Below are 72,089 nucleotides of genomic sequence, written 5' to 3'. Positions count from 1 at the left end.
TGTAATATGTAATATTTCTGAAAACTTAGGCTAGTTGACCCTAAGATAGGATTGGATATGGTAGATGTATGAATAATTATATGTGATTTGATGCTAATTGTGGATGGTTGTTGGTGTTGAGAAATTTTGATGATGAATACTATGTTGTTGGTAACTGGAGATGAGTGTTTAAGGAGTTGATAAATTGAGATATTAAATGTTGATATTTGTTATGGTAGTTGAGAGTTGTTGATATTGTTGATGATTATTGATGATGTTGATGTAGGATGTGGGGATTGGGTAATGATGATTTTTGAGGATTATTAATGATTGATGGGGTTTATTGATGTTGATAGAGTATGGTGGGAGGATAGTTTGTGATGTAAATTGTTGAGATTTGAGTTTACAAGTAGAATTTGGTATATAGAATTGATGGTGTTATGTGTTGCTAAATTATGGATTGGTAGTAATATATGGTATAATAGTTGAGTAATTTTAGGTGGGGAATATATAGATTAAGATGAAATGATATTGGTTATGATGATTGATATTGATAGATTTATGATTGATGAAAGTGTTGGTGAAAGGTTGAATTTAGTGTTATATAATTGATGTTGAGATTGAGAATGAGGAAGTGTGATGGAGTAGGTGGTACGAATGGTGTAATGTGATATAAAGGTTAGATGTTGATGAAAAATGGAGTTTGGAATGGTTTTATTTGGTTTTGGGTGGTTTGAGTTGTGAAAATGGGAAAAGTTAGAATTTGTGAACTTTTGGTTAAAAATATATTTTTGGTGAACTTTTTCTGATCATAACTTTTGCCTGGATTTTCAAAATTTGTTGAATTTTGGTTTAGAAATAAAGATTATTGAAAACCCTTCGATTTGATATAAGGTTTGTAAAGTTTATATTTTTGTAGAGGAAGTTATGATCATTCAAAGATTGGTGTTGAAATCTGGTATGTGCGTACGCACAGTGCTGTGCGTACGCACATGTTGAGAATGTCAGTCTGTTGGGGGCGCTAGCACAGGTTGTGCGAGTGAATAGACTTTGGTACCTGTGCGCACGCACACCCCTGTGCGTATGCATATACCCTGTTTCTCAAACTTAAACTTTGTTTTCAACTATTTCACCTTCTCAACAAGCTTGTAAGCTTCCGTGACACCATTTTAAGACTTTTGAGCTTAATTTCAGGTATTAGAATATGGGAAAGGCCTTAGGTAATTTACTTGGTAATATTTTGAAAAGTTAGAGAACGGAGGTTTATGTTTCTGGTGTGTTGAGGATAGGCTTGGTGGAATGCGAGGGAAGAATGGTATGTGAATTGAGAAAGTGACGAACTAGTGAGTTCGGAATAGAAAGTTGTGGATTGATGATGGTTGTGACGAGTATGAGTGGAAGTGTGCTATGAGCAGTGGTCTCTGAGATTAAATATGTGATTATGATAGATATTATTCTCCGTCGTAGGGGCTGTGACAGTCTCCTGCCTACGTTCGGATGTGAGAGTAGAAGCTGGGCTTCTCACTCATATTTCTCACAACCAGAGGAAGGTGGTAGGGCACTTATCCCTCGAAATTATTCCTCCTGAAAATGCGACTTCTCTCTGATTGCAAGGTGGTAGGGCACTAACCCACGAAATTATGCAACAGCCAGAGGAAGGTGGTAGGGCACTTATTCCTCGGAATTATTCCTCCTTATGCGCAATAGAGAGACTAATCCGGGAGTTGTCGACCGGATTTTCTGTCGGGTTTGGCACAACAACCGACATGTGATATCACAGCCAATAGGACAGACATTCATCATGTGCATCTTCTATATGCTTGCTTGCTTTGTTTACTTGAGCTTGCCTAATTATATGACATGCCTACTTGCTTCCTGAACTACGTGATATATATGAATATTATCTGTGTTTTACTTGTTTGCATTAATTGTGTTTGTCTGGTGCCAAGGAGGTTAGGTAGGCGGTGGCGATGGGATCGCACGGAGGTTAGGTTGACGAGGACTGTGGGATACAGCGGTGTGATTAGTATTAGTTAGAATTCCCCTAAGTTAGATAACCCTATTTATGGCTTATGGTTTAAGTTATTTATTTCATTTTATTTTGTTAAGGCTTGAATATTCCGTATGCGATGTGAAGTTCTAGGATTGCCTTCGGCGTCCCGGGGCCTTACATCTTACATATTGGGCACTGTTACCATACTGAGAACCTCCGGTTCTCGTTCCATACGTTGTTGTTGTTTTTCAGATGCAGGTCGCAACCCACCTTGGTGAGTTACCGGGATAGTGACAGAAGCGGAGGATCCGGATACCTTTTGAGTCTCTTGATTTATTTTGCTATACATCTCTCATTTTTGTATTTTGTTCAGCCTAGAGGCATTGAGAGAACAAAACTTGTATAAGCTATTTTACTGTCTAGGTTCATGTATGGTCTGTATATTTACCGACGGATTAGCGGTAGGTATAAACTTTTAATTGGCGCAATTCTAAAATTTGTTATCGTCGGATTTATTCCCCAGTTAATCCGGTGGTAATATATTATTTATTAAGAATTAAATTAATAACTACTAATGAATTTAATCAACAATAAATCCGACGGTAAACTCAAAATTTTAATTTTCTTAAAAAATTTGTTAAAAATTTCAATATATAACTTTAAATATTTAAATTTATTAATTTATAAACTAACAAAATTTTATAAATTTTCATAATAATTTGTCTATAACTTTGACTAAAGAAAAAAAAAATAATCACCCGTGTAAGAAAAAAGATAACAAAACTTAATAATTAACAATTCTTATGTTACATTGATACATGAAATAAAATTTCACATATAACCAATTCAGATAATTCTAAAACAAGTATAGTAACAAACATTTGCTAGAGTAATTGAAGTTGTTAATCCCATTGCAGAAATCTATCAAAAAGCAACAGGATGAATAAACACTTAGCCACATTAAATTTATATCATAAATCAAAACATATTATTTATTACATAAGTGATAAATACTCAACTGAAACTTCTTAAAAATTTCATTAGTAGATTCAACTATTCAAAATCTGAACTCTAAAAATAATTTTTCGTCAGTGCCGTAAAAAAATTCACAAAGGTTCCTATGAAAGAAGGTTTCTTTTTAGTGCAAAGCAACTACTACTATGATATATCATTGAAGAATTTGATTAGTAGAATCAAACAAATAAATCAAAGTTATATTCAAATGAGTAAATGCAACCATGAATAAGAAGAAGTGGTTAATAAACACGAAACTAAGAATTAACAATCAACATTAATTAACTCGAAAAATAATTAATTTAGACAACAATAAATAATAAGCCAATAATTAATTTAAAAAATTAACAACTAAGATTAACTTAAAAAATTAATAACAATAAACACTAATTAACTTAGAAAAATAACTCAAAAAATAATTAACTCAAATTCCAATAAACTCAAAAAATTAACAATAATCAATAATAAATCAATAATTAACTCAGAAAATTAATAATAATAAACCGTAATTAACTCAAAAAATAATTAACTTAGACAACGATAAACTTAGAAAATTAACAATCAACTAAAATACCATCATCAACTAATTAAGAACAAACCCTAACTTATATCCCACCTGAGCTAATATTATTTAATTTCTAATTACACTAAATTAATGTAACAAACCCTAATCATACACTTTATAAAAAACATTAATCAAGAATTTAATAAAATACTTAAAATCCTAAACAAACAAACAAAATGTGAAAAAAATACAAAAATTATAGGAAAATTATCTTTAATGGTGGCTGCAGAATGGTGGAAGCGTAGTGGTGTGGGAGGCGACAGTGAAACCTATGGTGGTGGAGTTAGATTTTAGTAATATAACAAATAACCAAAGAGAAAAATAGACAACAACCTTACCTTTGGCGCAGTGGACCTCAGCCTCAATGACGACGATGTGGTATCGACCTCCGACGACAAGGGACACCAACAGTAGTGGCAGAGAATTTCGACGGAGACTTCAGCAGCAGTGATGACGACGTGCTAATCTGCAATGACAATGGGGCTAAGCAGTAGTAACAGTAGCTCTGGATGGTGGCGCATCAACCTTCTTCAACGGAGAGGGAGAGAGACGAGAGAGAAAAAGAGAAGAGAAAGAATTTTCAGAAGTGAGGGGAACGATTTTGCATTTTAATTTTACCCCAAATTTATCGGCAGAAAAATCCAATAGTAAAGTGTTTGTCGTTGCTTAAACGCTGTGTTTCACTAAGTCTTATTACAGTCGGAAAATTTTGACGGAAATCCGACGTTAAATTTGGCGCTAATAAAATTAGTTTTCACGCCTCTATTCACCGTCGGATTTAGTTATAAAATTTTAAATTTGACAGTAATTTATTCGAGAGACGAATTTTTACTCGTAATTGTCAAAAAAACCACCACTAAATTATACAGTAACGTCCGTTACTAAATCTGATTGTATTAAGCGCATGTCTTGTAGCGAATGAAAAAAATATGAAAAAATCGTCATAGTTTAGTTCTCTTTTTAAGATAATTAGGCTTATAATTTAATCATACCTATGAGACCCAAACCTTTGAATGAAATATTGAGAGTTTTCACTTGGTTTTAATTGATATGAGTTGTTGTGTGTTGCATTGAGAATTTAGTTGCTATTCTTATTTTTTTATTGACATGAAATTTTTGCATGTGTGTGAGTTTTTTAGCTGGAAGCGTTGCATCTACATACCATTTGAATGTTTTTCTTCTTGTGTGCTATATATAATCTTTCATTGCTTTTGTAATTCTGAACTTGCCTCATCGTATGATATTTAACTATCATTATATGCATGTATTTAAATAATTGAAGTCTTTTTTATTTTTGAAGCCACAAACTATACCGTTTATCCATTACATACATTATACCCTAGTTAGCTATTTTTAGGTATCTGCATTCTTTTTTTCTCAAATAACCAAGGTTCTGAAAATCGGACCGGACCGACCGGTTCACCGGATTAACCGAAAACCGGTCATTTGGCCAGTCCGATTCACTTACAAAATTGTTCTGCAAAAAAAAAAAAAAAAAATCAGTTGAACCGATGGTTAACCAGAAAATCGGACGAACCGGCATGATTTTACCAAGCTCCGGTTTTTTCACCCAGCCACCGAAACGGTGTCGTTTTGACGCCCATAAAAAAAAAGTAAAAGGGGCTGAAATGAAATTGAACCACCTTCTCTTCGAAGACTGAGTGTCCCAAGTCACAAACTCACAATCCTAATTTCCTCTTCGAAGCCAATCCCCACATCCAAGGCTGGAATGCCACCGTCACCTCCAACAAACGCCTGATCGAAGCTTCACCGTTGCGGACGAGGGGTCGTCTGGTCATTGCCGGGCGTCTGGTCGTTGTCGGCTTGTCATCCTAGTCATCGGCATCGTCTGGTCGTCGTCTGGCCGAGCTCTTCCGCGGTGAGTACTCTAAGTCTCTAACATCTTTGTTTTTCAATGAATTTTATTTATTTGGTTTGGGTTGCTGACTTGCTGACTTGCTAAATTTTGTTTATCTGTATGAACTGGGTTACTGACTTGTTGATGTTATTGAGTTCATGGGTTTTTTGGTTTATATTTTCAATCGATTTTTTATTCAGTGAGGAATTTAGGGCAGATTTCAGTTTAGAGCTTCAGATGGCAGATGCAGAGTTTTTCAGTTTTTCTTCTGAGTTCTTGTTCTACTTTTCAAATTCTTTTTTATTTTGTTAATTATATGGATTAAAGGTTCTGTAATTTTGAATAAATTTGATGTAAATTCAATTTTAGAATTTTGAACTTTGCTATATAAGTTCAATTCTGCTGTATTGAATTCTGCTATATTGAGTTTTGGTGAATTAACTGATGAATTGATGAATTTAATTATGTTGAATGCTGTATGAATTGTATGAATTGATATATTTGTCTGCACCAGGAGATTTTCTACACCAGCCCTTTTAGTTCTTCCTCCAAGAGCGTAGGGACCTTGCTTTCACCTTTGTGGAACGCGCTCGAGCAATCGAGCTTCTTCCCTTTGTTCTCCAGGTTCTCTCTTTCTCTGCTAAGTTTCTTGATGAGGCTGTGGGCATCTTCAAGGCTAGAAATTATAGAATTAACCCTCTCTAGTTGCTTGTTGAGAACCATTGTATTTTGATTGACTTCATTTAGTGATTTTGTTCAGGTTCACTCTTCTTTTCAATTTGAATTAATTCTTTTAAAATAATTTTGTTAATTTTTGTGGTACTTATTAATTTTGTTGATTGTTAATTGTTGATTTAATTGTCTAATTGTTTGGATTCTGACTTCTGAATTTATTTTCTGAACTTTTGATGCCGAATGTAATTGATAATTTTCTGTTTTAAACTTTTGGTGCTGCATGTATTGTTTGCTTCTTGATGTGATTAGAAATTCTGTAAATCTGTTCAACAATCAATATTTAGTCATTGGCTGTAACTGTATTTAATTTGTGTAAATTTGTTTGTAAATTGTAGTTGTTACTAATTAGAAATTTTTATTTTTGAAGATAGAACAACTAGATAATGATCAAGCATTACATATATTAATTTTTAATAATTTTATTTAATATTTAATTAAACCGGTTGAACTTCGGTCGGACCATTAAATTAATAAACCAGTTGTCTTATCGGTTCATTGACCGGTCCAATTCTTACAACCTTACAAATAACACAATAATACAAACCTAAGTGAAAAATAATAAAATACCTATACCCTAACTCTCTAAGTAACTCAAAATGTTATATGTATTTAAGTATAAAATGTGTTTTAACATGATGACATGCAATTATTTAAATAACTAATGATAATATTTGGATATGAGTCGAATATGAGTGGTGATTGACTCGTCCTTTACTCATCTCATATCCGTTCCAAATATACACAAATAAATATTTGAGATAAAATTTCGGATTTGATGAATTTAAACAATTCTAATATTATTTAGAATTTGTAATATAATAATTTTAATTATATTTAAATTTTATATGATATTTTTAGTACATTGTATTTATGTTCATAAATCATAAATTATATTTTAAAGAAAAAAAATGCCATAAAAACCAAAAGATATTACATTCAGGAAAAAACAAGAGTCTATGAGTCGTTTATATGATAGATATAGGTTTGCGCAATAAATAAAATTTTTGTAGGTAATCAATGGCATGAATAATAAAATAATTAATTAATATTTGAGACAAATATAAATATTAAAATATTTATCTCATTTTATTTCATTGTTATCTAAATAATAATTCAACATTTTTGGGGTTCATTTTTTTTTATATGGAACAAAGCTTGGTGTTGTTCAATGTAATGGATGCATGGACAAATTTTTTCCTGCTATGGTGTCAGGTGTAAAACGTTACCTGCGTTTTACTTTTGGCCTGTATTTTTTTTTTTTTTTGTTCAGGAAAGAGAACAAACGTGGGCTGCATTTTGCTTTCTGCAAATTTTTCAAATTTTTTTTTAAACCAAACGCGGCCTGCGTTTTGTGATGGGTTAAATTTTGTTTTTTTTCGTAATAACAAAACGCAGATTGCGTTTTGTACTGAGTGTCAGCTTTTTTTTTTTTGGTAAACGCAAAACGCAGGTTGCGTTTTTTGCGTTGTCAGATCATTTTTTTGAAAAATGAAAAACGCAGGTTACGTTTGTTGAGAAAAAAATATTTTAACGAAGGAACTTGCCTATAAATACGAAGCACTCCTCGCCCAAGCGGCCTCACTCCCATTCTACTCATCATACTCTTCTTTCATATACATAAGTTGCAGTTCTTAGTTTTTTTTTGGTAGTTAGGTGTGTCAAAATAATCGGAGTAGGCGAGGTTGAAGTTATGGAAAATATTACAAATTTGCGAGTATATTATAACGGTGAAGTTATACCAAACACACATGAAGGAGTGACTTTTGTTTGTGAATGTCCGTTGTCATTTGCTATTCCATGTATCATGAGCTTTGTCGAGTTGCAAAATGGGCTTTGTAATAACATTCAAAGCCACATTTTGAAAAGGGTGAGCAAGCAGATGATAGAGTTGTACGTTGAGTTTGAACAGCAGTCAGGATCGGGTGCGGTCGGTGAGGAGGTCAATGTTGATGAGCTCGGGGATATAGATTGGGAAGAAGATAATAATGACAGTGAAGAGGAGTTCGAAACTAACTATGAAGTCGATAATGAAAACGATGACGGAGACTTGGCAGGCAATCCAGAGGTGCAAAATGAAGCGAATGCGATTGCAAGACAGCACCCGTTTGGTGTTCCGTCTTTTATGTGGACTCTAGATCTCGAAGCCATGCATGCCCCGGAATTTCCTGAGTATGCGAATATGGGTATGTTATGATTATTAACTCAAGTTTCCTACAGTGTTTATTTTATTTGCCTTGTCTGATTGATGGTGGTGCGCATGTCGTAGGTGAAGGAAACGTTGTGGCGGAAGATGGCGAGTTTAGTGTTGGAATGGAATTTGGTTCGAGAGAGTCTGTGATATCTGCAATCAAAAGGTACACTATCTCTAGAGGAGTTGATTACACTGTGTATGAGTCTGAGCCGCAGACATTCTATACGAAATGCAAGGGGGATGGTGCAGGGTGCGATTGGCTTATCCGGGCTAGTTTGATTCGAAAGAAAGCTTGTTGGGAGATCAGGAGATATAATGGCAAGCACACGTGCACTGTGGGAACGATATCACAAGATCATGCCAAGTTGGACTCGGACACAATTGCAGATGCCATTAGGCCGTTGGTCGAATCAGACCCCTCGATAAAGGTGAAGTCTGTAATTGCAGAAGTTCAATTCAGGTTCAACTACACTGTCAGTTACTGCAAGGCTTGGTTGGCAAAGCAAAAAGCTGTTGCCAAGGTTTTCGGTGATTGGGAAGTTTCTTAACAGACTCTGCCAGTATGGTTGAAAGCAATGACGGTTAAAATGCTAAAGTCTCGTGTTTAAATCAAAACACTCCCCGTTTACCGTGAGACTGAGGAGGTTTAAGGTGTAAGAGTTCTGCACCGCATTTTTTGGAGCTTCTATCCGTGTATTGTAGCATTTAGACACTGCAAGCCACTGGTGCAAGTTGATGGGATGCACCTATACGGAAAATATAAAGGTGCACTTCTGGTAGCGGTTGCACAAGATGGGAATCAAAACATTGTGCCTATTGCATTTGCCATTGTCGAGACGGCAGACGCGTGGGAGTTTTTCCTAACGAATTTGCGGAGATATGTTGTTACCATTGATGGTGTGGGTATTATTTCTGACCGCCATACCTCCATCAATGCTGCAAAAGCTCGCAGTAACGGTGCATGGTCACCACCAAGGGCGTGGCACATGTACTGCATCAGGCACATCGGCTCCAACTTCTTAAGGAGGTTCAAGGCTCTATATTTGCATAAACTCGTGGTGAACACAGGTATTTCAACTCGCTATTATGGTTCTATTAATAGTAAATCTGTGGCATCTGCTGATGACTAAATGGTTTGTTCAACAGGCTATTCTAGGACGGAGTAGGAGTACAACAAAAACTACCAAAGGCTTAAAGAGCGGGGTGAGGCATATACTCAATGGTGCGATGAGATCGGTGTTGAGAGATGGATGTTGGCATTCGATGGTGGTCATCGTTGGGGACATATGACGACAAACTTAGTAGAGTGCATAAATTCTGTCCTGAAGGGTGCACGCAACCTTCCTGTGACTGCCCTTGTCCGATCAAATTTCTATCGGCTGAATGAGTTGTTCACTCGGAAGAGTACTGAGGCTCATGAGCGTCTCCGCAACGGATTCACGTATTCAGAGTTCACAACGAAGAGAGTTGAAGAAAGCTTCCGATATGCAGAAAATGTTGTGGTCAACCGGTTCGACAGGCGCAACGAGATGTTTGAGGTTCGTGAAATGCAAGATGGTACCATTTACACTGTCAAGCTTGCGCAACGACACTGCGACTGTGGCCATTTCTAGGTCGAACGACTTCCATGTCGCCACGTGCTTGCATGTTGCGCCAACCAGCGTCTCGATTGGCAAGTGTACGTGCACGATGTGTACAAGATGTCTGAAATTTGCAAGGTGTATAGAGGTGAGTTTGTTCTGATGGGTGACCCATCTACATGGGATAGATACGAAGGAGCGAAGGTGATTGCCAACTGGACATTGAGGCGCACGACAAAAAGAAGATCGAAGTCCACCCGCTACTTGAATGAGATGGATTCGCGTGAGATGCGTGGTCCTCGCCGGTGCACTATATGTGGACGCGAGGGACATAGCCGCAACCGATGTCCTCAGCGCACAGGTCCAGGCTCTGCTGGAGGTCATTAGTGGTTAAGCTTTTCAATGTAACATCTGTTATGACCTACTTCACAATTATATGTTACTTTTTTTGTAACATCGTCATTTACTTTAACCTAGTTAACAATTTATGATAAATAAAGTTTTTATCCTCGTTATTTAATTTTTTAGAGAATAAACATTTTCGATCCAGAATAAACATTTTTTAGAGATACACGGGAACAAAGCTAAATATATCATAATAATAATTACTGAACAGAATCATCTAAATATGTCATAATAATAAATACTGAACAGAATCATCTAAATATGTCATAATAATAATATTGAATACAAATGTGAGTACAACATTGAATCTAACATCAACTGCAATAGACTACTTCCTCGGCGCCTTCTTCGAATACAAAGATGGGGTGTATTTGTCCGGAAGAGCAGTCTGTGTCCGTAAGTTATACAGATGACCTTGAGACACACCGGCGTCCAATCCGCTGCCCATGTCAGGACCAATGCCAAAATCTGTCATGCTCGCACCACCAGTGTCATACAAACCGCTGCCACTCATCTCCGGAGCACTCGCTCCACCAAGATCATACCAGTGCTGCAAGTCATATCCCAAGTTTCCCTCTTTCTGCTGCGGGCACTCATTCAAATCAAACAACTGGCCACGTGGTGGTGCGGACGGACCGGCGAATCTACATGACCCGTCGACTGATGAAAGTCGAAGTCACTAGCATGACCTGAAGTGGCGCGACGACCACAGAATGATGGGATATAGTAGGCCCTTCATGCGGTGGCATCGGGGAGAGAAAATCTGTATCTCTCAGGACCTGAGAAAAGATGATGGTGTCAGATAACCCCAATGGACTAAAGTGACCCTTGGCTGGAATTACCAAATGTGGTATGTAAGGCTCAGGTGCCTGATGTGGCTGTGGTTTTGGTATATATGCTGCCTGCTGCTGATATGCCGGCCACTGCTGAGCATATGCCGGGTCCTGAAACTGCTGGGCATATGCCGGATCTGGAAACTGGTGGGCACATGCCGGGTCTTGAAACTGATGGGCATATGCCGGGTCCTGAAACTGCGGGCATATGCCGGCATGTGAACCTGGTGCTCGTACGCCGAGACCTGATAGTGGTGCTCATATGCCGGCATCTAATTAAAAATTAAATACAATTAATAGTAATTACTTAATACAATTTATAAAGAGTAAACTACCATTTCTACCCACGAAAGTTGAAAACGCTGACACATCTATCCATAAAAAAACGAAATTACCATATAAAACATGAGTTTCATATAATAAAATTATCCAAACACTAAAAAAATACACAAAAACCCCAAATTACCCTTATCATCATCTACATCATCTTTTCCCCTCCACCACCACCACCACTAACCCCATCCTCTCTCTCTCTCTCTCTCCTTCCATTTTCTGAGCTCGTCGTCGCCGCCAGAGTCCGTCAATTCTACCAACTCCTTCCTCTCTCTCTTTTCTTCTGTATTTTAATTCTCTCTCTTCTACTTCTTTGAATGGTTGCGTGATGTATATTCAGTGGTCTCTAGATTTGTAGACTGGGGAAGAGCGGGTGGAACCGCGGACTGGACAGGGGCTGGAGCTCTGTGTCAGTGAGAGATGGAGGGCTAGCTGGAACGTGTTGGGGCAGCGGTAGCGATCAGGCAACGACAGTGGCTCTAGGGTTGTAAAAGGTCGTGAAAACAGAAGGCGACGGTGGTCCTGGGCTCGCGGAGGTAAGGCGAGGGGAAGAAGAAGAAAGAGAGAGGGAAAGGGTGGAGGAGGAAAGAAAGCGGGAAAGGACGCGGCGGCGGCGAGTGGAGGTTGGGTGGGACTTGATGGCGCCAGCGACTATTGAGTACCGCGGTGGTGGTTACGCAGAGGAGCTAAGAAGGGGCGAGACAGAGGAAGAAGAGTGGAAATCGGGTGAGGGGGGACAACTTGGTGTTCGTCGGTGGTGGTGCGGTGGTCTCAGACAATTTGATTTTTTTATTGTTGTTGTTGTTGCTTTATGTAAAGAAGATGATAATGGAGGTATAATAGTGGTGGTGGTGATGGTAGTGATGAAGGAAATAAGGTGGTGGTGCCTTTGAATTGAGTGATGATGGTAATTAGGGTTTAGGGTGGTGGTGAGGAAGAATTTCGGTGGTGGGTTTGGGATTGGAAAAGTGGTGGTGTGGAGTAAGTGGTGGTGGTGGGGTAATTTGGGAATTTCAAATAATTTTTTTTGATTTGGATAGTTTTGTTAGCAAAAGTTTATATTTCATGGGTACAAATGGTAATTTCCTTCTTCTATGGGTGGATATATCAACGTTTTCAACTTTCGTGGGTACAAATAGTAGTTTACTCATTTATAAACCTAATAATCATAATACTAAGAATTAATAGCGATACCTGTTCCTGTTGCTCATGAGGCGGGACTTCCTGGTGAGGGCCAACTGGTTCTTCCTGTTGCTGCTGTGGTTCATCGGCGCCAACCTGTTCGCCTGGAACTCTATCTGACAGTCGGAGGTGAATCCCATACTGCTGCGTGTACCAGTCGTAGTACACTGGGAGAGGATGGAAGTCAATAATCTCCTCGCCTACCTGCAATGTGTTATAGCGGTCTACTATCCATCTGTTAACCCATTGAATGTAAATCTGTCCCCAGTCATGGTTTTGTACTCCTGTCAACTGCTTGCAGTGATCATGACCAAGGTCGAACGCAGGGCCTGGTGGTAGCTGCTGGATCCCGAACTGTCGTCTAACCCGGTCTGTCGGGTGTCATTCTATGCACTCGAATGACACTAGAGGCGACTGGGTAGAGCACAGAACCAAATGGGGAGCGAGGACATCTGGAATCCCCACTCCCATATATGGTCGTCATATAAACTGCACAATAGTTACCAAGAGGCCGATTAGAAAAACTATTCTTCTGAATAAAAACTTTGGACATTAATGATACAACTTAAGTCGTCAACTCCCATGTCGTCGAGTCATTGCCTAAAATACGCAGTAGACCGCCGTATATATCTCGTATGTCGGCGCCAATTACTCCACCTAACGAAAACAGAATAACAATATTAATAAGAAGAACAAAATAATAATAATAATAGCAATAACAATAACGATAAAAGCCAATACCATCGCGCTAGTGGAATACCAACATCGCCGATTTGATCGCAGGGTATAGGTGCCAGGAACGGCATACGCTCCCACACCCAAACAAAAAAGTAGTATCAGTGGGCCATCCATTTCCTTGCAGTTGTATCGTGATGCACAACACAACGATCTGTATAGGTGTGCCAGACTTGCTGCCCCCCAACTATACCCTGAAATCCGGTGGAAATCCCGAAGTAGCGGTAGAAACTTCGAGTTCAGTGAAACGGTCGACTTATCCGGAAACACAATTGTTCCGAGCACGCAGAAAATGTGCGCCCGGACGTACCGCTCGAGGGACTCCTGAGTATCACAAGGCTCGCTGTCTCTGCACCGCCGGACCCAAGCAATATATACCTTCCCGAACACGTCATCGTCTGGACCGGGCTCCCGACCAAAACACGCAATGCAGTTCTCCACCAAAAACTCGTGGCTGCTATCTGATCTACCCGTAACGACCCCCCATTAATCGGGAGACCAATAATATAGCTCACATCTTCCAGCGTCACCGTCACTTCACCGACCGGAAGATGAAATGTGAGTCTCCGGCCTCCAGCGTTCCACCAAAGCACTCAGTAGTGCAGAATGACCTCTCATTTTGCCTACTCGCGAAACGTGTTGAAACCCAGTCAATGCCAATGTCGCTGCAACTACCTCGTTAAAGGTATCTGGCGGATCCAGTTTTCTGGGCAACAAATTTCTGATAACCTGCAAAAAGAAAAATGATAATTATTAAATTCTAAATAATATCGGTTAATAATTTGTTCAAAATAAATAATTAGCAACAACAACTAAATAGTATTATTATTATTATTATCTTAAAACATAATAATAAATTATTAAAAAATCATAAATATTAATCTATTATTTATTAAACACTATTATTAATTATTAAAAATTTGAAGCAAACTTATTCTCACTACCATAACTAGTATTATAAAATAATCATAATAACACTCTAATTATAATAATAATTACTCAAATATAACAATAATAACAATAATAACAATAATAATAACCATTTATTATATTATCTATAACATACACAGTTTGTTATTAACATACAGTATTAATTATTATTACAAACCTTAATATAGTATTAAACATAATAAAATTTTTTAATTAAACATTATTAAACAAAATTATTATTATTATCATAAAAATAATAATAAATCACTAAATAATAATAATAATAATAATAATAATAATAACAACAACAACAACAACAACGTCACTAATAACACTGCCTATTAATAACAATAATAATATAATAACAGTATTATAAAAAATTAAACCGTAATGAGAAATAAATAACAACATAATATTAGTTATAATAATATTAATAACCCCAATACTACTAATTACAACACAAATAAATAAATAAAATTTGAATAAATCTATATATTTATTGTTAAATATTAAAAAAATTTATTTGCAAATTGATGATGATCCAAATACTCAATAATATGTTCTTCTGGTTTGGTATAGTCATGCACTATTTTTTTTTTTCTATACCGTGCCCTTCTTTTTCAACAAGCTCCTTCCTAGTTAACTCTTGCTTCCTCACTCTCCCTCAACTATTTTTCACTTTGCTTCAGTAACTAAGTTTTTACTTTGCTTCCCATCCATCTGCGTTTTCTGCTTATAAGCACAAAGCTGAGACACCCTTCGAGAACACGTGGCGCGCATGCAGGGCACGTTTCGCTTGCTGGTTCTCTTCCCTCACCAATCGCAGCCTGCGTTTTACAGGGCCTGCAATTTTTTTTATTCTAACGCCTACAAAACGTTACCTGCGTTTTGCAGGTTTCTGATCAACACAAGTCCATAATTGTGAACAACACACCATGCATTCATATATACATTGATCACCAATCTTTTCTGCATAACCAAATATAATTGTAAACTTTCATTATAAAAACTAAATATAATTGTGATAAAATAAATAAATAAATACGTACTGCTGTCATCACATGTTGTACACCACATTTGTGCAGATCTTTCACACCCTGTGCAAATTACAGCTTTTTATCGTTTATGTACCAGTAATTTTAAGAATACATCAGTTTCATTTATACTTCCTTTCTAATTTTTCCGTACCTCTAAATAAAATTTTGGATAAAGTATATTTTTTGTTTTTGAAGTTTGTAAAAATTTTAAAATATTTTTAAATTTTATTTTGTTTTAATTTTATCCCAAAAATTTTTTATTTGCATCAAATATATCTTCGACAGCTAAATTTTTAAAAAATTTAAAACCAATCTAACAATAATGCATGAAAATTATGCTTGATTTGCTTGTGTTGAGGGTTGTTCTTATGAAATCGTTATTGAATTGATCTTAAATTTTTTGAAAAGGAAAAGTCTAGAGGCCAGCAACTTTGTTAAATTCTGACCAGCATGTAACCAGCAAAGAAAAGTGAGCCATTGGATGAAATCTTATACCAATCTCACACCATTAAAACCATCTTGATGGCTATTTGATAGCTACAAATCACAAAAATTACTGGCCCCCTAGTATTCCTCTTTTGAAAAATTAGCCATCAAGAGTATATTTGATATAAATAAAAAATTTTTGGAACAAAATTAAAACAAAATAAAACTTAAAAATATTTTTAAAACTTTATCAAACTTAAAGAAACAAAAAATATTCTTTACTCTAAAATTTTTACATTGATTTGAGGTTGTATGCATGACTAGCTACCTTACCACTTAATCACACAAGAACTGAAAAAGACTTGCTGACACTTGTATACATGACACATTTGGGACCGTATGTAGTTAGAGGCTTGCTACACATACAAGTCTTTTTGACTTACAAGTTTTACAAGTTGCTATACATTAGGGTCTTTTAATGCTTTATTCAGTTTCCAAAGCACTACACTCACCGTGGATTATGAACGACTCCTCTTCCTCTTCCTCTTCTTCTTCTTCACTCACCGTGGATTATGAACGACTCCTCTTCCTCTTCCTCTTCCTCTTCCTCTTCCTCTTCTTCTTCTTCTTCCTCTTCCTCTTCCTCCATGTATTTCTTCGTTATTCTCTTTGCCTTTTCATTAATTGTTTTACTTGCGTTTATTACTGGTATTCTTGCTTCCTTTTTTTTTCGATTTTCATGGTTTCTGAAATCAAGCTTTGAAATTGTTTTGAAGATAATGGAACTTCAGAAATACACCCAAACGATTACAGAAATACACCCAAACAATTATAGAAATACACCCAAACGATATTTCATCGTTATTCTCTTTGCCTTTTCATCAGTTGTTTTACTTGCGTTTATTACAGGTATTCTTGCTTCTTTTTTTTCGATTTTCATGGTTTCTGAAATCAAGCTTTGAAAGCGTTTTGAAAATAATGGAATTTCAGAAATACACCCAAACGATTACAGAAATACACCCAAACGATTACAAAAATACACCCAAACGATATTTCTTTGTTATTCTCTTTGCCTTTTCATTAGTTGTTTTACTTGCGTTTATTACTGGTATTCTTGCTTCTTTTTTTTCGATTTTCATGGTTTCTAAAATCAAGTTTTGAAATCGTTTTGAAAATAATGGAACTTCAGAAATACACCCAAACGATTACAGAAATACACCCAAAGGACACCTTATGCATAATTCAGAACTCTTTCTCTTTCTCCTCCTCATCTTCTGCTGCTTCTTCTTCTTCAAAAACGATTTCAGAACTTGATATCAAAAAATAATGGAAATCAAGAATAACGAAAAAAGAAAACAAAGAGAAAAGCACGTAAATGAAGAAGGAGAAAGAGAAGGCAAAAAACGAAAGAAAAGAAGAAGAAGAAGAGGAGGAAGAGGAAGAAGAATGTGCAGCAAGAAGAAGAAGACGGTGCAGTGAAATTGTGCAGTAACGGTTGAAGAAGGAGAAAGAGAAAGCAAGAAACGAAAGAAAAGAAGAAGAAGAGGAAGAGGAAGAAGAACGTACAGTAACGTTCAAGCGCGTTAATATAATAACTTGTAAAGACTTGTATGTGGAGAATTTCTCATGTAGTTATGTACTCCTCATTTTATATCACTTTTTAATTTTCATATTGATTTTTAAAGAATGTTTTCCAAAGTTGTTGAAAGTTGGTGTATTTTTTTATCATATAGAAATCATAAATTTGACTTTTAATTTTTTTATTTTTTATTTTAAATATTTTTAAACATACAAATTTGATCTTTAAATAATTTATCATTTTAGTATTTAAATTTTTGTTTTAAATATACTAATTAGACCCTTTAATTTATTTTACGATAAAATAAAAAAAAATTACTTCAAAAAAATTAAATTCTCCAACGATATGTATACTATAAAATTTAGCCCGTCAGATTTTTTTATAAATTTTATTACCCTTCACATTTGAAAGTCTGATTTGTTAATTAAAAGTTAATAAAATAATATTCATATTAAAAAAAATATACTAACTAATCATTACATTGGATTACAAATAATCTTCTTCCCTTTCTAAAAAAAGTTAGCCATTTTATATAAGTGAAATTTTGATTATCGTATACTAAATTTTAAATTCTTGATTTGGATAGTCTTAAATGTAATTAGTGGAAAATTATACATGTTAAATTATATTGAGTAGTTAAAGATAAAATAATATCACTAAGCAAATTTAATTACAAGAGATATGATGACATCAAAATTTTTATTAAACGATAAACATATTACATGTATAACATGAATAACATGAGAGTTAACACAATGGAAATTATAATATAAAAAATAATAAAATGATGCAAAAAATCTAGAATTTAATCTTGATGTACTATCAGTGTAAATTAGTTTTACACGTGAATTTAATTACGTAACGCTACATCAGTAAAAACATAACTATCTTTTATATTGATTGCATAAATAGTTATCTAAAAGAATGGATGTGATTGCACGATTATGTAGTGCATCAAAATTAAACTCAAAAACCTAATGATAAAGAAAAGAGTGAAAGCGTTAATAAACATGTCTTAACTTGAAAAAAAAGTCATGAAATAAAAAAAATAAAACAATTAAACTTGAGAAGGGAGGAAATTCATAGAAAAAATGAGAAAAAAAAAAACAAAGAAAGGAAAAATGAAATAAAGGCTAGAAAATGTCACATACTGTTTCGTTGTTGAAAACTCTCAGAAATGCAAGTCTCACTATTACGTCTTATCTCAAATGCCATAAAATTAAATAATTAATGCAATTATTAACACTTGAGAAAGACAAAAATTCAAATGAAGAAGAGAAATGTAAAGAGAGAGGGGGGGGGGGGAATGAAGGAAGAAATGAATTAAAATGCTATATTACGTCTTATCTCAAATGCCATAAAATTAAATAATTAATGCAATTATTAACACTTAAGAAAGACAAAAATTCAATTGAAGAAGAGAAATGTAAAGAGAGAGGGGGGAGGGGGGAATGAAGGAAGAAATGAATTAAAATGCTAATGAATGTAAAATGTCTCTTAATGTATTATTTTGTTTTGGTTCACGAATAAAGAAGGTATAAATGTTTTTCTCTTTTTGACAATTACGGGGCCAAAGCCCAAAGGCCCAATAAAAAGAAAAACTAACCAGACACGTGAACAAACTTCAGTTCTCTTCAAGGCGCAGGTAGAATCAGTCTCAGCTAACAACTTGTTGATTCCTAGCTCTGTAGCTACTTTTGTTCCATTGTAGATTGCCCATAGCTCTGCTGACATGATCGAAGTTCTTCTGGTGTTCATCATATAACATTTGAATTGCGAAGAAGAACTCGTAGGCTCTCGCTAGCCGGAAAAAAGGATGGATCCATCCACATTAAGCTTGATCACATCTTCATGAGGGGATCCCATCCAACTAGGTGTGATTTGGTATTGGAACAAGAAATGATGGTGATGTTGACACTACCTACATCATATGCCCTGTCCTTTTTTTTTCTTCCATCGAATGTCTGTTTCCATATCCCATTCTTTGAAATAGGAGGGGGGTTTGATGCCCGCAAAAAGTTGGGTGGCCCGGTCTTCCTCAGTTTTTGCTAGGCCTCCTCATAACATTTTTTTTATGGAAAAGTATGAATAATGCATATATTGGATATTCAATTCAATAGGTATGCAGATTATTATGTTTATTATTTTTAATTAGATGGTTATTTTTTTTTATTCGATTTATTCATGCATAATTAACAATGACTGGATGTTCAATTCACTAGATGGACAGATGGTTATCTTAATGTTAAGGTTTAGGAAGTAATTTAGATGTGGAGTGTCTTTTTATTTTATTGGGTCAATTATAGAGCCCATTGTTCACATTGTTTACAAAAGTTATTGTCTACCTAGCAAAATCCGTTTTTTACACATAAATTAGTTAAATTTAATATAAAATTAGAGTAAAGTATCGTTTTTGTCTCCAACGTTTGGGGTAAGTCCCAAAGTTGTCCCTAACGTTTCAATCGTCCTATTTAAGTCCCTAACGTTTCAAAACTGACTCAATGTTGTCCTGCCGTTAGGGATCCATTAACAGAATTGACGGCGGGACAAAATTGAGACGATTTTGAAACGTTAGGGATTTAAATAGGACGAAAACGTTAGGAACAAAAATGATACATAAAAATAAATTTTAATTTAATTTTATCTTTTAATAATATTAATTTTTTACTGTACATAATATTCAATTATTTTTTAATTACATCTAAATAAATTACACTTAATCACATTACTTTCATTTTAAATAAATTTATTTTTTTATAATTTTAAAGAATTTTGATACATTAGAGACAAAATGTATAATTTATATTTTATTGTATATATTTTTTTTCTGCAAGTTTATATACTAGTCATTCTACAAACATTTCATGATAACTAAAAATTTTTAAGAGTAAAATTATAAAAAAAATAATTTATTTAAAATAAAAGTAATATGATTAAGTATAATTTACTTAGATGTGATTAAAAAATAACTGAATACTATGTATAGTAAAAAATTGATATTATTGAAAGATAAAATTAAAATTTATTTCTATGTATCATTTTTGTCCCCAACGTTTTCATCTTATTTAAGTCCTTAGCATTTCAAAATCGTCTCAATTTTGTCCCGCCGTCAATTTTGTTAACGGATCCCTAACAACAGGACAACATTGAGTCAGTTTTGAAATTTTAGGGACTTAAATAGGACGATTAAAACGTTAGGGCCAACTTTGGAACTTATCCCAAACGTTGGGGACAAAAACGATACTTTACTCTATAAAATTAAAATGTGAAAATTGAAAAATATATAAAAATTGAGAATGTAACTAGTTAAAGTCATGATGGTCTCTATGGAACAAAGATCGACTCACTTCTTGGAATCATCCTTCTTCGTGTAGATTTGCTCGAAGAGCTCGCTTCTGAAAGATAAGTAACCCAACTCACTCTTCTAGAGTGTATTTAAGATTGCATTTGAAATAGAAAGATTATAAATAAGAAATTAAAGGCAAGAATCATAAAGATTAGGAATAATATGTATGAAATGATGCGAGTAATGATTAGAAGTCCTAATTATCCTCCTAATATTTAAAAGAGTAAAAAATTTATATATATGTTATTTTTTCAAAACATCAAAAAAATAAACAAATCAAAATTTTCTTTATTTAGAAATTAGAAAGATAAGTTAGGACTCCTAATCATTCTTCAAATGATACATACTATCTTCTTAGCAGTAGTTGTATAAGTAATGGAGCCGCTAGTGTACAGCGACCTACCTGTGGGCGGTAGCAAATACCCTATTAGCCTTATTGGCCTTATTGTCCTGTCATTAGGGATCCGTTAACAGAATTGACGGCGGGACAAAATTGAGACGATTTTAAAACGTTAGAGACTTAAATAAGATGAAAATATTGGGGACGAAAATGATACATAGAAATAAATTTTAATTTTATCTTTCAATAATATTAATTTTTTACTATACATTGTATTCAATTATTTTTTAATCACATCTAAGTAAATTACACTTAATCATATTACTTTCATTTTAAATAAATTAATTTTTTTATAATTTTACTCTTAAAAATTTGTAGTTATCATAAAATGTTTGTAGAATAACTAGTATATAAACTTGCAGAAAAAATAATAATATATATATAATAAAATATAAATTATACCTTTTGTCTCTAATGTATCCAAATTCTTTAAAATTATAAAAAAATAATTTTATTTAAAATAAAAGTAATGTGATTAAGTGTAATTTATTTAGATGTAATTAAAAAATAATTGAATACTATGTATAGTAAAAAAATTAATATTATTAAAAGATAAAATAAAATAAAATTTTATTTTTATGTATCGTTTTTGTCCCTAACGTTTTCGTCCTATTTAAGTCCCTAACGTTTTAAAATGGTCTCAATTTTGTCCCGCTGTCAATTCTGTTAACGGATCCCTAACGGCAGGACAACATTGAGTAGGACGATTGAAACGTTAGGGACAACTTTGGGACTTACCCCAAACGTTGGAGACAAAAACGATACTTTACTCTTTACAAAAATATATCTTTTCAAGTGATTTTCTTAAAATGATCCTTTATAAAAGTAAATTAGATATCTGATGTAAAAATATCTTTTTATCTAGCAATTATATTTGGGTACAATGATATAAAAGTATTTTTTGTTTATTTATTATGTTAAAAATATTTTTTAAGTAAAAAAATCTTTTAAGAAAATAAAAATTATAGCTTCTAAAAAACAAATTTTTTTATTTTTTAAAGTTTTTACTTTTACTACTAAAATGTCAAATATATTAAAAATAAAAAAATTCTAATAACTTAATAACACCCAAACAAATTCTAAATATAATTTTTGTAAATTTTATACAACAAATTAATAAAATATGACTTTTAAAAGTTAAATTTAATAAATATTATATATATTATATATAAAAATAAATCATTTTAAAGGTAAAATTATTTTATAACATAAAAATGTTAACTAAAATATAAAAAATATAAGATTTTATTATTACTAATTTCATTATAATCTATGTATTTTAGTTATATACTATGACTTTGGGTCGGGTTTGGCCGATCGAAGCATAATCCAACCCAATTCCAAAATTACGCTTGGTGAAAATAGTAAATCCGAATCAAACAAAATATACTTAGAATTCGGCTCGTTGAATTTTGGATCAAACCAAATCTTGCACACTCCTAAAATAAATTATAACTATATATATTAAAAAAAACTAACAACAAATACATATTGTATGTCTATCAATTATATTTGTGTCTTCTATCAAAATTAAATTATAAAATTTTACAGCAAAATATTAATATATAATTATACTTAACTGTGACGTTCAAATTCATCAACCATTCAATCTATAATACAATAAATGTAAATATTACAATTTATATATGATAAAAAAAAATCAATGCGTTCTCATATATTCAACAAACATAAATATAATTATTTTATTGTATTGAAAGTTGAAAAAATCAAATAGAAATCATAAAATATACTATATTAAATATATATATATTTTAATTTATAATAAAAAATATATAATTTCACACACACACATTTAATATAAAATCAAGTCCGTTCATAAGTTAATAAGTTGAGTTTATTTAAATTCAAATTCGACTCATTTAATATGTATCTTAAATTTACTGTCACTACAAGAAAAAACGTATTTTTCGATGCAAAAAATTGACGGCTATCTCTCCCATCAATATTTTTCGACGATTTGCTATCGATATTTTAAAAAAGAGATAATTAAAAATAAAATAAAATTTGTCTTAACTATTGTCATATTGTCGATGAATCAGGGGTTGAAAGTACTTTTATTTCAAAATCGATGGATATGGCGTCTATTTTTATATTTAAAATATCGACAATGTTTCCGTCGATAAATTTGAACGGTCTAGATTGCTTTCTAAAATCAAATGAATGGGATGGATTCAATGTATAAAATAGACGGTAAAAAGGTTCCTTTTTCTTCAAATTAAAATCGACAAATATACCCTCGATTTTTATTGCTAAAAATACAATCCCACACTTCCTGCCTCCAAGTTTAAAAATACAATTTTATCCTAAATTCTCTATTTCCTCACCAACCCTCATTTTATTCCAAATTTACCAACCCTCATTCTCTGCCGACGGTTGCGCTACCGTCAGTCCGTTTGCTCGCAGGGTAAAGTGCCACTGATATCTGCTTCAGGGTTGCCCCAGTTGCATATATTTGTATGCGTCCTCACTGTTTCTCACATTTTCTACAGCGTCATGACTATGGTCCTATCTCAAGCAAAAGTAAGTTTAGAAAATAAACTTACATACATCATCAAATTTTGTTATCTAATCGCTCTATATAGTTATCAATTATGAATTGATGTTTGTGGTTCTTGGTTGGCTTATTATATTAACTTTCTTGACAGATGAAGAAATGGAAGTCTTGGGAAGCAGAGACATCATCCTCGGAGTATCAATTTTCAAATGGTAATTTTATCAGATGATAGTGGTATATATGCTTATTAATCTTATTATTATTATATACTAATAATATTGATCTCTTTGTCTTAGATCCATAATATAAACCCATGTTTAAATTATCGTGGATGTCATCCATCCGTAAGTTTGGTGTCATGGTGTATGGTGTGTGAATATTTTCTAATTGTAAAATTTTATTAAATTTAGTCTGTTGTACAATTTTCATTTTTAGTTTTTTAGTATTTAGTATGAATTTTATGTTTATATATAGAAGTTTATTTATCTAATATTTTGTATAAATTTTATTTTTATATTTAAAAGTTTATTTGTATTAATTGTCTACTATTTTTGAAATAAAAAATAATTAAAAATATAGCTATTAAAATCGACGGCAGCGTTGTCGCTTTTTAAATTTAAAATCGTCAATAAACAATAAAATACAGACAAAGAATATGTCGATATCTAAATAAGGAAATCGACGACTCATTTGTTGATTTTATTAAGCATTTGTCGGTATCTAAATAATTAAATTGACGGCGAAGTTACGTTGTCGATTTTATTAAGGAGACAAAATTCTCAAACTTATATTATAGACAGAAATACTGCCGATTTTTTTAGATTATTATCGACGGCTTAGCAAGCCGTCGATTTTATTAGAATTTTGAAAAATCGACAAGTTTAACAACAACTACTCCTACCGTCAATTTTAACGATGTTTCTTGTAATGGACGGTTAATCTTGACTCACAAGTTCATAAATTTAGTTTATTAAATTTCTAATGAGTTAGACTTTAAATTGACTTACAAACTGACTTGATTCACTTTCTCTCTTAATTTGTTGAGAAAACTTGTGTTTATTTTTTGTTAACCTTCAAGCAGATCTAACTACAAAATGTATAGAATTTTAAATTTTTATCAATAACATTTTTTCTTCTTTATATCTCTTGATGAGTTCTAGATTTGGAGATATTGTTTTTCTCACCATTATTCATAACAAGATCCAGTTTTTCCTCTCTTGATTATCTAAATCTTCTGATCTTAGGCTCACTATTTCACAAATTACAACAATGTTAGGACAATATTAAAATTCGTAAATATTTAATAACAAAAAAAATTAATTAAAAATAGTCAAAATTTATCTTATATAGTATTTATTAATTATTATAATAATTAATAAATATTAAATAAAATAATTTTAATATTTTTTTTGTTTTTCTAACATTATTAATTAAAATCAATTATTAAAATTAATTATTAATATAAAATATACATTTAAATCTAAAATATACAATAAAAATTAATTAAACTACATATTTATTTATATACATATATAATAACTAATTTAGTAATTAATTTTTTGATATATACATTATTTTTTGTGCAAATTAAACCTTTTAAGATGTTTTTTTAATTCTTTCCTTTTGGAGAGAAACTAGAAGGGGAAAAAAAGAGAGACGAATTCTTTTCCAGACGAGATAACGTGTAACACTCCATTATCCTAAGCCTTATCTCTAGTCGTAAAGCAAATGATAACAAAGTGCCACGACAGTTCTAAACCTTAAAATATATAATATATATATCCAAGAATTTATATAACTAGAAGCCCGATGAAGAAGTAAAACTCAAAGTCGCATAAAATTGAATTACGAAACGCGAAGCGTTCACACACGATAACTAAACGCGTAAGTACGAACAGAACAAAACATAATATATATAACCTTGTAGATAGCTCCAGGATACACAAGGTAATAATTAAATTAAGGGATAAGTACGATTTTGGTCCCTAACGTAGAGGTCGAAAATTTATTTCGTCCCCGGCTTTTTTTTCGCTACAAAATGGTCCCCAAGGTTTCAGTTTGTTTTAAAATCGTCCTTTTTACCAATTTTATTTTTTTATTACCAATTTACCCCTCATTAAAAAAATTATAAAATAAAATAAAAGAGGAAAGAAAGGGTACAGAGAAGTGGGGGTGGGGAGAGAAAGAAAGGGGGGTGGGGCGCGAGAAGGGGGGGAGGGAGGAGGGGGAGAGAAGGGGGACGCCATACCGCCGCACCGCCACTGCCCGCCCGCCGCCGACGCCTCTTCTTCTTCTTCTTCTTCTTCTTCTTCTTCTTCTTCTTCTTCTTCTCCCCAGAGCAACTGCGACCCTCTCCCCTCCTTCTCTCTTTCCCTGTCTCAGACTCCTCGAACCAGAGCTCACCGCCGGTGAGCCTCCCCTGCTTCACCATCGCGCAGCAACATGGAGCCTCCCCTGCTTCACCACCACCAGCGAGCCTCCCTGCTTCCCCTCCCTCAATCCCTGTCACAGAAGGAATCAGAGCTCACCGCCGCCCATTACCCTCCCTCCAGCCCCTTCCTGTCATGTCCAGACCACCGGCGCTCCACCACTGCCTTCCCTATCCCCTCTTTTCTATTTTCTATTTTCATAATCCAGTTATCATTTTGCTTTCAATTTCTGTTTTTGGTTAGTGTTAGATGATTGATTTGATTCTGGATTAGTTTAGCTGGATTTTAATTTTCTGTTAGTTGATTTTAGGGTATTGAATTGCTGAGAATTGCTGCTAAATTGTTGTTGTTGTTGTTCTTGAGCTTCTGTTATTGAATTGCTGAAAATTGCTTCTGCTGTTCTTCCGCTTCTGCTTGATGTTCTGTTTTTTGGTTGATGGTTCTTTTGATTTTCAATTTTGTTGATGGTTCTGATGATGATGATGATGATGACCATGATGATAATGGTGGTGGTGGTAGTGGGTTCTGGTTTCTGGTTGATTTTGTTGTTTTGATGATGTTGATGATGATGACCATGATGATAATGGTGGTGGTGGTGGTGCTTAGGCTTCTCTGCTGAGGTTGGTTGATTTTGGGGGTGAAGGGAGAAGGGTATTTTCGTCCGAAGGACGATTTTAAAACAAACTGAAACCTTGGGGACCATTTTATAGCGAAAAAAAAGTCGGGAACGAAATAAATTTTTGGCCTCTACATTAGGGACCAAAATCGTACTTATCCCTTAAATTAACAAGATATATATAAGTATGATATACCAAAAAGAGAACTAGTCACAGCCTGCAGAGTTTAGGCTGACTAGTCAAACTGAAATACAAAAGAGTGTTAGAAGTTTAAAACTGCTTATACAACTTATCTCTCAAATCAAGCCTCTAAGGTCATAAAGTCTAAAATAAAAAGGTGAGAGAAAATACTACAAAAAAAGTTAAGTAAAATAAAACATAAGGAAGATCATCCTCCGCTCTGTCACCATATCCACAAACTCACCGAAGTGGGTTACGACCTGCATCTAAAATCAACAACATACGGTATGAGAACCGGAGGTTCTCAGTATGGTAACAGTGCCCAATATGTAAGATATAAGGTTCCAGGACGCCAAAGGCAATCCTAAAACTTCACATCAAAAACAGATATTCAAGCTTAACGAAAATAAATAACTTAAACCATAAATCATAAAAAGGGTTATCTAAACTTAAGGGATTTCTAACTAAAACTAGTCACACCGCTGTATCCCATATCCTTCACCAACCTAACCTCCACGCGATCCCATCGCCGCCGCCTACCTGACCTCCTCAGCACCAAACAATCACAGATAATGCAAGCAAATAAAACCCAAGTAATATACATATATAACAGGTAATTCAACTAGCATTTAGGCATGTTATTCAAATAGGCATAACTCAAGTAATCAAAGCAAGCAAGCATATAAAAGATGCATATGATGAATGTCCATCTTTATCCTATTTGACTCGTGATATCACTTATCGGTTCAAAATTCCAATCCGACACATCTCCGAGGATGTTGCCTTTCTGCCACGACCAGGGATATAGTACCCTGCTGACTCTTACTTTATCTTGCACCCCGCGAGTTATAGTGCCCGTCACACTCTTTCGGGTTATGGTGCCTGAGTTCATTCTGGCAGCAAAAAGGTTATGTGAGCGGGAGACTACTACAGCCCTCACATCTCAACATAGGCGGGAGATTGCCACAGCCCTTGCCCGAGGCGCATAGCGACTTACCAAACAATGCATGTCACATGAGCGGGAGACTGCCACAGACCTCACATCCGGACATAGGCAGGAGACTGTCACAGTCCCTACGATGGAGAACAATGCATGTCACAATCACATAATCCATAATCAGAGGCTACTGCTCATAGCGCACTTCCGTTCATACTCATTCCATTAACCATAATCATTCATTTTCAAGTTCCAATCTCATAATCCATTATCAATATCTCAAGTTCCTCAAATACAACCTAATCATTCCAAATCTCAAATTCTCATCAAAGAAAATACCTCACCATACCATATTTACTAATCTCTTTCACAAATCTTCCAAAGCCTAAGTTACTGGCTCTAAACTCATATCAAAGAAAATCACCAATTCAATTAACTATCCTATCTTCACTAGTCTTAGAGTTTAATTACTAGCCACGAATCTTAAGGAAAGTTATGGAAGTTGGAAAGCTAGGGAACCTTAAAAGCATAGAAAAACACATTTTCAGCAAAACAGGGGTTGTGCATACGCACACGTTGAAAAAGGTACATCCACGTACGCATACACGAAAATTGGCCATTTCGCGTACGCATACCTGGGCCACGTATGCATGTATATCAGAATTCCAGAAAAGTTAAGTTGCAGAAATTTCAGTTTTAGACCCCAAACTTTAAACGTTCATAACTTCATCTGCAAAAATCCATTTTTCTCAAATTTTATATTAATTTAAAGCTCTTTAACTCATCTTTAATTTAAAATAATTTCCAACCAATTTCAAAAATTAAGGCTCAAGTTATGATCCGTCAAAATTCACCAAAAGTAGATTTTTTACCAAAAGTGACAATTCTCTAGTTTTCCAAAACTTCCAAAATCAAAACAACTCAAAACATACCCAAACATCATAAAAGACTGCCTCCTACTCCAGTTTACCATTTCATAGCATTTTTTTCAATTGAACACCTATTTCACTCATTCTCTTCCACCTCTTTCCATTAGAATTCAACAAAATCCACAATTTACAATCAATAGCTCAACCTCAACAATTATCACACAATATAACTCTTCATATACATTATTCACCACCATTCAATATCAACATCAACTACACTATTCAAAACCCAATGTCATCATCAATATTTATCACCACTCATCATAATCACATTCAACATCAATATTCATCATATATTCATATATCACACATTCTAACACTCCATATCATCCTTTTCATCATCAGACATAAATTCACATATAAATTAATCATACGCGACATCATTCAATCCTATTTTAAGGTCAACTATCCTACGTATCCAAAAATATTATATATTACATAAAGAAAACCAAAACCATATCTTGGCTGATTCCCGAAATACACCAGACACCAAAATGAAGCCACCAAACTCGATCCAAAAGCCTCAAACTAACTCTAACAAACACCAAAACTCAATCTAACATTATACAACATACCAACATCAAACCTAGGATTCACAAAAATAACTAAACACAAAGGTTTAGTAAGACCTTACCTTATCCAACGAAATTAGAGATAAAACCCAACAATATTCCAATGCTAGATCACTCCTAAACAAACAAAATCATAAAACTTACTCAAAAACCAAACGTAAAAACATGAAATTGTTAGGGCTGGAAACTGGAGCTTGAGTTTCGAAATCTTATGAACAAAACTTTGTTCGAAATGACGGACTCGGCGAGAGTTTCGCGTGCCAAAAATGGCTCGTCAATCGGAACTCCGTAGCTCAAGTTATGGCCAAAAGAAGGATAGGAGATGAATAGTAGCAACTCTCTTCTTCCTCTCTTCTCTCTCGAGCGCCCCTTTCTTGTTTTAGGGCTAGAAATGAGTTGAAATGCTCATTAGTTGTGTTTATATATGTTGGGTTTGGACTCAATTTGGGCCCGGTCTAAACCGTTAAAGTTTTTAGTTCGTTTGGCCCACTTTGGGCCAAAACCTTTAAGATTAGCGTCCGATTTTTGATTCTAAATTATTTGTCATTTCAAAACAATAAATTCAATTTCCAAAATCTTATTTTCTAAAAATACACAGTAACGGAAAGACTAGAGCCGATACTGCCGGCTCAAGTGCCGGTACGCATTTTTACAAAGATTTTTCGTAAAAAATACATTTTTCCATTAGAAAAAATGCATTGAATTTAAATTTCACCTTTATATTTTAAAAAGAACACTTCTATATTTTTAAACTTATTCTAAACAATTAAAATTATTATTTTATTAAAATAATTTTATGTAAAAACTCTAACTTTTACATAACGGAGCATATATTTGACATTTGAGTAAGTAGCCGTAGGCCCGTAGCCTATGATGGGAATTAATCACAGTAGAAGAAAAATTTGGGGGTCAATTTACTATAAGAAAATAAAAACATGGGTCTATTTGTAAATTACTTTGACAATTTCATCTAAATAGAGCTCTTCCTGAAAATTCCACATAATACCTGTTTGGATATGACCTGCATCGCTATAGTATGTGCTGGATTGTTGCTGTTGTCATATGATTTAAATGATGTACATGTAATATCTTTGAGGTTTACTAAATATAAGAAGATTCGAATCCGCGAATAAGTTATTATAATATTATTTATATATATTTATTATATATTATCTATCATCTATATATAATGGGATATAGAAAAATATTTGGTTTACAATTTTTTTTTCATATATAATTTATAAAAAAACAAATTTTGTTAATTCTAAAACTAGAATATAAAGCCTCTTAAATAAAATATAAGTATTTACCATCATATTATATATCACATTGGTTGTACATATTTAATGAATAAAGAAGTAAATTTTAGTGCATTTTTTAGGTAAATTATGTTTTTAAATTATTAGAAAAGCATAATAAATTGTTTTAACTTAAATTGATTTAGTTAAAAAATGGTATTTTAAAGTAATTCAATTTATCTTAAAATTTAAAATCAATACATAAACTAATTTTATATAGAAATCAAGAAAAGTTATTTTTATATAAAATTAGTCGTACTATACTAAACCGTTCATTCATTTTATATTCATATATTGTTATAATTTTTTAAAATTTTTATTGTATTCATTTATTTTGTAACGACTATAATTAAAATTTTTATAATAATTTTAAATTAAATATTTTTATAAAATTTTAAAATTTTTATTATAAGTATTTTTTGTAATTATTATAAGCATTTTTATAAAAAATTTTATTCTACAAATAAAATAACATGATTTAATTAATGACTCTCATCATTTGGTAGAAAATATGATCCTATAAAAATATAGTGTATTTTTATAAAGTTTAACCTTTTTCATTACATAATGGATATATACTAACGAGTACATTATAAATTTTTATAGTATTCATCAAATTTTGTAAGAAATTTTTAAATTTTAAAAAATTGTTTACAATACAAAAAACTTATAAAAATATTTAATTTAAAATTGTTATAAAAATTTTAGTTGTACTAATAACAAAATAAATAAATAAAATAAATTTTTTTAAAAATTATAACAATATATGAATGTAAAATAAATGATCGATTTAGTATGATACAACTAACTTTATACAAAAATCAGCTTCGTATGTAAATCAATACATTTTGTAACTCTAGTACTTTAAGGTTTAAATCCATTTTTTTATAAATCAATTTAAGTTAAAACGAAATATTTTATTAGTAAATCAATGTAATTAGAAAATTAATTTAAGTTATATCGACTTATATAAAAACATTTTAAAAACAAAAGTCAAAACGGAATAATATGATAATATTAAGAGGCAATCAATTTAAAAATTTGATTTTCCCTTATTTGTTTGGTGAACATCTATTAATACTTTTAGTACACATTAGTTTTAACATATATTGTCGAATATAAAAGATAAAATTATAAATATATAATAATTTTCTAGTCACCTTTTTTCTTTTTTACAGAACTAGCAACAGTAAAATACTTGGTGAATTGTAGATTCGAGTATGCAATGCTTTTGGGTAAAATATTATAATCAGCAACGAGAATACAACATGTAATATGATTTTTTAAAGATTTAATTACTCTGTTGATCCTAATAGTTTCGTAAAATTTTCAATTAGGTCCCTATACTTTTTTTTTCTTTTTAACTAGGTCCTGCACTAATTTTTTTTTCAATTAAGTCCCTCTTAGTAGTAATTGGGTTAATTTTATAGGGACCTAACTAAAAAAAATGGTATAGAGACCTAAATAAAAGGAAAAAAAAAAGTGTAAAGACTCAATTAAAAAAAAATTGGTGCAAGGACTCAATTAAAAGAAAAAAAAGTATAGGGACCTAATTGAAAATTTCGCGAAACTATAAGGACCAACAGAGTAATTAAACCTTTTTTAAATTCAAGAAGAATAAACCAACTGAATTAATCAATTTTTTAAAATAAATAATTAATGATAAAATAACCTTAATCAATATGAATTATTTTATTTTTTAAAAAAATAATTACTTAAGCTAATTTAATCATTTTTTATTCAACAGTTAATAAAAAATAAATTTAACCAAAGAAAGAAAAACCGTATCACATGTTATTATATTCTTATTTATTTGATTATAAATTATAATACTTCATTCAGAATAGGAGGCAGATGAAGTAGCATTAAAGAAACGGTAAGTGATGACCCTCCAAATCTTCAAATCTACCATGCAAATTATATATAATTTTAGGTTCAGCCGTATTTGTTCTGAATTTTTTCTTTAGCTCATCTTTGATACAAAAGTATCTTTATTACCATCGAATTTATAAGATTAGACCCACCATTTTATAATGGAAGAGGGTATACTAAGAAGAATAAAAAAGACAAAAGGGAGTGTGGAACACGAATAGAGAGGGAGGGAAGAGGGGGACAAAAAGGAAGGAGAGTGATATTATGAGAGCAGAAAGCAGAAAGCAGAGAGCAGAAGGACCATGATCACTGATGAGGCCAGACAATGTCAGTGATTCAGTGTGTTGGTGAGCAATTGCGTGCACACCCATTCATGTCATTAATGTCTATTCCCCACTCCCACCCCCACCCTGTTTCCTTTCTCCCCTCTTTGCCTTAGTACCATCTTTTCATCCTTTTTCTCTGTCCTCTTCTCCCACCCCCTTTAATTTCTCTCTTTAGTACTACCACCACTACTAACTAGGTCTAGCATAAATCATTTCTTGTTTTTATTTCCTCCTCAATTCATTCAAATTATTACCGTCTCTTTTTCTTTAAAATTTTTATTCATTATATCGTTTCTTCAAATCAAACTTTGTTCCCTTCCTTTTATACTCGTTTACATAAGACTAGTTTAGAATATATGTCTGGAGGTATCTCCACCCGCCTCTTTGGGGTTTGGAATTTATCAGGTTATGCCCACTGCTAGCTATAGTTTTGTCATTTTTGTGTTACCTTTGGTCATCAAACCTTACTCTGTTATTATTACTACTATTGCTATGATATGATAACAATCTACTTGAGCTACAAATTAATTATTGTCATAAGAAGAGCGGTTAGATACACAAGTATTTCGTATTAAAATAAAATTCAAAAAAATATCGTATTATTAGTATATTACATGACTACAAATTATTAGCATGATAAAATATATATTTAGTTGTATCAGTTCAACTTATAGTACATGGAAATCAACCGACCAATAACTAGAAAAGTTTATAATTAAGTCAAACCGTGATAAACCTAAGTAACAGAACATTACTAAATTTGATTAGTATTTATAAATATAAATTTAAGTATACGAGATATACTAAGACATAAATATATATTTTTTTGAAGTACATTAAAAAAATTGGAACAATGAAAAACATGTTTAAGTTTCTTCATTGCTTCAATTTTTAGTTTAACTAATTTTGTTATGAATCCAAATATGATTTTTGTACTCAAACCATACTTCTTAGTTAGCGTTCACCTATTAATCCTAAAAATTAATTTTCTTTTCACCAACTCTACTCTTAGTACATCTTATGGTTTTATTAATGACATTTTTATTTTTTCTCTTTGTATAAACATTTTTTATTATTTATTGGTTTTTTTATTTTTTATTTGATATTGTATACTTTTATAACTGTAGTTATTGTTATCTTTTCATAATATGATTGATTGATCTTATTAGTTAGAACAAATTAAATAAAAAAATTCATCATAGATAACAACAACAACAACAACAATAATAATAATAATAAATTATAACATACTAAAAAAAGGTATTAAGAATACTAAAAAAAATATTATATAAAAAATATACTAAAAAATATAAAAAAATTAAACATACTTAAAAAAATAATATTATAATTTAATATAATATTTTTATTTAATAATTATTTTAACTAATATTATCCAAACAATATTCATATTATCAAAATTAATTTTAGTATAAAATTACTACATATAAATTATATTGACGCAAATTTATTCTTACTCAAAATTAATTTTATAAAATCACTTTAATTCAAACTCCAATTTTATAATGGTCAGTCCAAACACACACCTTTGTTAATTGTTATAGTTGCTATTACTGTTTGACATTTGAAATTGGAAGGTTGCTGTATTGTGAAGAGTTTAATTCACGTGCATGGATTTGACAATATTGGTAATGAATTTCGAGAAAAGAGTCTTTATTTGCATTAATGAATATTCTGATGCCATCATTAACATCTTCTGCATATGCTGTGCTACTCTGTGCTGACCCTCTCTTTATGTGTTGTCTGGTCCTACACCCTTCAGCGCCAGGAACGGAGAGCAAAGTAAACCAATCTTTTTGACTCCTTAATTTCCCGCCTTATTTCAACGAAAAAAACATTTGTACGTTATTTTAGATAGTAGGAACCCTAAGGTTATGTCGAGAACTAAAAATTAAAAAAAATGTAGAGATACAATTTTGTGTCAACAAAAATTTAAAATGTTATCAAATCATTATACGACTTACTTTACTTATATATGGAATAGTTGACAGATAATATTTCAATAATAATTTTAAGAGTACACATATATGGTGAGGATTCCAGCGAATTTATTGAATTTAAGACGTCAATAAGAAAAAGAAGACACAAGAGTCCAATTTAAAGCGTTGTTAGGACTTAAATAGGAAAAGCAAAGTGACAAAATTAAATGGTGATGCGATGAAAATGGTGTTATGTTGTGGCATTGAATTAATGATATAGCAGGAGGAGTGGGGGCACATAGCCAATATGAGTGGTGAAATGGAGGATAAATGAGCGGTGAAAGCGACAAGTCTATAAGACGGAAAGAACAATGGAAGGAGAGGAGGAAGAGAAAGAGGAGAAAGAGATGATGGGTGAGGTTCGTTGACCACGATTTCAAAGTGACGTGGCAGTGCCACCCAATAGCTATTAGCTAGGTATTCCTAATTTCCAATGTTGGAAGCTTAAGGTTCCGTCAAATCGAAAATGAATGCAAAACGTAAAACGGCAGAACCTAATTAGCAGTCAATCAAAATGACAGTGCAACTCGCAGGTCATGGAGACGAACTCGGATGATATACCTCTTTTCTTTTCTTTTCCTTTCCTTTCCCTTTTGATCTGATCCCAAATCAAAAGCTGCTGCACCGACTAGCAGAGGACCTTCTCAATTACGAAAACAACCTACCTCTATGTCTGGGGCTGAAGCCTGAAAGTGAATTAAGGGAACTCCTAAGTCAGATTAAACTCCATTTGGTAGGAACTTGATGAATTGAATTTAAGATTGTGAGTCGAAGTTAGATTTTAACTGTATATTAGATAAGTTGTGTATGTTAAAAATTTATTAATTCATGAAATAGCTTGATTATATATATAATATCACTCATCATTGTTTTATAAATTTATATAAATATACAATAGTCAATAGATGTGTTCGGTTTAGCATTCCAAGTATAGAATTTTTTGTTTTTTTTTTTCTAAACGCAAATACGATTCTATGTTTTAACTACCGTTTATCAAAAGCAATAAAGTGTAACTTTTACTTCAATTGTTAGATTGAGAAGTAATTGAAAAAATTTTATTTATTTTCTGCTAATTTTTCCATTAAAAAAAATCAGACTTTTTATATTTATTTTTTTATGGCCATACTTTACAAATAAATATTTTTTTATACTAGCTTTTTTAGTACTTTTTTCTAAGTTTTAATTTTTATTAATTTCTTTATTTGTTTTTCTTGTTCATAATATAATATACATGTTTTTGTCTAGAGCTTTTTTTTATGTTCTCTAATATATATTGTTGTATTTTTTTAATGGAATTTTTAGTACTCATTGTTCATATAATTTTTTAATATTTTTATTAATACATATTTTTTTATGAATTTTTTTATTTTTTGTTTGTCTTTGTATAACTTTCACGTTGTGCTTTTGAATTAGTATATATTTTATTTACTATGGTTATTTTTTTATAATATAAATTATTTAATTTCATTAGAAATGCCAAATGAAATACAAAAAAAAAATACTAAAAAACAGGACCAAAAAATTATGACAAAAAAGTGCTAAATTCAAACATAATTTAAGCTCCCTTAAAAAAATTATAGTCAAAGAGTGTTATTAAAAAATATTATTTTAAATGATACAAATTGATTTTTAGTAATTTTTATTTAAACATGATTTTAAATAATATAATCTAAATAATATTCATTTTACTATAATTTATTTTGATATAAAATTAATAAACATAAATCACATTAACATTAATTCATTTACGCATTAATGTTTTTATAAAAAATTTATAATTATATTTTTATAGGCAACATAAACTATAATTGATAAGTATATAATATATATTATTAACAAGTTATTTAAGTTAGTTCTTAAATTCAACTCGTTTATAAATTTATAGTAAGCGAAACTTTGAGCTGAGTGAAACTAGATTTCTGTAAATTCTAGTTTAAACTTAATATAATTCGGTTCATTCCCGCATCAACATGAAAACAAAGAGCGCCAAACAAACTGCTATGTGCCGACGCCCACGCTACACGGACGTGCAAACAAACGGCAATCTCAATCATTCATTGTTTATTGCTCAATAACTTATTATCGGAATCCCTGTCTTGTTCCCTCTTTTTGCTAATATACTCTAGAAATTTCTAAGAAACATAATTATTAGGACTTAGGGTATTCATTTATAGGATAGCGTATATGTGAAAGAGGAGATGGTTGTATTATTTAACAACCATTGAATGTCATTCATGAGAGAGGTAATTGAAGACTGTTTTTCCAAGTCCCAACAATCATAATTGATGGTTAATTCATTTACCTCTACATTAATCTTTATTTTGTACACGTTTAACTATTTTGCCATTTGGACAAATATTTCAAACTAAATATTACTTCTAAATTTTATTTTCTCTACAAATGTAAATTTTAAAGTTAGATGTAAATTTTCATTCATTATCTTGAAAATTGAGATTTTTAGGTAAAAATGTTTACTTATTTTTACTATCGATAATTTTTGTTATTGATTCAGGAAAAAAAAAATCAAACCTAAAACATTAAAAAGTTATATGTAATTAATAACTAAACTCAATGTATGACCAAAATATGTAAAATTTGAGCATAGAATAATTCATTCTTTAAGTACTCCAACTTACATTGATTGCTTATCATTAACTGTTTGAACTAACATATTACTATAAATCTTGCACTGAATAGTGACAAATTAATTTTAAGAGATGGCTCAATTGCCATTATCTTGAGCTTTTGAAAATTGAACTAGTCAAACTATGAAAAACTAACATCGTGATAATCCAATCCAAAGAAGAATGAAATTATTTATGAGATAATTATATACTGTCTTGTTTAATGTCCGGTGTAAAATAGAATATACATACTACTACCTACCCTATTATATTAAAATAGAGTATATTGTAATTATAGCAAGCGACAATTATACTTAACACAATTAAAGTATTACACAGCAACAGACAACAATTATTATAAGTGATACAAACTTTCTCTTGATAAGACCTAACGTCAGAGTATTTCTACAATCAATAATTGCAGATTGTAATTTTTGCAATCTGTGTATAATACATATGAGATATGATTGATCAATTGGTAAAATATTTATGCATGCCATTAGTAAATAATCAATCATATATTTCTACATTAATAATAATTTTAATATCTAATTGGATATAATCCATATCAATTAAGCTCAAATATAAAATAGAAAACATCAAATGCAATTTACTACCTTTGAGAAAACATGGAGAGAGTCAAAAAGTTTTTAATTCAATTAAAAAATGAATACCAAAAATAAAAAAGGAAAATATTTGCAATTAATGCAGTTTTGATGATGATAGTATAAAGACAAGAGAAAGAAAGAAGAGAAAGAGAAAGTGAGGGAATGTGTGTAAGTGTTCCCGAATAAGTCGGCGTGGTGAGTGCACCGTATAATCAAAACCCCAATCCCCTCAACCCTGAAAACTGCCATTGCCAACAACAACAATAACAACGACCATTATCACCACTACCACTACAACCTCCCCCACTCTAATCCCAAAACGTTTAGGTCACTAGATACCACTCCTCCATTTAGGATCTATTGCTCCACCAAATCATATTCAACCAGTGCTTTCTAATTCTTATGCTAGGGTTTTAATTTAATTTATTATATCTAATAATTAGAAAGGAAAAAAACAAAAGCAATGTCTTCGTCTTCGGCGGCTGCCGCAAACAATTCGCCGTGTGCGGCGTGCAAGATTCAGCGTCGGAAGTGCACACAGGAGTGCGTGTTCGCGCCATACTTCCCGCCGGACAACCCGCAGAGATTTGCGTACGTTCATAAGGTGTTCGGAGCAAGCAACGTGGCAAAACTCCTCAACGACCTGAACGCAGCTCAACGAGAGGATGCAGTGAAGTCGCTGGCATACGAGGCCGAGGCACGTCTCCGTGACCCCGTGTACGGTTGCGTAGGACTCATTTCACTTCTCCAGCACAAGCTCAAACAACTCCAGGCTGAACTTAACCATGCTAAGACGGAACTCGCAAACTACGTTGTCGTTAACAATAATAATAACGGTTCACCTCACGCGCCTGTTCTCCCGCTCTTTAACAACCAACACCATCAGCAACCTTCTCAACTGAATCGTAACAACCTCTCACATCACTCTCTGCAACCATTTTCTGTTTCTGTTTCCCCTTTTCAGGAGGTTGTTATGCAGCACCAGCAAGAGATTTTGGGGTTTGAGAATTATATGACGGTTGGTTCTTCTTCCGCTGCTTCTGCTGTCTCACCTTCGCTGGCTCTTGGACCGGTTGATCACAGTTTTCATCACCATCATCATAATCATCACCATAATCTGCAGCAGCAGATTCAGGCGCATCATCAATCTTTTATGTTTCAGAAGCAGGCAAAGTTCGAAGGCGAGGAGGGTAGGAATAGCAGAAGGACCGGTCCTTGTTGCTGATTTCATAATTGCATTCTCCTTCAGTTCTAACATTTGTCAACCTAGGTTTGTGTTCTCTGACTCTATGTTTATTACTTCTTGATATTGTTATGATTAAGTCAGGCAGCCTTTGATTTTTAATTTACTATGCTTGGGTTTTATAAAACCATTCTTCCATCTTAACTCATCACCATAACATAAAATTTAGGAATCGTAAATTCAGTACAATAAAATATATAAATTCGGATATAATTTAAGTCTATATTTTAGTTTTACTTTTTTTTAAGTTTTTATTTAAAAAATACATAATACAATATTGTTTATTTTTATGTACTCTTTATGTATTATTTATATACTTTTTTAATTTTATTATAAAATTATAATTGAATATATATTTTTTATTGGACTAAATTTCTTTTTATTGTTATGAATTAAGATGAAAGGGGGGTTTAATAAGTTTTATTTTATTTTATTTGATTCTTTTGGTTCAATTCTGGAACTGTTATTATGATAATGCTTAAGACTTTATGTGTTTGACTGATTTGTGAAAATCACAGTTAGTTGTGATTGATATTTTCTTCATCTTCACTACTTGTGTCTACTTCACAAAGGAGAAATAAAAAAATAAATAGAAAGAAAAAAATAGTGTGTTTTTTAACTTTTAATGTCACTGTTTACAGGAGAGAGGTACATAAAATTATGCCTTTGATTTTAACAGTCTAATATATATGCTTTGAAGTTAGGACCTTGATTTGTTAAGTCTTCATAGTGTATATGTGGACATTTGAAGTCAACACATGATGTTAACTCTTCAGTGTATTACCTTTTATTAGAATCTATTGTGTCCAAATCTTATTCATGTGCAAAAACCTAGATGTATGTCAAGAACAATCTCTTTCTGTTATGTTACACAACACTGATTTTAACTGATTGATTCTTTCTTCTTTTGGAGCATGCATAAGCATGAGTATAAATTCAAACATCATTTTCATTCTAGGATGCTAACAATAGCTTTAATTTAGTCTCTTCTGAAGGCTGCAGCAGCATCATAGTTTTACAAGTTGGAGGAGCAAAGAAACTATAAGGAGACACAAACTTGCTTGAAGAAAGTGGAGAGAACAGATAGGGATCTGAGGTAGTTACGTGAGAGTGAGACTGGCTAGTTTCTGGGTTTGAACTTTTTCTAAATTATTCTCAGGATCGAAATGAGATGCATTTTAGAAAGTTAGGATCTGCATCGATATTCGAGATCAAGTTTTCTGAATTGGAAATGTAAATCAAAACTTTACCTAGTATTTAACACCTTACCCTTTTCTTTAAGTGTCATCATTATTATCATTATGTTATGGTCGCGCTGGTTTTCAGGTAGTGATAATTAGTGAACATGATTGGATAACATTATTCGATCTTCTTTACGTTGCTCAAGTTATTTATTTGTTGGAGAAAAATCCATTTTTAAATTTTGTTTTGCTTGCCATCAACAAATCTGAGACAGCCATGCTTATGAGTTATGATGAAAATTACTAAATCCATGTCCGAGTTCAAACCGATATAGAACTATAATGGAAACTAGATACCAATAAACGATAACTATATTATGGATTTCTGCAACTTAAATAACTCACAAACATCACTGTCTAAATTATTAGGTATCTTAATCAAGTAAGAGAAATTCGAATCTTATAAAAAATATATAAAATATGAAAAAATCTAGGGTCAGTAATTTTTGTGTTTTGTGATCAGCACTTAACCATCAAAACAAAAGTGAATAATCTCCCATCATTACATGTAATCTCACACAATTAAAAACACTATTGATGGCTAATTGATGGTTACAAAACACCAAAATTATTAGTCCCCTAACATTCCTCATAAAATATTTTATATTCATTACTCATTTCGATACAAAAATTTGTTATTCTTTTTAATAATAGGAAAAATCCTAAAAAATGACTAACTAATGACCAAAAAATAATAAATTCTAATAGTCATCTAACATTTTTTTTAATAATACATACTTAATTTTATCAGAAACATAATAATATTAATAATAAAAATCTCTCACATAACTTCTTTACATTGTTCCACAATTCGACAAAAACAAATGATTTTTGCATCATATTTTAAGCATGAGACAATGTAAATAGCATTTTAACTCTTCCATTTTCTATTATGGATTTCTTTTATCTTATTATTACTAGTCAAGGTAGTAAAATTATAATTTTTACTTCTACTCGAAAAGCTAATACAAAATCGTAATTCGTAAAATCGTTAGACGAAACATAAATCTAACTCGTAAATCATAAAATCTGAAAAATATAAGAAATATAACAAAATTATATATAATTGAATATAACACTAATTAAAAAAGCTTCATTAAATAATTCAAAAAAGATATTTATTTAACAATTTAAAAATATAATCACATTCAGAATATTTATTTATATATTCATAAAAAAAAGAGTTGCACATTCAAACCACACATTAGCAAATTCACTAATTTAAATGTTTTAAAACAAACAAATTTATTAGTGTTCCTTTTTCTTTCTTTCTTTTTTATTGACATAGGTCCAGGTCCACAATTGGACCTGACCCAACATAAGTTACCCATCCTCATCCTCATCACCAACAGACACCCTTTCCCAACCCGTTTCCCCCAACCTAGATCCCTAACACTCACTGCAACCCAAATACCTCATGACTGCGCTTACGAAGCTCTTTCCAATGGCAAATCTATCTCCTTTGGCGTGTTGAGCATATTGTCCATAAAATTTTTTTGGAATATTTTCTCCGCACTCCCCTCCTAGGTTTTGGGTCACTCAGTTTTCATGAAGAGACACTGCGAAACCGCCGCATGAAGGAGATGTTGGTGTTGCATTTTCTTTCACTTTCCTTGCTTTTCTGTTCAAGCTCCCGATTAGCCCTCCTCCGCAGAGGAGGAAGACAGCGCCAATCGCACTGTATGTGATGCCTCTGCTTTTCTCTGCTTTTGGTTTAAAGAATGCTCCTGTTGCAAGAACTTTACTTCATTCTAGGGTTCCTTTTCAGCTTTCTTCTGTACCTGCTGGGCTGGATTTGGGCGAATTTCAAACTAGGTTAGGGAACAATGGAACACCGCTTATGGTTGAGTCTTCTTCCTCTCATACGGGATTGCCAACAAAATCATGATTCCAACAATTTTGCGACTTTGCTCTGCAATTCCACGCAAACAACACTGCTGTCACTCGAACAATAAAATCGGAACGGAGAAGAGCTGCAAAATCGCAAAAGCATGCGATTTCGCGAGTTAAGTCGCGATTTTAACTACCTTAATTACTACTTTTTCTATTTTGAATTTAATTTTAGTTGTTTTTATATTTATTTGGTTGAAAATAAAAAAAAGAGTTGAAATTTTATACATAAAAGTGACCATTCATAACAAAATTATCTTTCTTTTTACTCCCATCTCAATCAATCATACACATCCCTGGTGAAAAAATTTTCACACTAACATCATATTGATTAGAGAATAAAAATTGTCACTCTTATTTTAATAATATTATTTTTTTAAAAAAATTATCTATATAACAAATAGAAAAACATGTATGAAATGGTATTATAAAAATTGGGAGCATAATTGTTATTTCTCTATTGATTATTGTTATATGATGACATCATCCATATTTGTAAGTTTCATAAACGTACACTTGAATTACATAATTAAAAGGAAAAACTCTTTTTTTTTTTATTTAATTGAAAACGGCTAAAAAGTAGAACGAGAGACTTGGATCAGGTTAAGTGCATAAAGGATAAAGACATAGAGATTTTGGCTTAAAATGAGAAGATCAATGAAAGATGGAAGAGCTACTTCTACGAGTTATATAATGAAGAACAAAAGACTCTTCCAAACCTTAGTCAGTTATGCACGATGGAAGAAGATCAAAACTTCGACTACTATCGAAGGATTCGAGCTTCGAGGTAAAAGATGCTCTAAAGTGGATGAAAAATAGCAGGGCAGTAGGACTCGATAATATTCCGATTGAAGTTTGGAAGGGCCTTAGAGAGAAAGGCATTAGGTGGTTAACCAAGTTTTTTAATGAGATTTTAAGGTCAAAGAAAATTCTAAATGAGTGAAAAAAAAGCACATTGGTACTTATCTACAAGAATAAGGGGAATATACAAAGTTGCAAAAACTATAGAGGGATCAAGTTCATGAGCCATACCATGAAGTTATGAGAAAGGGTGATAGAAAGGAGGTTGAGACAAGAGACATAAGTAACAGAGAACCAATTTGATTTTATGCCAGGTAGATCCACCACTGAAACTACATACCTGTTAAGAAGGATGATGGAGATATATCGTAATAATAAAAGGGAACTAAAAATGGTGTTTACTGATTTGGAAAAAAATATACGAATCCCAAGAGAGGTTTTATGGAAGGTTTTGGAAAGAAAGAGAGTAAGAATCTCAATATTCGTGAACTTAAAGACATGTATGATGGAGTTACAACTAGTGTGAAGACTCAAGGTGGTGTGATAGAAGAATTTTCTATTGGTATAGGAGTACACCAGAGATCATCCTTAAATCCATACCCTTTCACATTAGTCTTTGAAGTACTCACAGAGTATATAGCCTGTGCCATGGTGCATGTTTTTTACCAATGATTTTGTCCTTATGGGAGAGTCAAGGAAAGATCTAAATAAGAAGTTAGATTTATGGAGAGAAGATCTAGAAGTGTATGGTCTGCCATAAGCTGTAGCAATACAGAATATATGGAATGTAAGTTCCGCCGCCGAAGGAAAAATCCTAATACATAGGTGAAAATTAGAGAAAATATTCTACGAAAAGTTAAAAGTTTTAAGTATCTTAGGTGCATAATACATGATAATAGAGAGATTAAAAAGGATGTAAATCATAGGATTAAAGCAGGTTGGTCAATGGCGGAGTGCGTCTGGTTTTATATGTGACAAAAAAGTACCTTTAAAACTTAAAGGTAAATTCTATTGCACTGCTATCAGATCGATTATGCTTTATGGTACAGAGTATTGGGCGACCAAAGGGGAGCACAAACATAAGTTAAGTGTGGCAGAGATGAAAATATTGAGATGGATGAATGGTCATACGTGATTGGATAGAATAAGGAACAAAGATATGAGAGAGTTAGAGTAGCACCTATTGTGAAAAAGATGGTAGAATTGCATCTCAGGTGATTTGGACATGTGAGAAGAAGACCGACAGAGCACCCAATCAAGAGGGTGAATGAGATGAAAGATAAACAAAGGGGGAAAGGCGGAGGAAGACCTAGAAAGACTATTTATGAGGCGGTCAAATGAGATCTATATATAAACGGTATCTTTGTAGACATGATATATGATAGAGCTCAATGGCGTCGTTTGATCCATGTAGCCGACCCCACTTAGTAGGACAAGATTTTATTGTTGTTGTTATTGCAATTGAAATTGGCTAAAACATTCAAAACCAAACAACAGTATGAACAAGAAGTTTGAAGTCTGAACAAGGCAATGTGTAAATACCGCAAAATTAATAAATAATTAGCCAATAAATTAGTTATTATTCAAAAAAATTAGGAAAATTAAATTTTATAATTTAAAGGAGTAGAAATATTAAAAATACAAATTTTGACACTAATTTTAAAGATTTTGGCCTAAAACCGAGTTAACGGACCGAACCAATCGAATTGAACCCAAACCGGACCCAATGCCACTTATATAAATTTACCTCCAACCTTTTCTTCCCCAAGGTTTTGTTGCAAGCACGCAGAAAAGATGAAATCGACGCCGAAAATCTCAACCCTCCCCACCAAAATTCAATCGTTCGTAACTTTCTATCCGTAACTTTCTATAAGACGTGTGGTTTAGTTGTTATTAATGATTTGCTATTGGAGTTGGTTGGTTTTGGGAAAAGATTTAATATTGGTATTTGTTTGATTTTGAAATAATTGAATACTGAAAATTATTTGAATGACTAAGAGGTGTTTGGTTTGGTGGTTGGGACCCTTGAAGGGTGCCAGAAATTCGAGTTTTAGAGGAGATACTGCCGAAATTTCTATAAGAATTGGAGTTTTGATTTGACGTGTTATTTTGAAAAGAAAAAGATTATTATGTGGCTTGTGTATTTGAGACTATTTGTTGACCCTCTGTCGTAAGATGTGACCAGGTACTTTAAGTCCCCAGGTTCCCCCCCACACACACACACTTGGAGTTTTGATTTGACGTATTATTTTGAAAAGAAAAAGATTACTATGTGGCTTGTGTATTTGAGACTATTTGTTGACCCTCTGTCGTAAGATGTGACCAGGTACTTTAAGTCCCCAGGTTCCCCCATGGGCACGCACACACACACACACACACATATATATATGGATTTTGAATATTATATTATTGAGCTTGGAGTTTGACTCCATGGATATTATTTTTGAGCTTGGGGATGCGCGCACAGAGGAACTGTCTAATGGTTAACTACCAGGACATGTCGAGTTGGCTATATAATCGATAGATGAGACTTATCAGTCAAGGACAAGCATACATCATGTGCATATGTGTGTTTTGTTTGATTGTGCATTAATTGGGCTTGCCTATGTGATTATTATGCTTACCTGCTATATTTGCTACCTGCTGTATTTGTATCCTACTTGTGTTTGTATTGCTTGTCTGTGCACCAGAGTTTTGGAGGATTGGAGGAAGGCGGAAACTAGGGTTTAAGTTAGAAATGAATTAGAAATAAGAACCTTAGATAACCTACCCTGTTTATGGTTTTCAATTTATAAACTTTAAGATTTAAATCCGAGTGTCAAAGTTCTAGGAATGCTTCTACCTTTCCCGGGACCTTTTATATTAACTATGCGGGCACCTTTACCATGCTGAGAATCTCCGGTTCTCATTCCATATATATTCTATTATTTTTTAGATGCAGGTCGAGAGGCACCTGACGAACGGAAGATTGATGGTATAGAATTCACAATAAATTCTCGTTGCAAGTGTAGTTTCTAAACCAAGCAATAATCCTTTCATACAAAAACTTGTTTGTCACTTAAGCAAACCCAATAAAATTGATAACCGAAGTATTTAAACCTCGGGTCGTCTTCTCAAGGAATTGCAGGGAAGTATGATTTATTATTGGTTATGGAAAAGGTAGAATTTTGGGTTTTTGAAATAGGGAACAAGTAATTTAAATGGCAAGAAAAATAAATTAATAATTATAAAGAAAACTCTTGGCAAGGTATGAGAACTGGAAATCTCATCCTAGTTATTCTTATCAGGTGTGATGAGAATTGTTATTGCTCCCACATAGTTATCCCTTACTAAATAAAGGAAAGTCAAGTGGACTAATTAACTTGATTCCTCAAGTCATAGTCAACTCCTATGGGAAGACTAGCTTTAGAGGGATCCAAATCAATCAGCAGTTTCCAATTCTCAATCAACCGTTGAGTTTGACAACTCAAGTATTACCAATTACTTAACCAAAACCAAAAGGAGAAAAATCTAAATTAAATTAAAAGCATCATAAATAGAATAAAATAATCATAAATCTGAAATACCTCAAATTATATTTAAATAGAATATTCAAATCTAACATGGAAAGATTCATAAGCCAATTTGGCAACATAAGTAATTAACAAGTAAACGCATTAGAGTAACTAAAAGTAGAAGAGAACATAAAATTAAAGTTGGGAACATTGAACCTGGAATGGAGTAAAAACCATAAAGTAAAAGAAATCTTAATTCTAAAACCTAAGAGAGAACATCTAAAACCTAAAATTGTGTATTATGAATGTTGTATGAATTGTTGTTTCAACTGTGTTCAATGAATGGATGGATTCTCCCACTTTATTGCCTCTAATCCGTGCTTTCTGGGCCGAAAACGGTCAAAAACAGCCCAGAAATCGCCCCCAGCGATTTTTGGTACGTACAGGTCGCGGCACTGTCACGCGTTAGCGTCGTCCACGCGTACGCGTGGATTGAATTTTTGCTAGGTCATGCGTCCCCGTGATCCACGCGTTTGCGTCGCCTGGCTTCGGAGCAGATATGGCAAATTATATATCGTTGCGAAGCCCCGGATGTTAGCTTTCCAACGCAACTAAAACCGTGTCATTTGGACCTCTGTAGCTCAAGTTATGGTTGATTTAGTACCAAGAGGTCAGGCTGGACAGCTTTAGCAGTTCCTTCAGTTTCTTGTATTCCTTCCATTTTTGCATGCTTCCTTTCCATCCTCTAAGTCATTCCTGCCCTATAAACCCTGAAATCACTTAACGCACATATGACGGCATCGAATGGTAATAAAGGAGGATTAATATTAGCAATGTAAAGGCTCAGGAAACATATTTTCAATCATAGCACAAGATTAGGAAGAAAAATGTAAACCCATGCAATTAGTATGAATAAGTGTGCAAAGACTTGATAAAAACCACTCAATTGAGCACAAGATAAACCATGAAATAGTAGTTTATCAGCACCTCGCTGAACGTCTAGAATTTCCTATGCAAGTGAAGTGTGGTTATTTTGGGATGTTGTATTTTATATTTATCTTGTGGTCATATAGTGGGAAGGAGATTAGAGAACGGTATGTGATGCAGGTGAAAAGAATCTATTTGTTTTATAATTTTCTCATAAAAAAAAAGTAAATTAAAAAAAAACTAAAAGTGTATTTAAAATACTTGAGAATAGAATTTTCATAAAAAAATTATATTTGAAATACAATAAAGGTATCATTTTTATTTTTTAAGAGAACTTTAATTTTCACATTGAATTTTAAACTAAATCAAATCAAAATAATAAGTCTGATTTATAATTTTTTGATTACTAAATATTGAAATATTAAAATTATCTTTATCAAATAAATTTTAATTCCATCTTAAAAAAAGATAAATAAAAGAACCACAAAAATAAAATAATAAAAAACATATAATTTATTTTATTAATATAATTAATTATTTTAAACTATAAATTTAAAATAATTTTTTTTAATAGAAATAGAATTATTTTTTCACTTTTAAAAGCTTTTCAAATACACTCTTAAGAAAGAGAAATAATAAGCAATTTGTATAGAAATTAGAAATTAGTTCTTTGTTATCTTTTTTTTTTTTTTTTTTGAACGTGTTCTTTTTATATTTTATGGATAATAGTGGAATAATAGGCTCTAACCAACTAAACAATATTCAAGATGAATTAAAAACTGTGCTAGATCCAAGCCTTTCCTAGATTGCCGATCTAAGCCTCCGATGAAGACAAGGCTTCGGTACGCTTAAGTGTTGGGTTGGGTTGGATTGAGTTAGATTACTCCTAATTTTTAATTCCAAACCCATGATTTTTTTTAGAGAAAATATCTTAGACGATTTAATAATTGAGAAATTTTTTACATACAAGTATTTTTTTATATAAGTCTTTACAAGTGTATCTTTTTTCTTTTCTTGCTGTACGTTCTTCTTCCTCTTCCTCTTCTTCTTTTTCTTTTCTTTCGTTTCTTCCCTTCTCTCTCTTTCTTCAACCGTTACTGCACGTTTTCACTGCACCTTCTTCTTCTTCTTCTTGCTGCACGTTCTTCTTCCTCTTCCTCCTCTTCTTCTTCTTTTCTTTCGTTTCTTGCCTTCTCTTTCTCTTTCTTCAATCGTTACTGCACGTTTTCACTGCACCTTCTTCTTCTTCTTGCTGCACGTTCTTCTTCCTCTTCCTCTTCTTCTTCTTCTTCTTCTTTTCTTTCGTTTCTTGCCTTCTCTTTCTCCTTCTTCATTTACGTGTTTTTCTCTCTATTTTCTTTCTTCGTTATTCTCGATTTCTATTATTTTTTTATATCAAGCTCTGAAATCATTTTTGAAGAAGAAGAAGCAACAGAAGATGAGAAGGAGAAAGAGAAAGAGTTCTGAATTATGCATAAGGTGTACTTCAACAAATTTTGGGTGTATTTCTTAAATCCTTTGGGTGTATTTATGTAATCCTTTGGGTGTATTTCTATAATTGTTTGGGTAAATTTTTGTAATCGTTTGGGTGTATTTCTGTAATCGTTTGGGTGTATTTCTGAAGTTCCATTATCTTCAAATTTGGTAAGAAACTCGTTTTCATGGAGGAAGAAAAAGAAGAGTCGTTTATAATACATGGCGAGTAGCGCGCTTTGGAAACAGGAAGTGGTTGAATAACGTGCGTTTATTTACTCTTGAATGTGGGAGTCTAATGCGTGTTTTTTGTTGGGCTTGTGCCAACTTGTAAGACTTGTAAGCCAAAAAGACTTGTATGTGTAGCAGGCCTCTTAATAATTATTTCCAAAGATAATAAGCTATTCAATAAAAAATATCTTTTTCGATTTTTAATATTTATTTTTATGAGATTGTTTATTCCTTTTTTAAATATTTTTCTTTATATATATTAATAGAATAACTCTATATGGCAAATTAAACTGTTAAATTATTCGTTAAAAGTCAACTAGGATTAACAAAATTTTTTTTGTTAAAAATTTTGTTATCTTTTTAAAGTAATTATCAAGGTCTTTTAATTTTTTTTGTTACCTTTTTAAATATGTTGACTAAATTTATTATATGAAACTAAAAAATATTAATAATTTTTAAATTATTTTTATTTATAAAAATTAAATAAAAATATATTAATGATTAATATGTCACATAAATATGATCATTAATAAAAAAACTAATTAGCTTTACAAAATTAAATATTAAAAACTGAAAAAAATATTTTTTTTATTAAAACCTCGTAATCTTTCAAAAAAAAAATTATCAAAACGGATATTCACACTTTTTTTTTTTTTAAGGAATGAAATGCTTTCGGCCAACAGGATTGCTATTTTGGTCAGGGGAAGCTTGTATCTTGCGCGTGCAAGGTTCCACGATTCCACATAGAATACAGATTAGGTTGTGCAAGGCCTTTTATTCTCCTTTATTTCTCTAATCACATTACAATTACATATGCTAAGTCGTAAAATTAAATATAGCTAGCTTTGCTTTTGGACAAGTCTGTCGAGGAAGCATGCAGATCAAGTCCGTTAGCATAACTTAGACTTTCGTTTGATTGGTGTATGTCATGAGACATAGACACTAAAAACATAAACACATACTATTAATATTTGCATATTGTGTTCGATAACATTAGGAATTGAAACAAGGCATAGAAAATTTAAAAAAATTATGTTACCCTTCATTCCATCACTATCACCAGTCCACCGCCATTATGGCCACCCCCGCTAGCATTGTCACTATTGATTTTTCATCACTTTCAATCTCATCATCTCAAATCATCACCCTCGACAACTCATATTCAAATAGATTCAATTAAAAACAGATTATAAAAAATAAAATATATTTTTAATTAAAGAAAATATAACAGAAAAAAAAAGTATAATTTTTTTAATTTTATTTTTTGATTAATTCTTTTTTTATTCAATTTTAGTTCTCTTAAGTAGTGTTTGGTAGAGAGATAGAGACGAAAAGACTGAGATTGAAAGATAGAGATTAAGAGACAGAAATTGAAATAAATGTCAGTATTCTTTTTGGTACAAAGTGAGAAACAGAAATTGAAAGAAGAATAAAATTCTAATTTAATTTGCATAAAGGGTAAAATTAGAATTTATTAATTGAAATGAAGGTATTTTAAGTATAAAATATTATTAAAGTTTCAGTCTCCATCTCTAAAAACTTTAGTCTCTTGTGTCCCTACTTTTTTGAAGTACTGAAATACAGAAATTTTGGGGACAGAGACAAAAATTTTAGTACCAGTCTCTGAACCAACAAACATGATATTGAGTTTCAGTCTCCCAATCTCTGTCTTAGTACCACAAAACAAACGCTACCTTATAGTACTTTAATTTTATTTACTACCATTTTCAATTTTTATGGTAACGCACTACTAGAAAATGATAGATTATAGACGAATTTTTTCAATAAAATTTTAGTGTCAAAAATAATGATGGATTTTTTGTTGGTAAAAAAATTAAAAAAATTTTCAAAAATTTACCGATAAATTATAAGATTCGTCAGTAACTCTATCTATAAATTGAAATTTGATTTCAGATTTTTCACTGATAAAAAATTCGTCTGTAATTAATTAATAAATCTGTCGAAAATTTAAATAACCATAATAAAACCTTAATTTGAACATTCACACGCACTCACACAAATAAAACCCAGTCCTCTTTCCGTGGCTTCCTCCACCACCGCTTTCGTTGCGTCTACGTACTCCCATCGTCGCAGAGCTCTCTCCGCCGCCGCTCTCGTCACTATCGTCGCACGAGCTCTCTCCATCACCACTTTCGTCGCGTCTGCTCCTTTCGTGAATTTCAGGTATACTCTGATTTTGTGATTATGTTACTTAGGGCTCAATTTTCTCTGCCAATGCAATTTTAGATTTATCCTACTTTGCTTCGTAATCCAGCTTTGTAGTATCTACATAAACCGTTTCTATCTTGTTGTTGATGTTGATTGAGCTTGTTGTAGTTGTAGCCATGTTTGTGATAAAAGAGGTTCATCTTCACATGCTGCTATCAAATTTAGTCCTGATTTCTTTCCACATTTCCTGTGTCTGGATCGATGAAAATAATCAAATTGAATTGTAGCTTCTAAGTTGAATAAATAGTGTTTTGATTGTTATTGGTATGTCAAAAGAGAGCGGTCTACAAAGATACCAAATTGCAGGAACAAGGAGTGAGACTACATATTTGACAAAGATGAAATTTTGTACAACTGTAACTTTTCCCTCTGCGACCAAGCCCGACAAGTCAACCAGTATTGTAATTTCGTCTTGGTTCTATTCTATTCTATTCTATTCTGTTCTATTCTATTCATCTTTGCATTTATGTGACAAAACTTTCTGATTATTAGTGATGTTGATTTGGAGCAGCTACAGTGTCATGCAACTTATTATGGTCCCAGAGAAACATTTGCATCTATTCTTCAAGAAAGCAAGAGCTGGAGACAATCCTAATGCAGAGGAGAGATTGGAAGAGTTTGATAATGTGGATAATGCTCTCAAAGAGTTTACGAGACTCTTTGAAGAGAATAATGGTAACCAGTTTGAGCCTTGGGAAAGAGACGAGAAGTTCTGCAAAAAGCCACTCAAGTTCTACCCCATTGACATGGTATGTTTCTACTGCTACTTCTAAGCATAAGTTATGCCATTGTTATACTGTAAACTTGAGCCTATAGTTGCCAATTTCGTCAAGGTTTTATGCATCCAGGAGATATACAGGTATGAACACTACCTTTTATGAGTTGTTACTATTGCTGTTTAGAAATAACCGAATATTGAAAACAGGTATGTGCTAATGGAGATGGGTTACGACTCGCCAGACCTTCCCATAGGAATGGTTGCACAGCTTCACTTGAAAAGATGTATGCAATTTGGCAATATTTTTTTTCCTAATTATTTCTCTCAAAGTACTTTGAACAAGACTGACAAAAGAGGTACATCAGGTGAAAAAGCACTGTTGGAGTTCATAGAGAAAGTTAAGTCGTTAAAAGAGAATTGAAGGAGGAGAGTGGACCAAAGGCTGAGGTTGTCTGGACATATAAAACTATATACACCACTGATTTTTTCTTTTGATATAGGAAGGTTATCCTTGTATGTCATCATTTGAATACAACAGGTTTTAGTTGTTTTCTATAGTCTTAAAATTTAGATAATCAAAGTTAATAGTCGAATTTACTAGTTCTCTTTCTTATGTTCTTATTATTATAGGAAAAAGGGTTGAGAATTTGGTGATTATAGGTTCAGGGCTTGCAGGGTAAGAAGTTAAGAAGGAACTTACAGAAAGGATGTTGAAGAGGGCTTTGATATAACACTTGCAAAGCATAAGGGACAGGTGGAATAATAAGATTAGTCTTAGCATTGGTTACATTCAAGCAAATTTCTTTCCTTTTTTAATCCGTTGATTATTATTTATGCATTTCTTTTGCTTTTCTTGTATGATTTCCTTTCTACAGTATGCTCTAAGAAAATTGTACCATAAAAGTCCAAGGTTTATATGTGTATTATATACATTACCAACATGTGGTCCATGTAGGACACTCAAGCCAATTCCGATTTTTGTGACTACTACTAGGGTAAGAATAGCAAGTTGGCCAAGGCTAGTCGAATCGATGTTTCCAAAATGGCGCCTTCTACTGCTGCGCAGCAACATGTTCGAGTTCACTGCAAAACAAAGAATTTTCCAGAGCTAAGTCTTAAATCCGAAGATGCATCTTGTTCAATTAATTTAGAAAATAATGCACTCATTAGGCTAGGTGTGATTTCACGTTACTTTTTAATTTTTGTTTCAAATACAGAGTAGTAGCTTATTTGTTTGGCCATATGAGTTGCTCACTTAAATTGCATCATCTCCGTAAAAAGTTTCCAACTTTTCAAAAAATATTTGTGCCCAAGTTGAAATTCTGGCGAAGAGGTGTGTTGTTTTGTTTTCTTAGATGTTTTCCGATTTAGTTTAGTGATAACATTAGATCCCCAAGTTATCCATGAATAAAGTAGTATCCAACACGTTATATAGACAACTAGTATGACTCTTACCGTTGTACTTTTGATTTTTATGGACTCTGCTGGAGTTATTCAGTTTGTAATGAGTCTAATGTTAACGCTTTGGCAATTATTGGGTGCAATCTTTCTGAGTTCTTACAAGAGTATGACAAGGTAATTACTAGTGGGTCTCCTGGGTACTTCTTCTGTTGTGTTATGTCTGACTAGGTCCACAAGAGTCAATTAACGGTAATATATTGTGTGATGATATTTGGATTACCTGCAAAGAATTCTGTGCTGTGTATTGTCATTTCATCAAGCAGGTATACACATTGTATAGTAATATGTTTTCTTATGTTAAAAGTTGGGTTGATGATAATGAGAAAGTATATTCCGCTGTTACTTTTTCAGGTTTTTGAGAAATATAGATTGGGACTAGACACTTTATCTCACTGTGTATTTCATAGATTGGTTTCTCTCTGAAATTATATTGAAAGACAGAGACTTCAACTACTTGGGATCACGTGCATGTTAATTGCCTTGTGAGTTCTCGAATTCAATGAAGACTTTTCATGACTTTGCATTCATATTCTTTTAATGAGCCCTTTTACCAGGATATTGAAATTGAGTTTTTCTTTTAAATTAATGTTGTTGTGATTCCAAATTTATTCCATTGGTGAAACATGATTCTCATGTTAATTGACATCAATTATAAATAGTATTCTTAATTAATACTCTTTCTTTTTGCAATGTAGGATTACTAATCTTGAAAAAATTTTATCAGTCATTTTAATGTATTTGAAGATGTCAATTTGTCTTTTATTTTATGTGATTGAAGGAAGTATGAAGAAATTATAGCTGATAATAGCTGAGGACTATGATGATGATGAGGATGAAGATGACACTGAAGATTATTGCTGATATTTTTAGTATGGTTGAACAATACACTGAGGATTATAGTTGATGTATCAATACATTTTGTTTATGTTTTGAACTGACTTGCTTATTTATAATACTTTTCTTCTAGGTTAATAATACGATGAACTTGTTTATTTCTTGACTATGAATGTTCGAATACAAGTCAGATGAAATTTATCTTGATTAAATTTATATTTATTTTGAATTAAATTAGGTTTGTTTTGCAATGAAAAAATCTAAAAAAATTATGTTTTACCTTACTAACGGATTTACAGATAAATCCGTCTGTATTCAAAGTTGCGAATGCTTTTAAGGCTCCAATTACCGACAAATTTTCTGTCGGAAAGTTGACGCTAGTTACCGACAGAAAATCTGACGTTTTAGCAAAATAGAAGGGACCGATTACCGAAGGAAAATATGTCGGTAATAGAAAAAAATATGTCGGTAAATTACCGATGGAAAAAAATCTGTCAGTCGGAAATAAAAAATTCATTTATAATAAAGACTAAATGGTGAAAACTCAGGTGAAGTTGATACTCAAAGTCATTAGATGAAAATTTAGTCAAATCATCTAACGACCTCTCAGAGTCTCAGGTATCAACTTCAGGTGAAGTCGACCGCACTTGAGTTTCCACCAGACTAAATCTATCTATAAATTCGTCTGTAATAAATAGTTTTCTAATAGTGACGGCTTGCCAGGCTATAATTTCAAAATATTATGACAAGTTAATGTCTTATGTAAAAAAAAATAATTTCACAAATCTTGAATTATTATTTCCAGGTTTTATTAATGGATTAAACTTTTAGATTTGTAGAGAAGTTTGCGGTAAAAATTCAAATTTTATGTTAAAAAGCTTGGTTTAGTGCAATAATGTGTGAATTAAAATTGGAAGATAAAAAGTAACCAAATCTAGAAATTCAAGCACACATAGTACCACAACAAATTCAGAAACTCAAACATTTTCAAATTTAGAATTTTTACTACTCAACGGTCATTCAAAAAATTTTAGAAATAAAAACTCTACATCTACTATCGGAGCTTCTAGATCTAGTATCGACCTCTCCCTAGATGCAAAATAAAGCTTGCTGGAGGAAGGCGGTTGTAGGTGGCATAGAATAGACTCAGCTGAAGAATCAGACGATAGAACCCCTTCGAGAACCAGGTCGCGTGACAAATGGCCAGGAATAGCACCGAGGACGGCACCGTCATGAAGGAGAAGCGGAGCAAAAAAGACGAAATAACTTCTATTTACCTTCATGGAGCAGCAACAGGGAAGGGCGAAAATCTCTGATTTTGTGGGTTCCGTCGCGGACGTCCAATCGCGGCTAGGGCACCAAGCGGCGGCTTTCTCTTGGGAACATAAGAATGAGACGCAAACAGAGAAGGCTATTGTCATGCACATCATGGCGGAAAAGGATTGAAATACGACGGTGAAGTAGCAAAAGAAGGTCACCGCCGATGAAAGAGACCATGTAGGACTTAGAGAGGAGAGGCAATGGTGGCGTGTAGTGATGCCACAGATGACGATGACGCCATCAGAGAGAATGGTAGCAGTTGGGCCTTCAAGATGTACAATGAGTCATAGCTCACACGGTATTTAGCCCCCTCCCCATCTCAAAAGGTCTCGGGTCTGAGTCCTACCAGCTACAACCGAGAAGAAAAAATTGGTAAGTATGTGAGGAGTGTGTGGATGTGTATTGTGTACCTAGGATTGAGGGTTGTCCAATCCACCAACAAAAAAAAAAAGTGCTACAAAAATATTATTTTCAACACATGGAATTCTAGTGGGTATCTTTATTTTGGACAATAAAATAAAATAAAATCAAAAATATTATTTTAGTATTATTATTATGTTAATTAATTGTAATTAAACTTTACATGCTAATGAATTATAACTTAAATAACATAGTTTTTTCATACTTACTTAAAAGATCGCGAATTTGAATCTTCCTATTTTTGATGAAAAAAAAATTTACATAATTCTTTTGAGACAAGAATATCGTTAAGAAGAAGGTAATATAACGGGTTGGTTTAGTGGTATGCACTAATTCATCGGTTAATGACAAATTTTTTTTCTTTAAAATTTTCTTCTCTCTATTTTTTTTTATGATTGATTAGTTCTTTTCCTATTCAACTTTCTTCCCCTTACACAGAGCAAAAACAAATTCGTACATACATGATAAAAATATACATGACAAAGAAGCAATGTGGGAAGAAAGCAACAATGTCATCAAACGAAAAGGGTAAAGAAAAGACCATGACGTCGATGGAAAAAAAAAACGATAGAAGAGATAGTACCGAATGACTACCAAAGAGAGAAGAAGAAGATGAGATGGATGCAAAAAATAAGAAGAAGCAGTGCAACAAAGACGAAAGAGAAGCATCCAAAGAAATGGTGATAGAGACTAAAGAGGCTTCCAAAGGAAGAAGAAAAGAGAGAGTAGAGATGAGGAAGAGCGTATAAGGATGAAAAATTAATTAGGAGGATAACCAACTGCAATTAATTAATTAAAAATAGTTTTATTATAAAAAAAATATTAAACTAATTTTATAAATGGTAAAAATTCAAGTACAATCGACTTCACGTAAAGTTAATAACTGAGAACTGTTAAATGATTTGACTAAATTTTTATCTAATAGCTCTTAATTATCAACTTCACATGAAGTCGATTGCACCTGAGTTTTCACTCGTTTACAAAAGGCACACAAAAATACAAAATTTTGTGTAGGTCCTCGGAGGTGTGATACTAAGACACAAAGTTCTAACATTTCTATCTCTCATTAGATTTCAAAATTCAAATAATGCCCATATTTATCCTAATACCCTCTTCATCCTCTCTATCTCATCCCTTCTTAGCTTCCTCCTTCTTCCTCCTTCCTCCCTCTATCTCTCTTCTACCTAGCTAGCCACCACGTCGCCTGGCCATTGCGCCACGCCGCCACCTACCTCCTACCATATCATGTCGCCTCTTCTTTCTCTCTTCCCCAGCCTTCCTACAATTCTCCTATCTTTCTTAACCGTCACTTTCTTTGCGCACTTTCTCTCTTCTTTATCATCATTGTGTCTTCATCTTCTCCGTCGTCGTCTCTTTCTTCACGGCTTCTTGCTTCATATTCGTTGGCAGGTTTGCTCTTCGACAACCGAAGTCTCCTTTTTTGTTTTTGTTAGTTGTTATTGTTTTTGTTTCTTTCTCTAAACTAAATTTGTGATTCTGGATGCTAGCTTGTGGCTGAATGTGGTGGTAGTGAATGAACACAAACTTATTGAACACAAATTTGATATTTCATGAGCTTAAAGATCACCCAGATAATTTATATTCCTTTCACCCATACATTATACATAAACGTGATCATCATCATCTCATATATAACTAATAATCTAATATACATTATGCATGTTAAGAATGGAGTTGAGTTTATTATTGTGTGTTAAGTTGATTTTGAGGTTTACAGTCATATTCTCCGGCTTCATTGTTGGATGGTTGCAAATTAGAGGCTGTGATTGGAAGATTCATTTGTCCATGTGTCGTCATCATATTCGACACGTCAGGTCCCACCATCTCATGCTGCATATGAGAGTATAACGTGTATCCTTGAGGCCACGTGTCATTCTGATTTGTCACGTGACACTCTCCAATGTTTCTTGTATCGCTTTGTGAATTTGTTCCTTGTGGAAATGGATCATAAATTGACGATTGCAAATCCCTAATCATTTACAGTGCACAAAATTATTGATTCTTTATACAATTATTTATTTTTAATAAATAAACGGCGGCATTTAAAAAAGATAAAATTATAACCTGAGTGGATCCAAAGGAGTAGATGCATCAAATATTTGGTTGTGGTTTTGGGTACCATTTTGCAACCATCCGACATTCTCAAAAGTTGATGCCATCCCCTATCATAATTCTCAGATTTGTTATTGTACTTCTTTCACTTATATTATGTGTGAATTTTGTTGAATTATTAGTAATTACATGAATGTAGTTTACCTGAATAGTTGATGGATCATAAGTAGGCAAATGGCTGCTCAATAGATATTCCTATAATAACCATACACAAACATAAAACATGTAGTTTATCAGATGAAAAACAACATAAATTGAAAAAAGGAATGATGTTAAAAAATAAAAGTAAATAACTCTTTTTTTATATATTAATATATATGTAGTAAATTAATTTCATTCTTATGAAATATATCAAATCAAATAATATATTTAAAAAATTACTCATGTGCGGATTATGTTATTGCAAACCTTTCTTTGCATGACGCGAGTCAAAGTCTCCACAAGATTCTTTTCACCAGATTCCAGCTCCTCCATAGATGTCATCTTTAATGGATCGGGTTCATAAGCCCTAAATTCACAAATGAAGAAAATAATCATAAAAGAAGCACAATAAACATAACTATGGTATTGTTACTTTTAAACAAACCTTATCTGGTCTTCAGCCAGTTGAAGTTGTTGATGTAGCCTACTAACTTCTTGTTGGAGTTCCTAATATAAGTAAGGATATTCAACTTATGCAAAATCATGAAAAAAAAGTAATGGCTACAAAAAATGAAAATGATAACTTGTGCCAAAATTATTTTAACAAGGAATAACAAAGTATGCTTACTTCAATCTCAGAGTTAATGACTCCCGGACTTTGTTGAAGTATTAGACCAAACATTCCCAAATATAAGAAACAAATATTTTAGTATTAACAAATATCATTTTAATTTTTAAATAAAATAATTTTTAAAAAATTAAGTCTTTTTAAATAACACTGGAGTAGAAATAGACAAACTTGGCTAGTTGAAGAGCTATGTCATTCTCATTCCTCAATTGTTGAAGGGTCCGGAGCAAATACTACAAAAATGCTCAAACAATTATAAATTTTGCAAAAATCTTCTGTAACCATAAGAAATTAACCACTATTTATTAATCCGCATATATTTATATATGTTTTACATATTTTAACGTCAAAATAATAAAATATTTTAAAATATAATAATCAAAACTTTTTTAGCAATGAAAATAATCTAATTTTCCATTAATATGAAAAATTAATCATCATTAAATTTTTATTCACATCTTACTCATGAATATAAATCAGGTTTATTATATTAATTATAAAGTCCAATTATAAATATGAATATAAGTGCATTTCATACTTCTATTTATATATTCCCACTATCATTAGGTAATTGAAATGTAGTTACATCAATCACTAAAACGTATATAAAAAAAATATATTCAAGATATTACTATACCTCTTTGTTCTGAATTCCCCTGTTAAAAAGAAAAAATATAAAAAAAAATAAGTTTAGTATTTAAGTCTGTAATAATAAATTATTAGAATTATGGCGTAAATGTGAAAAAAATTTATTAAAATAATAATATTATATAATCAATAAAATTTATTATTTTATTAATATTTTAAATTATAAATCTTAATTTCTAAAATTAGGATTAAGGATACAAAACCTAATCCTAAAATATTAGAAATGAAATAGAGTACCAAATTTCAGTGTCACATAAGTAGTACATGACAAACTAAAATGGATATTGCAAATTACGTTCAATGAAATCTTGAATTTATTAGTTCTACCTGTACTCACCACTCTGGAGACAAATTCACATAGAGAATTCAAAAAAGTTTAATGTTTATTTTGTTAAAAATAAATGTGAGAAGTTTATTTTATCAAGATAAAAAATTTAATTATAATGGTATAAAAATTAAAAAAAAATATATATATATATATATATATATATATATATATATATGTATGGTAGACAAGAGGAAGTATTTTTAATCTTTAGAGAGTACCTGCCATAGTGTGGCTCAGGAAAATTTACAGCACTGCAAGAAAAGAACCACTCTAAATAATTAAATTAAAAAATCAAATCTGATTAGTGATTAAAATTACTATATTTACATGCAAAATTTATTTAGTGCCTATAACATACTTATCTCTTTCTTGATCAGGAAGATTAATGTAACGTGTGAAAACATCCTCAATCCTGATTATCATATATAAAAATACAAAAAAAAAAAAGCATAAGTCAAAAGAAAAACAAAAAAAAAATTAAAAAATGTAAAAAAAAAAATAAAACTTTTGTTTTTGGAAAGGATAGTATAAGAAAGAAAGATTATTTATAAGTTGTTAGTTATAGGTATATAGAATCTGTTAGTTTGTTAAGATTTGTTTTAGCCTAGAGAGGTACAAGGGTTCTGCTCTATAGTGATACAACACTGTATAATTAATTAATTATACATTCAATCATTCTAATAAAAATTTCTATTCAGATCAACTAATTCTCTCTCAATTATCTTCTTTTAATTCTCTACAAGATCAAAATCTTTCTTGTTCTTTGTTCTTTGGTTGATCCTGTTCTTCATTATTTTTTCACATTCTTGAAAGCTGAACGGTTTTACTATGAGAAAGAAAATAATAAGAATGAAGTGCTACTATACTAACTACAGATGTATTTTTTATTAAATAAAAAACAAAAAACTCTTTTTGGCACAATTTTGAATAATGTTGCTATTCAATTGAATTACCACCAACTATTTAAAAGCATTGATTATTTATCACATGTTATTATTGTCTTAGTCAAGATCCTAATCCGCAGGAGAGTTATATATGTATCTTCTTTTTTTTTTTTCATATTTGTTTTGATTTGAACAATTCAATATTTTCAAAATGAAAGAATAAATACATTATTCAAATTTCCGTAATATTGATACACTAGTTTTAGAATAACATGTTTTCGTAAGATACATTTTATCCTTAGTTTTCAAAACACACAAAATAATATTTGTGTTCATAAGTTTCATTTACAATTTACCAGAAGAAAAGGGTGAGAAAATTCATGAATGATGATTGAGCTTGAGGTTTTAAATCCAAATAGAGAAGGCAATACAAACAAGGAATCATCTACACTATCATTTTCTCACAATTAATAATTATTGTTTTAAATCATCGTTTGGATTGCAATCTATAACCCTAATATTGGAAAGAAACTAAGTAATGATGATGATATTGAAATTGAAAATGAAAATAAATTAAGAATGATATTCATGCACACCTCCTTTTGCCAGAGAAATGGTTGAGACGACCAGAGGGAGAGAACATGATAAGTGCAATATCAATGTCACAAAGGATGGATAACTCATATGCTTTCTTGATGAGACCATTTCTACGTTTTGAGAATGTAACTTGTCGATTTGTGGTATTCTCTATTCTTTTTATCTCCAATTTCACACGCCCCATCTTGATTTATTATCTATGAACAAAGCTGTAAAAAGTATGTATGTAAAAAAAGGAAATCCAGAATATTGGCAGGGGAAGATCTAAGATAGTAACAATACTACAAAATTAAAAAAAAAAATTATATATATATATATAAGGCATTCATGAAGAACCTTGAAAGGAGGAATAATAATGAATAGTTGGATATGAGAGAGAAGGAGGGAATGGCTATGAATGGCTGCGAGAAAAGAAAGAAGGTATAGATACAGATTTTAATGGATTTATGTAAGAAATGGTCGCTTATTAATTATTATTACTTTGAGTTCATTCTTATTGTTGTTCTTAGTTAAATTAATATTTCATGAATTATTAACCATTAGTTCATTCATTTGCTTTTTTTTTTTTAATATGATAGTGTTCACATGCCTCCCTATCATCTTTGTACGGGCTTCGTTGTTTGAACTGTTCAATTGATACCGCTGATTGTTGCAAATATCTAGTGCATCGTTATTATATTGTATGATTCAAAAAAAAAATTAATAAAAGTTTAAACACATGTTTGTAAGGCTAGCGCTTTAATCAACGGATTAAGTAAGTAATTATAATATCTGGTTTGATCCATTATAATTTGCAAGTATGTCGTATAAATAATAACCACAATCGTTGGTCATGAAACCGCCATGTCTAAATCACATCAAAACTAAACCTAACAAAATAACCAGTTTAAGAAGTCTAAGAAAATGAGGAGAAGTCTCCGCGTGTGCATGCCAATATATTGTCCTACCTAATACGCAATAGAACATGGCCTTATTACACATAACATGATAAATAAAATAAAATAGTCAACAAAAAGAAAATTAAATGTGACGATAATGACGATGCCATGAATGCATCACAGTAGTATTACTAGAATAAAGTATGAAATAAAATGTGGCATAAAATATATCATTAGATTATAAGATTAAAGAAATTAGATTAAAAAAATGAAAAAGTATAGAGGCAGTAATTTTATTGAATTTTGGCTAGCATGTAATCAGCAGAGAAAGGTGAGCCATTGGATAAAATCTCATACCAATTTCACACTATTAAATCATTATTGATGACTATTTGATGACTACTAATCACAAAAATTACTAGTCCTAGCATTGCTCAAATAATTAGTTAAATTTAATTATAAAAATAATTATTTTTATTTAATATTTTTATAATTAATACATAATATTTAAATGTATAATAATAAATACAACTTGAAAAATTGATAACTAAGTGTTGAAAAAATGAGTCGCATACATCATAAAATAAGTGTCCATATGATTTGATACAAGAAAATCATTTTTCTTTCAATATAATAGATACACCTAGACTACAAATTGCATACATCATAAAATAAAAAATAAGTGTTCATATGATTTGATATAAGAAAATAATTTTTCTTTCAATATAATAAATACACCTAGACTACAAACTTGCTATGTGCAAAATAAGTCACGCAAAAAAAAATGAAGAAAAATAATATTTATATTAATTTTTTATAGATCTTTTTTATTATATAAAATTAAAGCAAATATAAAAATATTAATCACCTAATATTTTAATTTATTACAAAAATAAAAAAATACAAAAGAAATATACAATTTTTTATGATATAAAAAGACAAATACTTTATTATTTACACAAGATAAACCACAGGCCGAGCATGATTTTCGGTTAATTACTTACCTAATAATAAGGACAAAACAAATAGAAAAATGAAATCTTAGTTTAAATAATATATTACATGATTGAACAAGCATTTGGGTTTTCATCACTAAACATTTGGATGTAGCCGTCGTCAACGGTGGTTTCCGTTATGTTGGCGGTGTCAGCAACCTTTCTAACCATATTAGGGGGTGCCTTCTTATCATAGGCAGCAGAGACATAAGGATGAGCCACCATTGTGTACGGAACATATGGCCACAACTCAACCTTCTTCTTTGTTGACTGAGCAGCCTTCAAAACTTTCTTTGGCTCAACGTATCCGGTCACCGTTGCCTTCTGCTGCTTTAAATCTATGTCGACAGACTTAGCTCCTTCAAAAATTAATTGTTACTAAATATATGAGAGTCATATATTTTGTTGAAGTTAAAAAATAATTTCAAACATAAAAATTTAAAATTTAATTTTTATTAATTAAAAATTTAATATAAAATAAATAAATAAAATCTTATATAAAACTTTTACACATTATAACGAGACTTTTGTGTGAAGCTTATTAAAAATATAAACATTTATTTACGTGTCTCTTTTATTAATTTAAATTTTTAAAATAATTTTATAATACATTAATATATTTATTAGAGATATAATTATTCAGTTTAATGATCATTTTAAAAGCTAAAAATTTTAATATAAAACAAAAAATATACCAAATTCACGGAAATTTAAGAGAAGTGTTATTTCATCACCAAATCATTTGTTATACATGTTTTATTTAGTTCTTTCTCAGTTAATACAAAACTTTACCTCTCATATATAACAAAGGATAGGAAAAGAAAACGAAGTACCTTTAACACCGGAAAGGACATGCTTAACCTTGCGAGCACAACCTTCACAGTCCATTCTGATTTTAAGAGCCACCGTTTGAGTTTGCTTCTTCTTCTTCTTTTTGGTGCTGCTTAGTAAAGTAGAGAAATAGTCCAAAGTGCCTTGTACTCCCATGTTTCTTCTACTTGATTCTTAATTAGTTGCACAAGAAGATATATATGCAAAATATAGTTGTTCTTAGTTCAAAGTAAATACTCTTGAATAAGCGAACTATTAAGAAGCTGAGTGTGTGTATATATAAGGTGTCCGGAATTATGGAAAATGACTAGTCAAGTTCAAGTTTTGTCTCACTGTTAGTTGGGATATGAAAACGATAATAATAAGTGCAGTGAATGATATGCCTAAGAGAAAGGACATGCAACTAATTAATTTATTAACAGACAAGTGATGCATGAAATTGTGTATGTGGTGGATTCAAACGTGTGGACTAATGACAAAATATATATACAGTAGTTGATGGATGACTTATTATTTTTAATATATATAGTTATATATATCTACAATCAAATCAAATAATTAATAGACAAGATTGCTGTCCTAGTCTCCTAGAATTTTCTTGGATTGCTTCTAATTCAATTACCTCCTTAATTATTTTAAGGACCTGAAAATAAGGAAAAATAAACAAGTTACATACCTCTTTAAATGACTTACTATAAGAACAAATTCATTATTTAATATAACTCTGTTGGTTCCTATAGTTTTACCAAATTTTTAATTAGGTCCCTATATTTTTTTTTTTTTTAATTGAGTCCCTACACTGCTTTAATTTTGTAATTAAGTCCTTCCTAGTATAAAAAATATTAGAGTTAACTGAATATTTTTTCATAAATTGAAGGTACTTATAATTAAAAACTTAATTAAATCTTTGACTGCATGTATTTTGGTAAAAATATTATGTTAATTTTAATATTTTTAACATGAAAAGGATGTAATTACAAAATTAAAAACACTGTAGGAACCCAATTAAAAAGAAAAAAAGTATAGGGACCTAATTAAAAATTTGGTAAAATTATAGGGACTAATAGAGTAATTAAACCTTTAATATATATCTTACTATTAGGTGATCACAGGTCGATTTGGTTCGGATTTATGATAAAATTAAAATTGAACATATTGGTTCGGTTCGAGTAATTGGGTATCCGATGACTTTAAAATTTATAAAAAAACCAAATTTTTATCTTAAAAATTCAACAAGTACAATAAACATGTAACCAGTGGCAGATTCAAGGGGCCTAAAGTGGCCATGGTCCCCAAATATTTTTTAAAAAAATTAGCACTATTAATTTTTTATTATTATTATTATTATTATTATTATTATTATTATTATTATTATAGATTAAATATATTTTTGTATATTACACACTAAAAAAATTTTATATATTAGTAACAATTATCAAATAGGTTTAAAAAACAATAAAAACGTATAAATATATAAATAATTCAAAAGTTATTAAAAATATAGGTTTGGATTAATGTAAAAAGTAATAATTATAAAAAAAAATTGTTTTGACTCTTTTTATAACAACAATCACAATTAAATAGATTTTTAAACAATAAAAATTATTAAAATAATACTTTAAAATAAAAGGAAAGACCAACTTTTAGCAGATTATATAATTGTATATGTTGAAAAGGAGAATGTTTCAAAATTTATTTCAGATGATAAATTGATAATTTTAGTTATATGAAATATCGCAAACCAAATTTAAAAATACCTAAATCCTAAAGTATGTAGTTGAATGTTAATTTTTATATAATATAATTATTAATTTTGATCTATATATTATAAATTATATTTTGTTGACTTTTTATTATGTTATATTTTAATTTATTTCGTATTTAATTTGGCCCCCCTCTTATAAAATTTATGAATCCGCCACTGCATGTAACATCAATAGAAATAATCCAAACATGTTAAATACTAAATACATTAAAAACTAAACTCATTAAAATCTAAACATATTAATAATGAATAATCATTGTCTCATAAAAAAGCTATATATATTTTTTTATTTTTTTATTTAATTAATATATAATCGGATTCGCAAGTTAGTTCGGGTTTTGCACCTCCAAAATTGATATATGAACTAATTACTAGCAAAAATCATCGATTTGGTTCGAATTAAACTCGATTACCCATTAATTTCAAAACCAATTTAACTAGTTAGATTCAAATTCAGACGAATAATAGAGTACCCGCTATCCGTGCTCACCTTACTTGCTATTGGTAATTATTATGGTGACCCTTTCAAGTTTCCTTACGAAGATTGTGATTGCTATTTAATACCATACAAGGAATAAGATATATCCCCTACAAGAAAAAACTCACAAAAATAATATTAAAAATTTTAATAAAATAATTAACTTTTAACAAACTGTACATAGAAACCACTGTAGTTTGGAGTGTTAGAATGAGTTGAGTACATTGGGTTAATCCGTTTAAAACTTTAAAAGCAGATTTAATTTATTTCTAAAATTAATTCTGCCAAAAATAAAATGTTTAACAAATTCAGTCTTATAATTCATGAAGTAAATATATTGACTGCAAAATAAATAATCTGACTTATTTAGCTCGTTAAAATTTTTCTATTTTTTATTACTTTAATAATTTTTTTAATAGTCAAATTCAAATATTTTAAGTTTTAACCAAAATATCTCATATTTCAATCCAATAATTTATTTAAAAAAAATTGGCCCGAAATTAATATTTTAACACCAAAATTGATTTTTTTTATTTTTAATTAAAAAAAATCTATTTATACAAAAAAAATAAAAAATGAAAAATAAACAGACCAACCTATATAAAAACTCGTATATACTTGATATATAATTAATTATTGTATCCATTTAAATCCTGAGCTTAAAGAGACAGGTCTAAACGGATTAAAGTAGTAATTAGTTTTTTTTTTAAGTTAAGAGTAAGATTTGAATTTAAAATTTTTAGATGAAAATAAAAAGATTATATTATTTGAACTATACTTAATTAACTATACAATATCAGTTCTACCTGCATCTTGTTTGTTTGGATAATTGTATAAAAGAAAAGTATAGTTAAACAATGAAAATATTAAACAATATAAACAATAGATATATTGAATGTTTAATTTACTAGGTGTGTGGATGGTTATTTTAATATTAAGATTTAGATAAATAATTTAACAATATAGTATATTTTTATTTTATTAGGCTAATTTTAAAGTCCATTATTTACATTGTTCATAAAAACTATTGACTATGTAGCAAAGGCCATATTAAAAATATAACAAATGCACGCAGGTAGTGCATAGTTGGTGAGCTCATTAAAAAATGTCACCACTTACCAGAAAGTAAATCGCGGATTTGCCTCTAAAATCATGAATAATCTACTTAGTTGTTTGTATTAGAATTACTAATAATTATTAATTAATGGAGAGAAGAGACATTAATGCTTGCAGTGCAAGCAACTTAATTAAAATTAAGCATTTCATTAGTGAAATTAGGGGAGGGAAAACGGAAGAGGGACCCACGTCAAAAGTTTATTTGAAAAATTTTCACCTAATGTCTTTGTAGCAATGCATGAATAATAAGTGAAAGTGAATGGCATCAGCAGTAGACACATTGCATGAAGATCTGAAATCCACTTGGCAATGCAGACATATATGCATGCATGGATGGTGATTTACAAGCCACCTGGCAGGATCAACGGTCTAAGATCCTGATATGTAATCATCCAATGGAAATTGTCCACTTGTGAAAATGCATGGTTGATTGAGGCTTATGATATAAGGGCGGTGGCAACATTAACAATGATGGAGAAGAAAGTGAACCAATAAATAAATTCGCATAATGGACTAGTGTTTGGATACTACGACAGATGGCATGAAAATGAAATAATTATTAAAACCTCAATCTTTTAGGGATTTTTTTTTTATTTTTGGGATTAAAAGCGTCATACAATACATTTATCCATTGAAAATGAAGTTGTCCATTTGTTTGTTTCTTCTAATTCCACGGATATAGCTCATTTTGTTTTAATATATATGTCTTCCGTAATCTAATGCATGCAAGACAAGGGTAAATCCAATGACACGCACACTTTTTTAAATTATGGATGTCAATATATTTTAGATACAGTATTTATTAATATTCATTTAATATGTGTATTTGTTGTATCTTAATAAAATAAATAAATATATTTAAATATTTCTTACGTATTAATGTGTTTAATATTAGTTTTAATATGTATCTGTAAAATTATTTTAAAAATAGTATATATTATTATTTATTAAAAAAATATTTTAAATATTTTATATAATTAAAAAATATTAAAAATAATTAATTTATATTTTAATATTAATAAAATATCAAAATATCATCATAATTTATTAAAAAATATTTTATATTATATATTTATATACATACTCTGTATCTTATAAAATTTTAAAATTTGTATAACTATATGTCTGGTATGATATAGTACCCTGCAATGTCCATGCATCATGGGATAAATCTAATAAAATTAATGAGACAAAAGTCATATTTAGAGCCATATATATCCTATTAGGTGGGCAAGTAAATCCACTTTTAGTTAGGAGCATGTCACTGTTGAGTATTTCATTGCTGAAGTAGAGGAATTTTAGATAAATGGCATAGATGCCGACATGAATTAAAAATACCAAACTATAAGAGATATAAGAACACAGTAATTTTCAATTGAGATATATAGAAACACACTTTGTATATATATACACTACTTAAGATATATAATTTTCAATAAATAATAATATATTGTATTTTTAAACTTATATTAAAAATATATAGTTAAAACATAGGTTAAATACCACGTTAGTATGTGGGTCCATTTAAATGTATTTAAAGAATTATTTTTTATGTCACTTGAATATATAGTAGTAATATATAGTAACCAAATTAAAAACAATAATAATATAATTAACAGCAAAATAATAGCGACAATAATAATAATGACAATAATCTATACCAATATATAATGGGATAAAAAAGTTTGGTATCTAATTTCTTCTCTCTATTTTACTCTTATTTCTTTTTTATTTTTGTTACACACTGAATTTAATATAATAAACTGTTACCACGTCTTCAATTTTTTTATTTTTTTATAAAAAAGAATTTATCCCACGATATAGTATTAAACTGATTCATTTTCAACCCACAACATATTTTGAAACTGATTTACTTCTAATAAAAAACTGCTCCCACTACGTACTCAATTTAAAAATTAAAACCCCAACAGAATTAAATACATTTTTACTTTTAATTTTGGTCTCGCAAACCTTTTTCTTATCTGCATCTTGCTATCTTTTTGACAAATAGAAATAGAAATTTCACAAAATCAACAGTCGCGTCAACGTCGACCCACTTGAACAGAATATGTTAGGCAAAGAAGACAACATGACCGAAGAGCAAAGACAGCAACACCTAACTAGAAGACGTACAACTTATCGGGATATCAACTGGCTCCAATTCCAACTCCAATGCCAAACATAGGTGGAGTTACCCGATTAACTACAAACATAGGAGTAGCCCGATTGACTACAATTAGACAAATGGCCAGAGCTATCACCCATCATCAATTTGATACCAGTAACACAATAACTAATTTTCTTTGTTATGAATTCAATTAGTTCTTAATAATTATATTTTACTTTTGAAACATACAGGAATGGAAGCGCATGGCAATGGAACAGGCACAAGTAACAGAAATCTATAATCTATAACAATATATAATGTGGATACAGAATTTTCGTATCCAACTTTACTTTCCAATATTGCCCTTAATGATAGAGATTCTCCTGTACATGCATCAGTTACTTTAAATAAAAGAACTACAGTAACACATGTTCTTTTATCTCATTTTCATTCTGTATTTCACTAAGGTAGCGTTTGGTGGAGAGATAGAGACGGAAAGACAGAGACTGAGAGACAGAGACTAAGAGACAGAGATTGAAATAAATCTCAATATTCTGTTTGGTGCAAAGTGGGAGACAGAAATCGAAACAAGAAAGAAACTCTAATTTAATTTGTACAAATGGTAAAATTGGAATTAATTAATTGAAATGAAGATATTTTAGGTATAAAATATTATTAAAGTTTCAATCTCTATCTCTAAAAATTTTAGTCCCCGGTGTCCCTATTTTTTGGAGGTACTGAAATACTAAAATTTTAGGAACAGAGACAGAAATTTTAAAACCAGTCTCTGAACTAACAAACATGATATTGAGTCTCAATCTCCCAGTCTCTGTTTAAGTACTTCAAAACAAACGCTACGTAATAGTTGTAAGAATGTGCTTCTTTGTATGTAACAATTATTTAGATGAGTTTTTGTGATTTTCTTAACTAGATAATGACTATGCCAAATGTTGATTTTCGACGCCATGTATGAAAGAAGGAAAAAAATAATTAGGGGTGATAAATAATTTTCTATAGATCTTATCGTTTTATTTTGGGTATATTCTTTATGTGAGTAATTTATACCAAGTTTAATCTCATTATTCTGTTATAAATTTTTTTATCTCATTATTCAATTTTTAGTGCTTCTCCTCTCACTATTAGGTGCACTCTTTGTATTATTACTATTGCCATCATTCTCCTTCCTTAAACATTGTGATTGTATCGCCTCCATCTTTTCCTCGCTTTTATTTATTACAATTGCAAATTTTATACCATTTTATATTACTGCGGATATTAATTTTACGCATAACTTTCACTTTCATTTTCCTTTCTCTTCAGTTTACTTACCAAATTGTATTCATTCTTATATATTTTTAATCTGTCTTTCACATACAAAGTTTTCTCTCTTCAATTTAATTTAAAAAATTTATTATTTTTTTATCTTATATTTATTTTTTAATTTTTTTACATGTATATACCTATCAATCTCATAAATTATTTTGTTAACTCATTCTTATATATTTTTAATCTGTCTTTCACATGCAAAGTGATGAACAAAAATGAGAGTTGCCATAATGGTATTATGGTAATTGATTGCAATTGTGGTTAATAGAAGAAGAAAACAAGAAAAAAATAAAACAAGATAACATAATAGTGACGGTGAGACGATAATAGTTATTCATGTAAAAAGAATGATAAGAAAAAATGATAGTGTATAATATGATGAGATGATATAATCAAAATAAAAATTAATAATTTTAAAATAATAAAAAATTAAAAATAATTAAAGATGTTTAATATAAGATTAAAGAAATATTTTTTTATCTATTCGAATTATACATAAAGATAAAGAGTGTTTTGAATATAAATTTTTAAATTTGTTTCAAATTAAATAAGATTGAAAAATAAATAAATTTAATATATAAATAACTAATTTGTTAACCATGTTAGTAAATCTTTATCTTAATTTTAGTATACATAATAATAATATAACTTTTTACCTTTTTCAATTTAAATTTAATTATTTTATATTTTTACATATCTTAAATAATTTAAAATATTTTATTTTTTATAATTAATTTTTATTTATTAATATTAAATTTATAATTTTAAAAATAAAAATATTTTTTTAACTCAATAAAAAAGCGGCTAAACGCCGTGTCGGTTGAACCGTTAGTAATAATAATAATAATAATAAATAATAATGTTCTTAATTAAATGTGCATCATCCAAACAAATAAAAACTTTTTAAATATTTATCTCACTTATTTT

At 31.1% G+C, this 72,089-nt stretch overlaps 4 protein-coding genes across 28 annotated transcripts; 2 read left to right on the top strand and 2 right to left on the bottom strand.

The window, feature by feature from the left end:
• Positions 1 to 38,194: 38,194 nt before the first annotated feature.
• Positions 38,195 to 40,577, top strand: LOC107608421 (LOB domain-containing protein 19-like). 2 transcript variants are annotated; one of them, XM_016310210.3, is made up of 2 exons: positions 38,195 to 39,295; positions 40,264 to 40,577. In XM_016310210.3, the coding sequence occupies exon 1, from the start codon at positions 38,489 to 38,491 to the stop codon at positions 39,248 to 39,250; it is 762 nt and encodes a 253-aa protein (XP_016165696.1). In that variant the 5' UTR covers positions 38,195 to 38,488; the 3' UTR covers positions 39,251 to 39,295; positions 40,264 to 40,577. The 2 variants fall into 2 exon arrangements, with proteins under 2 accessions (XP_016165696.1, XP_016165695.1); XM_016310209.3 differs by having other exon boundaries at positions 40,252 to 40,577.
• A 10,751-nt stretch (positions 40,578 to 51,328) lies between these two features.
• LOC107606119 (protein ADP-ribosyltransferase PARP3) lies at positions 51,329 to 54,779 on the top strand. 24 transcript variants are annotated; one of them, XM_088493784.1, is made up of 8 exons: positions 51,329 to 51,509; positions 51,861 to 51,969; positions 52,066 to 52,303; positions 52,480 to 52,556; positions 52,638 to 52,719; positions 52,903 to 53,026; positions 53,228 to 54,215; positions 54,512 to 54,779. In XM_088493784.1, the coding sequence occupies exons 2-5, from the start codon at positions 51,893 to 51,895 to the stop codon at positions 52,639 to 52,641; spliced, it is 396 nt and encodes a 131-aa protein (XP_088349910.1). In that variant the 5' UTR covers positions 51,329 to 51,509; positions 51,861 to 51,892; the 3' UTR covers positions 52,642 to 52,719; positions 52,903 to 53,026; positions 53,228 to 54,215; positions 54,512 to 54,779. The 24 variants fall into 24 exon arrangements, with proteins under 24 accessions (XP_088349910.1, XP_088349909.1, XP_088349908.1 ...); XM_088493783.1 differs by having other exon boundaries at positions 52,638 to 52,785; positions 53,267 to 54,215; XM_088493778.1 differs by having other exon boundaries at positions 51,340 to 51,509; positions 51,861 to 51,950; positions 52,638 to 52,785; positions 53,267 to 54,215.
• A 2,939-nt stretch (positions 54,780 to 57,718) lies between these two features.
• On the bottom strand, positions 57,719 to 61,855 carry LOC107607859 (agamous-like MADS-box protein AGL104). The gene is made up of 11 exons (XM_088492432.1): positions 61,666 to 61,855; positions 60,544 to 60,597; positions 60,404 to 60,436; positions 59,847 to 59,865; positions 59,381 to 59,442; positions 59,210 to 59,237; positions 59,027 to 59,088; positions 58,849 to 58,948; positions 58,585 to 58,635; positions 58,393 to 58,490; positions 57,719 to 58,297 (listed from the first exon to the last, which is right to left on the bottom strand). Exons 1-11 carry the CDS (start codon positions 61,848 to 61,850, stop codon positions 58,012 to 58,014), a joined length of 978 nt encoding a protein of 325 aa, XP_088348558.1. The 5' UTR covers positions 61,851 to 61,855; the 3' UTR covers positions 57,719 to 58,011.
• Positions 61,856 to 63,463: 1,608 nt separating this feature from the next.
• LOC107606118 (Heavy metal transport/detoxification superfamily protein) lies at positions 63,464 to 64,784 on the bottom strand. Its single transcript, XM_016308103.3, has 2 exons — positions 64,373 to 64,784; positions 63,464 to 63,898 (listed from the first exon to the last, which is right to left on the bottom strand). The coding sequence occupies exons 1-2, from the start codon at positions 64,524 to 64,526 to the stop codon at positions 63,603 to 63,605; spliced, it is 450 nt and encodes a 149-aa protein (XP_016163589.1). The 5' UTR covers positions 64,527 to 64,784; the 3' UTR covers positions 63,464 to 63,602.
• Positions 64,785 to 72,089: the final 7,305 nt, after the last annotated feature.

Source organism: Arachis ipaensis, chromosome B7 (assembly GCF_059453495.1).
Source record: "Arachis ipaensis isolate K30076 ecotype BB chromosome B7, ASM5945349v1, whole genome shotgun sequence".
Lineage (NCBI taxonomy): Eukaryota > Viridiplantae > Streptophyta > Magnoliopsida > Fabales > Fabaceae > Arachis > Arachis ipaensis.
The sequence above is the reverse complement of the archived record's forward strand: the minus strand, read 5'-3'. Positions and strand labels throughout refer to the sequence as shown.

Bases quoted from the DNA above. Each gene is read 5' to 3' on its own strand.
- LOC107608421 (XM_016310210.3), top strand. From the start codon at position 38,489: ATGTCTTCGTCTTCGGCGGCTGCCGCAAACAATTCGCCGTGTGCGGCG.
- LOC107606119 (XM_088493766.1), top strand. From the start codon at position 51,821: ATGTCAAAAGAGAGCGGTCTACAAAGATACCAAATTGCAGGAACAAGG. The intron at 51,970-52,065 runs GTTCTATTCTAT...GATTTGGAGCAG, and splicing joins AGTATTGTAATTTCGTCTTG to CTACAGTGTCATGCAACTTA. The intron at 52,557-53,227 runs GTATGCAATTTG...TGGTCCATGTAG, and splicing joins ACAGCTTCACTTGAAAAGAT to GACACTCAAGCCAATTCCGA.
- LOC107607859 (XM_088492432.1), bottom strand. From the start codon at position 61,850: ATGGGGCGTGTGAAATTGGAGATAAAAAGAATAGAGAATACCACAAAT. The intron at 59,238-59,380 runs GTTTGTCTATTT...ACTTCAACAAAG, and splicing joins ATAGCTCTTCAACTAGCCAA to TCCGGGAGTCATTAACTCTG. The intron at 58,949-59,026 runs GTTTGTTTAAAA...TTGTGAATTTAG, and splicing joins CTGGCTGAAGACCAGATAAG to GGCTTATGAACCCGATCCAT.
- LOC107606118 (XM_016308103.3), bottom strand. From the start codon at position 64,526: ATGGGAGTACAAGGCACTTTGGACTATTTCTCTACTTTACTAAGCAGC. The intron at 63,899-64,372 runs GTACTTCGTTTT...TAATTTTTGAAG, and splicing joins TGTCCTTTCCGGTGTTAAAG to GAGCTAAGTCTGTCGACATA.